Source organism: Schistocerca gregaria, chromosome X (assembly GCF_023897955.1).
Source record: "Schistocerca gregaria isolate iqSchGreg1 chromosome X, iqSchGreg1.2, whole genome shotgun sequence".
NCBI classification, from domain to species: Eukaryota; Metazoa; Arthropoda; class Insecta; order Orthoptera; family Acrididae; genus Schistocerca; species Schistocerca gregaria.
This window is the reverse complement of record NC_064931.1, coordinates 739,134,502-739,206,590: the sequence shown is the minus strand read 5'-3', so window position 1 is coordinate 739,206,590 and position 72,089 is coordinate 739,134,502. Positions and strand designations below refer to the sequence as shown.

Below are 72,089 nucleotides of genomic sequence, written 5' to 3'. Positions count from 1 at the left end.
GGCTGGTCCTCACGTTCCGCCTCATTTACACGACTCGCAGACGTTTGAAACACATTCGCTCTATTCCATGAATTACACTAGATGCACACAGTTGGTGTACACACATTCTGTCCTAGGGGGTTCGGGGTGGTGACAGGAAGGGCATCCAGTTACCTCATAAAATTAACACGCCAGCTCCACTTAACCATAACAGCAGATCCCGCAAGTCGCGATTAATGCTTGGAAAGAGAGAGAGATGACCTAACTGAATCGGAATATTTAGGTGACTGTATGCATATTTATGAAGATAGAGAGGCATGGAAGCTCGCATCTTTCCCATGACTTAGTTCTCGCTGTGACATGCGACTAACAATGGGTAACAATGAATCACAACCACACTCCTCTGCAGCCAGCTGTGGCTGACTCTTGGCAAGCGTAGAAAGCATGCAGTAACATGGGTCGCTTGCAGATGCCCGTGGCGTAGCAGCACGTTGCTGAACTGCTCTCTCTCTGCATGTTTGGAACTATGTATTTAACTGTAATTACACCCCCTATCCCACAATATTTTTTGAAATTACCTGATTAAAATATTGAATCAATGTGTATCAGTATTTTCGGTATTCCTTGGAATCTCTCTCTCTCTCTCTCTCTCTCTCTCTCTCTCTCACACACACACACACACACACACACACAAACTCACACAGGTTTCCCACCAAATGAACTCTAGGAGATTGGAAGGGTTGAGGGAGAGGTGTGTAGGAGTAGAGGAGTAGGGGTAGGGGAGGAGAAATGAGTCAAAGGTATCCTCATATCAGTATTCCATAAAGTGTCCTTGTATCAGAGTTCCAAAAAGTGTCCTCACGCTCTGTCTGAAAAAGATGGCTCCAATCGGCTTTGCTACACTACTCACGAGACCATAGGTCACCAATCCGTAGGAACACTATCCCATACATATAAAATATATAAACCGAATAATGGTATAATAATCTCTACACTATTGTACACAGACACAAAAGACACATGCATCTACAGTACATTAACGAACAAACCAGAACAGGAAGCAAGAAAGAAATTAAAGTCACACTGCACCTGTCACATATCGATTAGTTGATTAAACCACTGCCACAATACTATAGTTAAATATCTGCTCGCAGCACGGAGTGGCCGCACGGTGTGAGGAGCCATGTTACAGATTGCGCGGCCCCTCCTGCCAGAGGTTTGTGTCCTCCCTTGGGCATGGGTGTGTGTGTTGTTCTCAGCATAAGTTAGTTTAAATAGTGTGTAAGTCTAGGGACCGATGACCGCAGCACTTTGGTCCCTTAGGAATGCATACACACAATCTGTACTCATACCTCAATTTTTCCTTGCAACATAATAAAGATCACATAAAAACTTTCGATATAAGCTTACAGCTAGATTTATTACCAATAATAGCACATAGGACGTGCCATCATTCGTTCTTTTCTCTTCTAAACCAAGGTGCTAGTTTACTCGTAATTACTTTTGTCGGTTTGAATAATTCCTCAGTGTAGTGCAGGCTATTATTTCCTCTTTTACCTTTACATCTAACGTTGGTCTTCATTTGTAACAGTCAGTGATTTCTTCTAACTTCATCTTCTCGACATCAATAACTTACTTAGGTTTTTTCACCATATTGATTCTACCCCACCAACAAACTAATCAAAATGCTCCAACGAGAAATAAAACTTCACCACTGCATTCAAAAACCAATGAACATCTAATTCACATCAATACTCTAGGTTCAGAAACCATGGTCCTCTGTTAATAAAAACTAATCCTTTTTGTCACAGACACAGTTCATTCCCAGCAACTAGCTACCTCAACCCCCTCCTTACACGACTCAAACTCTGTGGCATCAAAACCAAATACATTCACTTATGCACCACAACACAGGACCTCTATCAACACAGGATACATACTCCTTATCTGCTCTCACTGCTGTCTTCTAGTAGCTAGTATGTCACTTAGCTGTTTCATGCATCGCTCAATGTACATCATTACATGAAATCAAATCATGATGAATATCTTCCCCATGAAATAACTCTACAAGAGGTAGACAAAAATATGGAAACACCGCGAGAAATGCATGCTTGAACGTAAATGCAGGCTGCACTGTTGTATTTTACCATGAAATAATTGTACAAGAGGTAGACAAAAATATGGAAACACTGCGAGAAATGCATGCTTGAACGTAAATGCAGGCTGCACTGTTGTATTTTACCATGAATAATCATCAATATACTCTAACAGTGTTTGAAGAGCAGTTAAGTTAAAGACAGTGCCTTGCCGCCACTCTCTCTTGGACAATGGCTGCCGGTTGTGCAGTTTTCTGCGTACTCGCCCTGTTGGTGCTGTGTCGTTTCTAGACTGGGCGCCTGGCTTTGTGTGACTGTCGTAAGGTATCACTCATTGTTCAAACTCTGAAAAACATTTGCTTGTTCTCCCCAGGTGCTAGCCAGCTGATTGGGATTCTGTTCTCGTACTCGCCCTGTTGGTGCCATGTCGTTTCTAGACTGGGCACTTTGCTGTGCTGCGCTGTGCTTTCCAAACTCTGTAACTCAAGAATATTCTGTTATGTGTTTCCTGGTATCTAGATCTTAAATGTGTACACTGTCTACTAAAACCTGCAGTTTCAACCCAGAACACATATAATGGCATAACAGTGAATTCAGCAGCACAAATTGCTGCCTCACAGCAACAGCAGAGACAATGAAGCACATGGATCACAACTACTGCAAGATTTCACTTTCCTGCATGTTGGTACTGGTCGATCAGGATTTGGAGTTTGAAAATGCTCTCTTGAATCAAATATGACTATACATGGGATTGTTGGGGATTATCCAAATATAAGATCATCTTGCAGTAGGTTATTGCCTCTCATAAGCGTTTCTATCTCACTTTTCATGAGAAGATACTTTTTGAGGGAGGAAATAAGATAACCACAAGTAGAACCACTCTTGACAAAAATATTTCATTAATTCACTGGGAACAACAACCCACTTTGGATGAACAAGATAAGAAGTGTGGTGAAAAGTAATGCCTCCAAGTTTTTTATCTGAAAACTCTTAAAGCTTTTTAAATAAGACAAACTTCTGTGCAAAACCTTACAAATAAGTCAACGGCAGCTTGATTCATCATCTTGGGGGCTTAAGAAGCCACTTCGCCTCTACTTCATATTTACCAAAACAATTAATCAGAGAGAACGCTAATTTTTTAAATATTTTCCGAGAGGGTGACACAAATTTAAATCATATTTATCATGTATTTGATACTGGAGATTTTAAAGAGTTTGCCGATTTTAAAGAAATATGTAGTAAATGCTGGAATGATCAGTTTGGATTTTTATGATAGTCATGACTAGGAAACCAAATAAAGGCGAGTCAGAAATAAATAAAATTACAATCAAATGAACACCCTTAGCTGCTTACAGGCATTGACATACGTCAACAGGGACAGATGAAAATGTGTGCCCTGACCGGGACTGGAGGCGTGCCAGAGATAAATGCCTGCAGTCATGCTATCCTCTGTGTCCTTAGTGGCTCAGATGGATAGAGCGTCTGCCATGTAAGCAGGAGATCCCGGGTTTGAGTCTCGGTCGGGGCACACATATTCATCTGTCCCCGTTGACGTATGCCAACGCCTATAAGCAGCTAAGGGTGTTCATTTCATTGTAATTTCATTCTAACGGGCTGCATGGTCACTGATGGTATCTGTTCTTTCAGACATGTCTGAAAGAACAGTTACCATTTAGTATATATATAGAAATAAAATACATTTCATAAATGTTGAACAAGGGTTTTAAACGTAACATGAACATTAAACAAACAATGGATAAAGCCAGATCTTGTTGGTGCAAGAACATACAACATAACATAAATGTTAAACAAGAATATTAAACATACATATTAAACAAGAACATTAAACATAAATGTTTAATGTTAAAAATAATTGATTAATGTTTATTCATCTTTAATAAATGGATACAAAATATGACCCAGAGGTCGTTAAAAAAGCCAGACGAAATAGAAGAATAAAAGAACAAGTAAAAATAGAGTTTGAAAATGGAAAAAACAACCAAGAATAGAATATAAAAATATAAAAAAGATCAACCTGTTAGTGACACAATTTAACAAGCAAAATTAGGAATTGAAAAATTGGCTGATAATGTATTAAAAACTATTGAAGAAAATAGAGAAGCTGAAAAACAAAGGATTCCCTATCGACATCGTACATACGATTTTGAGGATTTATCACCAATTAGACAACTACCCAATTGGTCTGAAGATTATATTGGTAAGTATGAATATACATTAAGTGAATCAGAAATATGAGGTGCATTGACTAAATATGAAGAAGAAAGAAAAAAGGCAGCTCGAAGTCAGGATTGAGTTCAAAATATAAAGGAGAGTGATGTTGAAAAAACAGCAATCATTATTCTAAAAGAATGCATGTAAGTGAAAAAATGTTAAAGTATGTCAACAACTGTGAAGATACAACTTTTGGACTAAGGCCTGTTCATTAGTTTTATTATGTTAGTAGTTTACCAATGAAAAAATTAGCTATAGGAATCTTTTAAGTAAAAACCATATTGCTATAGATTATATGGGTAAAAATTTGATGGTTTTCATTTATCTTATTATACAGATCTATTATACCATTCAGGAGCGTTATATTTTAACAATAATCCAAATAAAATAAAATCAAGTAGAGGTACAAAATATAATAGTTTGATAAAATGAATTGTTGATGACTATTTCCCAAAGTTGAGAAAATATAGTTGATACGGTTTCAAGTTCAGGTGAAAAACAGGTCAAGGTCTAATAAACAAATATTCAGAAAAAACTGTAGAATATGTATCGATGAATGTTTCAGAGATTTCATCTATAGATTAACAGTCATTCATAGAGAAGACTTAGGGAGAAATAAAAATTATCATAATGAAAAAGTTGGAATCACTCAAATGTTAACAAATAAATTTAGTGATTCATCTTCAGTTATCCAAATGGAAGTCTGTACTTGATTAGATTTTTGCATAATCTCCTTCAGACATTTTGGAAAAGTGGAAAATATGGGAAAGGATTAGTAACTACTTTGATTAACAAATTAAGGTTTGAAATGTATCTTATAATGGTATGTTATAATTACTGTGGTCCTGCAACAAGATTAGAAGAAATATTATCTAGAAGTGTTACAGGAATTAATCCACTAGATGAAGCATGTAAAAGACATGATATTGCCTGTAGAGATAATAAAGATCTGGAAAAAACATGAATCACGTAAAGAACGTCAATTAATTGCAAAAGAAAGAAAGTAATCTGAAGTACCTTCACTTCTTGAAAAATTGGCGACAACTGCCATTAGAGAAATAATGTACAGGAAACGGAAATTAGTGATGGGTACTGAACTCGATGAAAGTAGATGTGGATTTTAAAAATGCTAATAATTGTTTACGCATACAAATGAATAACTTTGGTATTGATTATAGTGTGCTAGCTAATGATAAAATAAAACCCAAATCAATGAAAATTAAATAAAATAATTTATAATTAAATGTTATAAATAGTTTTTAATCTGAATCTCAAAAAGAAAGGGAGACTATCAAACTGGTAGAAATTTACTTCTTACATTATGTAATCCCATTGTAAAAAGCATGATCTTATATCTATTGAAAAAGAATGAATTTTGTGGACTAACAATACATGGCAGTGGATTTTTACAATTGCTATTGACTGCATTACCATATCTAGCAATTATTGGTTCACTAGCTGGGGTTTTTGCAGTCACTGCAAATGCAGTAATAAATAAAAAGAAAGCAGAGAAAGGAGAGAAGAACAAAAAAGACAATTTGGCAATGGAAAAGAAAGCTGGTGTTTGAATGAAAAATTAAACTAAAAGAGAAATAATACAACATATAATAATCCTTTATCTAATTTTGGTAAAGAAGAGTAGTTAAATAATGAAAATTAAACACTTTCGAGGTGTATTCATGATTGTCGAATTACTTAATTATTCAAAACTTACTGAATGTAGAATAGCTATGCAGATACATCTGATTGCTGGTACTCACTGGATATATTATTATAAGTCGGAAAATATCAAATTTGTTTCTAACGCATTTGGCGGAAATGATCCAAAAGAATTAGTAAATTATTTGGGAAAATTGCTAATATTATAATATTGAAGGAATACAGAATTTAAACGAATTTAGTTGCACTTTATGTTTATTTGTTTTAGAACTGTTGCCAGATAATCATAACTTTAATGACATTTTAAATTTTATAAATTGATATTTTTGGAAATAAACTACATCAGCCTAAGGGCAGTATGCATTTTGAAAAAATAAACTTAAAAAATATAAATAATGAATTAGTATGAAATACTGATCCAGAAATAGAAAGTTTAATTAAACAATTCCATAAGGAATTATGAGACATTGTAAAAATTCAGAAGGATATATTGATTTTAAAGTTAGAAGATTAATAGACTTAAAAGATACTATAAGTATGTGCTGTTACAAAACAATATTTAGAAAAAGAATATGTTAAAAAATCTGAAAACACATGTATTCTAATACAGCCTGGTAAATACATCACTACATCACATTTTAATGAAAAGATCACTCAACCGAAGATACTAATGTAAATAGTCAACTAACGAAGGTGGAAGCTGAGAAACCTTTTTCAAATTACTTCTCAAAGACAGATTTAACATTGTATCAAAGTCAGTTAAGTATTCTTCAGAAAAGAATGTGTCAAAAAGAAAAAATGAAATTTCATTTTGTTAGGAGTGATAAAATACTGAAATACACATTTGGTTACAATATAAAAATCAAGAAAAATACATTACTTGGGTCCAATACACATGGTGATTTGTCACCTACTGAGTTTAACACAGAGATAAAAAGGCTAAATATTGACCAATTGGAAATTTTATAGCCAACTCAATCCAGAAATCAATTACTGAAAGAAAACGGAAGATAAAATATTTCAACTTTAAATTAGTCTGTACCTACATCAGGTGAATTACTCATGTTTGGTGAACGTCTTTTAAGAATCAAATGATGAGAATGGAACAATAATTTAAATCTTAGTAAATTTTATCTATATAAATGGAAAACCACGCCTACTGTTTGAAATGTAAAAATATTACTGAAACACTTAATCCTCACAGAGTAACAACTAAAAATGGAAGACAGAGAATTCAAAGAGTTTGTGCAATTTGTGAGAGTAAAAAAGGTACATTTATTAAAAAAATATGTAGCAAAGTACTACAACCTAATATTCATGCATGAAATATTAGTGTATTACATAAACAGACCAGAAAAAAAATTTAAATGCAGAAATATAGTTTCTTCTGGTATAGATGTTTATGGCAATCTGATCTATTGGAAATGGATTTAGGTAATTTGAAAGAAATTTCAAAAATAAACAAAAGATATAAACATTGATTAACTGTAATAGACAATTTTCAAAATTTGCTTTTCCTATACCAGTTAAAGGTAAAACAGGTAAGAATGTCACTGATTCATTTAAAAAAGTTTTGAAAGTAAATAACGAAAAAGTTTACAAACAGATAATGGTAATTAAGTCTATAATAGTGGCTTTGAAAAACTGATGAAAAAATATAATATTAATCATTATTCAACTTTTACGGAAGGAAAACCATCTGCTGTTAAAAGATTTCATAAAACATTGAAAGAAAATATGTGGAAAAATTTGACTCACACGGAATTTACAAATGGAGTATACACAGTCCCAAGTCTGCTTCATCTGGAGTCGAATTAGTTAAAAATATAGGTAATGAATAAAATATCACAAAACATTCAACAATAAAAATTAAACAGATAGAAATTAGTGATGACGATTATAAACTGACTACTCTTGTAGCTACTGCTATTGTTACGTTTAAAAATGTAGATTAAGTTACAATCAGTCAACATAAAGGATTGCTTGAAAAACGATACACAGCCAATTGGTCAACAGAAATATTGGAAGTTGTAACTGTTATTAATTCTAATCCAACCAAGTAGAAATTAAAGAGATTTAAATGATGGAAAAGTAAAAGGAAATTTTATGAACAAGAGTACCAAAAAACAAATTTTCCAGATTATGTATTGTTGAAAAAGCATTCAGAACAGAATGTGATAAAGTAATGTTAAATAGTTAGGATTTGATAATTTACATAATAGATGGGCAAATAAAAGTAATGTTATTTTATAAAAGTTAGATGTAGTAATTCACCAGGTCTAGCAAGAGACATTTTTTAATTAATGAAAATTTTTATATATAAATGGAGTGTGTTAATGATAATTTAAAATCGTTTGGTAATGGTTTAATATTGATTCAGCTAATTTTTTATGTATATGTTGTTGAATTAAATCAGGTGATGGTGGGGAATTAGATTAGGCAATGAAACATTTACGTTTTGCTACTTGGGAAACAAAAAAAAGATGATGGTAGAAACAAGAAGGATATAAAATGTAGACTGGTTATGGCCAGAAAACTGCTTCTGAAGAAAATTTTAGGAAGTCCCATCTGGAAGCGTTAATCTGAGGTGTAGCCATGTAAGGAAGTGAAACTGAATGACAAGCAGTTTATACAAGAAGAGAACAGAAGCTTCTGAAATGTGGCGCTATAATAGAATGCTGAAGAGAAATTTGTTGTACAACCTTATCAAATGAATGGATCAGCTGGTAGGACACATTCTCAGGCATCAATGAATCATAAATTTAGTTCAGAAGGGAAGAATATGGATTAAAAATCGAACAGGGAGACCACAAGATCAATACAGTAAGCAAATTCAGAGAGATGTAGGCTTCAGTAGTTACTACGTCATTAAGAGGATAGAGTAGCATGGATAGGTGCATCAAACCAGTTTTTGGACTGATGACCACAACAGCAGCAACAGACAACAAATGTTTCATTAAAGAAGATAGAGTATACAATAGAGCGTCGATTATCCGATTTAATTGGGGGACATGTGTGTTCGGTAAACTAGGTTTTTCGGATAATGGAACTGAACATGTTTATTTGCCAAAAAGAAGTGCTGTACAATAAATTTATTCATAAAAACAGGCATCTCTTTTAGTATTACAAAGTAAAATACAAAGGCAACTTCAGTAGGAATATATAGTATGTCCCACAGTTTATTAAACAAAAATATATACATATTACATACGCATTTTGCATGAACAATACACACAGTATACAAAATTAACGTTTAAACATCCTTTATTTTGGTCTGTCTAAGCAAGCCTACACGGTTACGAGCAGCTAAGTCACATACTTTTTTCATTACAGATATCTGAAACTGGTCACTTTCATCTTGGGCTTCAAACATTCGCAAGGCATTATCTAAACAAGTGAGCACCTCAGAAGCTGTTGGTTTATTTTCATCTTCACTTTCTGGAGCACTGATTGATGAGATGCTGGCGGCGTCATCTTTATCAGTGACGACGTTTACAACCTCACTCTCCTGCATGATTTAGTGTCCTGGATCTGCATCATCGACATTCATCCATTCATGAGCGTCTTCTTCATCACATTCGTGGCAATCTATTTTTTTAGCATACCGAGAATTTCGGACATATCATTCTGTTCGTCATTTTCAATCATACCTTGTGAATTTTCTTCTGTGTCCAAAATATTGTTCCAGGCTTTCTTCAAATTCTCTTCCTTTACCCTATTCCATGCTGCGCTGATCATGTAGGACGCGTCTTTCAAGTCAATATTCTTTCGATTTCTTAAGAGACTTTCTTCTCCATCCTCTTCTCTTTCTAACAATAACTTATGCAACAATTCTTTCCTGTAATATTGTTTGAAAGTCTCAATAACGCCTTGATCCATGGGCTGTAATAAGGAGGTTACGTTAGGTGGAAGAAATATTACCTATATGAACTCGTCTTTTTCGTTTAAAATATCACATGACAGATGACTTGGTGCCTTTGTCAAGGAGAAGTAGTGTTTTCTCCCTCTTCCCATTCTTTAGCTGATGAGCGTTTACAGAGGGTACGAAAACACCCAGAAACCACTTCATAAAAATCGTACTACCCATCTAGGCACTCTTTTGTTAGGTGTACACAACAGGCAAGGCTGACACATTAACGTGCTTGAAACAACGCGGTTTTTTACTTTTACCAATGACGAACATACGCAGTTGGTGACTTCCAGTAGCATTAGCACAAGCCAAAGCTGTAATACGGTCCTTGCTTGTTTTAGGACCAGGTGCTGCTAATTCATGACGTGAAACAAGAGTTTTTCTCGGTAAAACTTTCCAGTTAAGTCCAGTTTCGTCAGAATTGTAAATGTTTTCGAGAGCATAATCTTCTTCCCTTAATATGTCCCTTAGTTTGACTTTGAAAGAATCAGCTGCTGAAGAATCAGCCGGCTGTTTTTCTCCATGTATTGTAAGCTCACGAATGCCGTGTCTTGACTTGAAGCGTTTTAACCAGCCAGTGCACGCTTTACAGTTCGAAGGCCCTCCAAGTATTTCATTGAACTGAATTGCCTTTTCACACAGAATGGGACCTGAGATAGATTCTCCTTCCGATCTCTTTTGTGTAAACCATTTTTAGGCAGCATCATCTAGATCTGTGTTAGTGGCGAGCTTCTTAGTTTTATGGCTTGTTGATCCATCAGTAGAATCAAGCATAGCTATAACATTCGCTATGCTCGTCTTTTTGTTTTTTTTATATCCGTAACTGTCGGATTCCCCACCTTGTACTCATTGGATAAAGTGGTTGCAGATTCACCTTCTTCTAACCTTTTAATAACCTGGTACTTGTCACTCATAGAAAGAACAACATGTTTACGTTTAATCATTTTGTATCGTCAAGTTCACTTCTTCACGCAGCAGCACACAAGTGGTCGTAACAGAGAACAGAAGATGACTGTTGGCAACGTGAGAAGCTCTTCTTGGGGGCGCGCAATCCTTCAAACAGCGCAGAGCTGCACGCCTCAACCCTGAGCTGGTGCAGCTGTTGCTGTGAACAGCTTTGATAATGCTGCTACTTATACTGCCAGTGCCAAGCCGACAGAAGTGTGCTGATTTTTGAAACACAGCGACTGGCGGATTGGCCGGTCAGCAGCGCCTTGTGAAGGCCCCATTAGAAGCAATGTTGCGCCAGCGGGGGCCCAGTGCGACGACTACTGTGGGAAACTTGGTTTGGGAGTGAAGGGGGTGATGGAGGGTAGGATGGGAGAGTAACAGGTGCGAGCGGGGACACAGTTTGTTTAAGTGGTAGTTCAGTTGACCGACGTTCAGATAATCGATGCTCTACTGTACTTAGATATTAAAATAGAGGTTAGCAAAAATTATTTAATGTTGGAAGTATTTGATAATTTTAAATTTTATTTAATCAAATGACAGATTTAGTGCACTTTCCTTATTAGGTGTATATAAAATACATAAAGTTTAAACTATGAAAAGATAATTGGCAATGTACTTTTACTGCGAAATAATTAACATTTAATTTTAATTTCATTATGTGTTATTGGTTCTTTAGTACTTTTCCGTTGTTTTTATTCTTTAAAACAACATCATATTTTTGTATTACTAACATCGTCGGTTCCAACTCTATCTAATAATAGCGTTCTTGTTAGACTTAAATTATTTTTACTTATACAATCATCTAAAACTTCATTTATTTTCTCTTCTAATTTTCATCATATAATTCTGTTTAGTTAGGTGTCATTGGGTCCATCATACGTATTTCTGTTAATTGATATCTAGTCAGATTGTTCATATAATCAAAAGACTCATTTATATTTTTAATCGTTAACATTCTCAATCAAAGGTGTGTAATGTAAAACAAAAATTTCGTTATTCTTCTTATTTCTAAAATTCTCAAGATCTCCCCAGGTTAAATTTTTATGTTTTATTTACATCATACACTTAATCATATAACATATATCAATTTTATCTTGTTTGTTGACTGAAGAAATAAAATTAGAGTTTCTAGTAGACAAATTAGCTATTTTCCCTACAGTATAGTTATGAATTAAAGAACATTTTTATGAGAAAGCTATATAAATTTACCTAATGTTTGTTTTTGGTGTAACATTGTCAATGAAGTTATGTTCATATTGATTTGCTTTAGCTGCTTATTTTTATTTCCCATTCCTTCTTTTTCTTCTTCTTCTTTAATGTTTAGTTTATTTTCAAATTCGATTGTTGTTTAGATTTACCTTTTCCAACAGATGCTGTCTATTTCATAAAGTCAAATAGAATTTTTTTTCTAAAGTAATGTAATAGTTTTTAATTTCATTGGCAATTTTTATTCTTCTACTTAAGAACATTCTAATTCTCAAAAATTAGTAAATCTATGTTTTTTGAAAAAGTTCATTGGGTAATAATTTAATGATTTCGTTTCGAATATATCCATATTTTAGAGTAGTTATATTTTATTTTTGAATATTATAGATTGCAATTTTTCTAATATTACAATAAAGTTGCCTTTAATTTTTTCAACTTAACGGGTTCTACAGTCATAGACACTGAAATTCCATAATTAAAGATTAAAATTTCATTTTAATTAATACATTTTTCCCTACAAATAAAGGAAACCAAGTATCCTTAAATCAATTACCCAGATTTAACTGATAATCTTTTTTTCTGGATAAATTCAAAAATATTCAACATAAATGATTCTGAATTGGATGCACTTGCATAGTTACCATTAAAAGAAAATTATTTATAATAAATTACATTTTTATAATATGGTTCATTTATAAATGTTGTTGATTATTTTCATTACCATTCAATCTCAATATATATTTACTAGTATTTCAATATAGTCAAGATTATAATTATACCAAGATTTAAGAAAAATTGATTATATATATTAATTTTTTGGTTCTCCTGTCACATTGGTGGATACATATGGGTGGCATGAGCCCCCCCTTGAGGGGCCACCTGTATTGCCAGCCACTCCGCCCCCACCAGTCAGCCTACTCGCCATTTGTTCATTTCTTTCATCATTTGACTAGGCTGAATCGAGTTATACAGTAGTTGTAGTTTCCTATGTAGCATATGCGTATGTGTCATCGTATTTTATACGTTTCTGTCTGACACATAGATAGTTAACACATTTCCTATGAGAAAAGGCGCAGCCTGTGTAGTGTAACTTTTTTATATCTAAGATGGCACTGACTTGTATATGTGTATAATCAGTTTAAATAAAACTTTCTAAACGTTCTATGTGACTTCATTATTTTTAATTACAGAAAATGCGACGGTAGCTCAGGATATCTTTAGCTTACCCTTCCTGAGGATTTTCTGTATCCACCACTCTGCTGTCATAGGACCCATATTACCTGTTTTTCCAAAATCTGTCATCAGGGGCTCTAGATTATTAGTTAAATCATATGGAATAAAACTTAAATATCATTAATAATTAACACTTTTTTATTTGTTTGAAATATCCAGGGTGTATACTTGTACACCCTGTAATTCCAGAATGAATTATTTTAAAATTTAATTATAATGATAAAAATTGAGTAATAAACATATTTCCTAGTCCGTAATAACGTTCTTTTAATTCTAGAATAATTGTCAAGTTCTACCATCTGAGCACCAGAAATTATTTGGTTAATAAAATATAAAATTTTATTCATAATTAATACATTTTTCTGTTCAACCCAAGGATTCCGAATACATTTAAACCATGTGTAGAAATATACTTGATAAAAATATTGTTCTTTTGAACACATTCAAAAATATTCAGCATAGACGATTCTGAATTAGAAGTACTTGCAATAGCTGCCATGTAAAATAAAAAATTATAAGATTTTTATTTTTGTAATGCAGATACAATTCTGGTTACTGAAAATGATAGTATGATGATGTAAATTTGGTAAGGGGAACAAAATTCCCCGCTTTACTTTTTCATATGTTTTATGATGTTATTCTCTACCATTATCATATTTGATTTTTATAGTTCTTTCAGGTCCTACCGTCGTAGGATCTGTATTATTTATTTAACCAGAGAGTGTAAAGTCTCTCTCTCAGATAATCTCTCATACTTGTAATTTCTTTTATGATTATGAAAGTCTAAAATGTAACAAGATCTACATTGTCAAACTTTTGACCTCCTGAAGATCCTCATTTTCACAAGGGGTTAAACTTTTAGACATCCGAAAATCTTTATTAACAAAGTAAATTCGAGGTAATTTCTCAGTGATGTAATTAAATCTCGTTTTATATTTTCAATATTTTCAGGATAGTTACTTCTAGACCCAGTAATATATTTAATAAGTCTTATTCCTTATTTAGGAAGATTCTCAGGCTTTTAAAGATTTACCCATATAAAATAGTTTAAATTTTCACTAGTCTTCCTCTCCACATTTTCTTAATCGCCTTTGTTTACAAAGACTTAGTTTACCTTTGATATACAAACAACTTCTAACTGGGTTTTTACAGATTTTTGGATTTTCATTCTTTACACATCTAACAAAAATTATTTCTAATCAATGGTGAGCCTAAATTAACTAAAGGTAAAAGATTAATAACCACAGCAAAACAATTAGGACTTAGATGTTATTCGAAATTGAAGAAATAACTTTTGATCTTGGTAAAGCCATAATATTATATATGTAGTGAATAAATAAAAAACTAATCATTTCAAATTTTTTCAAATGATTCATCTGTGTAAAAATTCATAATTTATATAAATTTTGAATTTTTACACAGATGAATCATTTGAAAAAGTTCGAAATGAGTTTATTTAACAAACCAAACATATGGATAGATAGTTGTTTGCAGTATTGAAAAGGAAAGTCAACTTTATGAATTTGAATTGAAACATTTAATTTCAAAACATTATATTGTATGTCAAATATTTAACAGAGAATTTCATGATAGATTAGATTGGTAACATATTCTAAGAAATCATAAAATAACTGAAGATTTTATAACAGGACTTCAACATTAATTAGATTTGAATAATACATCAAGATATCAGAAATTATCAGAAGATTTTATGAGAGAATTCAAGATAAATTAGATTGGGAAGAAATAGCAGGTTGAAAAAGATGTTTACAGAAATTGTGAGTGAATCAGGAGACAAATTAATTTGGGACTATATATATCAATCTTTACGAATTTATCTGAAGATTTTATGAGAAAATTTCGAAATAAGTTAGATTGGGGCAGGATACCAAGTGATCGTGTATTGTCAGAAGATATTATATTAGTTGTTAAAGTTCGTTGGGAATTACTTTTAGAAAATCAAAAATCATCTAAATCATACAAACAAAAAAATTTTAATCCTAATTATATAGTGATGCTTTCTGAATGTTGTAAATATTCTACATATTTAAGTAATGAAAGTCATCAATTTCTGAAAACTAACTGTAATCATCTTCGTCATTTAGCATATGTCGATGAATGGTTAATTGTGTAGAAAAGTTTTTAAAAAAGTCCTTGGAATGTATCAATGTCGAGGAGGGATTCCTTTTTGATGAAAGTAATTATATCATTAATCAACTGATCTTTAGTGTTATCATTGTGCCAACAAATAATTCTTAAAGGTCCTTTAAATCTTTGGTATAAATTAACTGATTTAGGATTGTGATGAAGTCTTAATGTTTCTTCAAAATTTGGATGGCTATCTTCAATTCTATGAAACTTTTTCGTAATTTTTCATTGTGTTCTACCTACATAACAATTATATCATCAAACAATTTTAAAAGAATAAGTGCTGATTTTAAATTTCCATTAGCTGTTTGAAAAAACTTCATGAGGTAATAAAGTAAAAATTTTCGAAGTGTGGTATTTGATGTTAATTTTATATTCACCTGCTTTTCGTATTAAAGTTAAAACATCGTGATTAAACCATCACTTAAATTTGTTTCCTTTTTTTAATTTAAAATGAAAGAATATAATTCAGCTTCATTAATATATACGGTATACTTTTTGTTACCTTTTAAGGACATCTGCAGACGCCTTTAAAGTTTTCTGATGTTGTTTGATCATCTTAACTGACAATTTTTGTGATAGCTTGTTTTGTACCTTTATATTCTTTACATGAGCAATTTCTTTTCCTTTATACAAAGGGGCATTATTTTCGTCATTAATTATTAACACTTACTTATTATTTTATCTAATCATGTTGTTGATGAGGTCAATGACTGAGTGCATTTAATAAAAATATTTTGATTTGGTTTTTTATTTTTATTAGTAAACATTATATGCAAACTAGATGCAAATGGAGGTTCATTAATAAATGTCGTTGATACTTACATTTAGATTAATATTATAGTATTTTAAATGTATATAAATGAATATTCTTCTACTACTGTTTGCAACATCAGTGATGGTTTATTCACAGAAGCTTTAACAATATTTCCAATACACATACAATCCTGAAACAACTGGTGAGTTAACTGAACAAACTACAAAATTTGTAACTAAGTCAAGATGTGGTGTAAAGGAGTCATTTGGTACTTATAGAACTAGTATGTATAAATGGAATAAAAATAATATAGAGAGGCTGAATCAAGGAACAACAAAAAGTACCAGAGATAACAGAAAAAGCATTTCACTTATGGCCAAAATATACTTTTTCCGGATTTCATCTTGATAACAATTACCCTGGTATTTTAATTTCAAATAACATACAATTGCATGAAAACGAAATATATGTTCATGTCCAACGGATCAAGATGGAAAATGTAAAGTGTTGGGTCATGCATTTTTCCAAATATGAAAATGGACCAGTAGAGATGCATGCAAATGATGGAGGGTTGTGGTATCTAGAAGTTGAAAAAATACATCAAAAAATCAACTAAATTTATTTGAAATTTTACTTTATGCAACTGGCCACTCATTAGGTTTAGATCCTTCAGATGTGTATGCATCAGTACTGTTTCCATTCTATTATTGTTTCCCCAATTAGGTTATTTCAAGATGACATCGATGGTATTCAAAGTTTTACGGTAAAAAAAAGTCAATGCAACTGATTACATGTAAACCAGTTGTACCAGTGGGTAGTGCAAATGAATCAGTCGGAGCATTATGTGAAGCTAATAAGTTCGATTATTTCTTAATTGTGAATGGAATTTTATGTATTTTTTTTATAAGAAATCTGTTATGATAGCTAGTATTGTGATTGCACAATTAAGAACAAATTGCCTAAATTTCTTACTGCAAGATGTGCAAGAAACAGATGAAAGCATCAAAGGCCGAATAGTGATGATATTATATTTGCTGATGGTATGATGCAAATAACAAATATACAGACGTTAGAATTAAACCCTGAATGTCCAAAGTCATTAACTATTATGAGATAAACCATAATTTTTAAAATGGTTTGGTAAACACTTGTTCTGGTCTTAAAAATAAATCATAAGGTGTTATATTTAAGCAATTTCTAGGATTACCTACAGGATTAAATTTTGCATTCAGATATGTTAATGGGTTTTTGTATTTTTTCAAAGATGAAAGTTGTTATGAACAGAATAGACTAACAAAAAATAATTAAAGTTCTTACAACTGCTCTATCTTTATTTGGTATTGATTTTAATAATCATTAGAATGAGTTCCAAAGGTAAACACAATGAAAGATGCATTACAAGAATTATAAATTTTATATAAATCTAAGAAATTTTCTCATAATAATGGAAGCTCTCATACAACAGCTAAAGCTGTTGTCAGATAGAATCTGCATGCAATCCAAATTGTGTAAATATTGTGCCACTGAGAAGTTATTGATTATATTGTTTCACAAAAATAAATAAAAGATGGTTATAGAGAGATGAATAGACAATGTGTAAATGAATATCATGTAAAAGTGTACAATGAAAAACAATTCCCTTTTGTATGTGACAAAAATATTTTTAAGTATTATTATAAAAATCATTTACAACGAATATTACTACTGATGAATAATATGAAGTACAAGGAATTGGTACTTCTACAAAGAAATGTAAACTTCGTCAAGAAATTAAAGATTTAAATTGTTTTTGCAGAAATCCACCACACAAATGTAACCATAATTATTAATGTAAAAAAATGTTTTAAAAAGTATACAGAATCTGAAAGGGCCATCATCCTGTGCCTATTACTAAATACCTGTTAACAAGAATTCTTTCCAGTAGAGTTTTGAAACCTTCATTTTTTAAAAAATTAATAAATTTCATTTTTAAAAAATAGAAGGCTATTATGGCAAATTAATCGTTCTTCAACTTCGTTACTGTTATAAAAGAAATAATTTAAATGCTTATAGTAAATTAATTAAATCTGACATAATTATTTTTATTAAGAGACAGCAACTCACAGACTTCAGTCTGCTTCAACTAATGCAAAGTGGAACTCTTTGGAAACAGTTACCTCAATTTGATGATGAAATTTTCGAAACTGAAGAAGATAAACCATTAAAAAATATTTCCATTTTCAACCAACATATTTGAGAAACAAAAACTGAAAAACTTTTAATGATTATGTAGTTGCTAAAGCATTTGCCAAACAGGTTAAAACCTATAAATTTTGAAAATAATATAAACTCAGCTCAACCTAATGATTTCTTAACTCAGATAAAACAGAAAATTACGAAATTGTAAAAGATAATTTGAGAACACATCATGGACTGAAAGTAACTTTCAAACATTTTAAAGTGTCAAATTTGGACAAGTAAAAACATTTTGGAATTTCAGTTCCAGACACAAATGAAAAACAGTTAATTTAAATGTTTGGGAATGGTATTTTATCAGGAACAGGTAATTTTCAACTTCATGTATCAGGATGAACATTAAATAGAATTATTGCTTTACAACTAGGAATTTACAGATGTGTTCCACTAAGAGGCTGATCTTATGTCAAATTACCAGATAAAATAAAAACAAAGAAGCATATATTAATAAAACAATAATGTCAAAAATGTATTCTGTGGTCTATAAAATCTGCATTATATCCTGTAGATAAAATGTGGAAAGAGTTACTAAATATAAAAATCTTGGTGATGATTTTCATCAGTAACTTGAAAATGTCGAGTTGCCAGTAGTACTTGATAGTATTCCAAAATTTGTAAATCTATTTACGTTTACTCGTTTGATGTAAATTGTGAAGTGTATGCATTTAAAATTACAAAATGTAAGAAAGAGAAACATGTAAGTCTCATTTATTTAACAGTGGAAATAATTCACACTATTATTATGTTAAATATTTGTCTAGTCTTGTTTTGAGTCATATTATTAAACAGGAAACAGTAATTTTTTGTTTTGTCTTTACTCCATTACAATAGTAAAGAAAATTTCATAATGACACATCAAACTGTTTAGCTAACAAATAATTAAAAGCATAAATGCCAGAGAATGTTCCATATGTACATTTCAAAAATTGTCAACATACACAGAAATTCCCATTTCTTATTTATGCTGCTTTTGAAAATTTACTATTGAAGATGGATAACTGTCAATCAAATCAGGACAATTAATACTCATTAAGATATCAAAAGCATGTACTAAGTGGATTCTGTTATTATATAAAATACATTAATGGACATTATAAATGCCCTGTTGTATACAGATGACCAAATTGCCATAAAAATCATTGAATATATGAAAATAGAAGTAGCAGATATTGGAAGAATTTATTCTGAAATAGTAAAAATGAAACTTTTAACACTTGGAGGACAATCCAGATATGCAAGATCAAACATTTGTACACTGTGGGAATTTCATTATTCACAGAAAAATAAAAGGGTTCCTCATCGCGATCATTTGGGTGGAAAATTTGTAAATCCTTTATGTAATAACTGTAATCTAAATCTAACACATCCAAGTTTTGTACCAATTTATTTACATAATCTCTCAGGGTACAATTCACATCTGTATGTAAAAGAACTTGGTTATGACCAAAATTTAATACCTAATAAAGAAGATAGATACATCAGTTTTGGTAAGAAGACAGAAAATATCAAGATGAGGTTTATCGACATGTTTACATTTATGGCTTCTTCACTGGACAAACTTTCATCAAGCCTGAAGAGCGATCAAAAGAAAATCATTAGAAATTGTTTCTCACAAGAGTTATCACTTTAACGATCGGAGATTTTGTTCATCTATAAAATGAAATGGATTCTTGGAAGATATTTGAAGAGACACAGCACTAGTAAAAGAAGAATTTTGCTTTAAACTTAATGTCTGTGAAATAAGTGATGAAGATTATAAACATGTAAAAATAGATTGCGAAAATTTTAATATCAAAAGAATAGGTGAATATCATGATCTGTACCTTAAAACTGATGTTTTCTTATTGGCAGATGCGTTTGAGTACTTGAGAAAACTTTGCATAAATAATTATTATTTAGAGCCATATTGGTACTTTACTGCACCAGTATTATTTTGGGATGCAGTCTTAAAAATAGCTAAACAACCACTAAAATTATTACATGATTATGACATGACTTTATGGTTGGAAAAGTGATAAGAGATCACTGTGTTGTAAAAGATAGGTCAAAGCAAACTATAAATACATGAAAGTCTATGATAAAAAAAGAAATCAAATCGTCTTGCATTTTTTTGCTGCAAACAATTTTTATTGTTACACTATGGGTCAATATTTAGCCATATACTGGATTTGTGTAGGATGAACCACATTATTTTGATTGTACAAAAATAAGTGAAATTTCTGATAAATCTGACCATGGATTGAGCTAGAATATTGAAAACAATTAAATGATTTATATAAAGATTTATCTCTCACTCCTGAAAATAAAATTATACTACAAACTTAATAAAGTAAGTTAATGACTACTTTCCATACCATAGATAATAATGTAGTTCACTAAAGAAATCTTAAAAAATATCTATGGTTATGAATAAAAAAAACAAAAATGGACAGTCTTAAAAAATTTTAACAGTCTGACTGATTGAAAACGTATATAGACTTAAAGAGAAAAATGAGGATGAAATCGAAGAATGAATTTCAAAAAGATTTTTGCAAATTGATGAATAATGCTGTATTTGTAAAAACACTGCAAAATGTAATAAATAGGGTGAATATAAAATTAGTTTCAGATGGAGATAAGTGTGATAAATTAATATCTAAACCAAACTTTAAACAAAGAACTTTATTTAATGAAAATCTGGTTTTTGTCCATACGAATAAGACAAAAATCACGTTTAAAGAACCCATCTACGTTGCCATGAGTATACTTGATTTGTCTAAAGAACTGATGTATGATTGTCGCTCTAAAATAATGTAACCGAAATATTGAGAAAATAATGAGTTGTGTTATCAATATACAAACACATACATACAATACGCAAACTGAAGATTCATATGAAGACATGAAATCGATGATTGACTTCTTTCATGCAAGTGATCATCCAACAGATAATATTTATGGTATTTCAAAAATAAATGTGATAGTTTTAAGAAAAATAATGGAAGATTTCTGTGGTTTGAGATAAAAAATGTATGCTTATAAAGTTGATTGCAAAGAAGAGAAAAACCTATAGGTGTGAAAAATGTGTTGTTAAAAACAGAATAAGCTTAATACAGAACACTACAGAATGATGAAATTGATTCGAAATGAAAAATATGAAATCTACACAGTTGAGGTAAACAAGAAAGGATTAAGTCCTTGTGATGATAAAGGATGTGTTTTGGACAATAAAATACATACATTACCATACAGACATTATTGAGTCCGAGACTGCTTAACCACTTGCTTTACACATTGCAAAAAATCTAATAACATTTTTTCTATGTAAATGGAAACATTTCTGGAAAATATCAAAAGTGTTACCAATACCTATTTGTTTAAAAAAATTAGTGGTGTACAAGTAAATGTTTTATATAATATTACTACATCTACATGGCTACTCTGCAATTCACATTTAAGTGCTTGGCAGAGGGTTCATCAAACCACATTCATACTATCTCTCTACTATTCCACTCCCGAACAGCGAGTGGGAAAGACGAACACCTAAACCTTTCTGTTCGAGCTCTGATTTCTCTTATTTTATTTTGATGATCATTCCTACCTATGTAGGTTGGGCTCAACAAAATATTTTCGCATTCGGAAGAGAAAGTTGGTGACTGAAATTTCGTAAAAAGGTCTCGCCGCGACGAAAAACGTCTATGCTGTAATGACTTCCATCCCAACTCGTGTATCATATCTGCCACACTCTCTCCCCTATAACGCGATAATACAAAACGAGCTGCCCTTCTTTGCACCCTCACCGCGCAGCAATATTCTAACAGAGGACGAACGAGTGTAGTGTAAGCTGTCTCTTTAGTGGACTTGTTGCATCTTCTAAGTGTCCTGCCAATGAAACGCATCCTTTGGCTCGCCTTCCCGACAATATTATCTATGTGGTCCTTCCAACTGAAGTTGTTCGTAATTTTAACACCCAGGTACTTAGTTGAATTGACAGCCTTGAGAATTGTACTATTTATCGAGTAATCGAATTCCAACGGATTTCTTTTAGAACTCATGTGGATCATCTCACACTTTTCGTTATTTAGCGTCAACTGCCACCTGACACTCCATACAGCAATCTTTTCTAAATCGCTTTGCAGCTGATACTGGTCTTCGGATGACCTTACTAGACGGTAAATTATAGCATCATCTGCGAACAGTCTAAGAGAACTGCTCAGATTGTCACCCAGGTCATTTATATAGATCAGGAACAGTAGAGGTCCCAGGACGCCTCCCTGGGGAACACCTGATATCACTTCAGTTTTACTCGATGATTTGCCATCTATTACTATGAACTGCGACCTTCCTGACAGGAAATCACGAATCCAGTCGCACAACTGAGACGATACCCCATAGCTCCGCAGCTTGATTAGAAGTCGCTTGTGAGGAACGGTGTCAAAAGCTTTCCGGAAATCTAGAAATACGGAATCAACTTGAGATCCCCTGTCGATAGCGTCCATTACTTCGTGCGAATAAAGAGCTAGCTGCGTTGCACAAGAGCGATGTTTTCTGAAGCCATGCTGATTACGTGTCAATAGATCGTTCCCTTCGAGGTGATTCATAATGTTTGAATACAGTATATGCTCCAAAACCCTACTGCAAACCGACGTCAATGATATAGGTCTGTAGTTAAATGGATTACTCCTACTACCCTTCTTGAACACTGGTGCGACCTGCGCAATTTTCCAATCTGTAGGTACGGATCTATCGGTGAGCGAGCGGTTGTATATGAGTGCTAAGTAGGGAGCTATAGTATCAGCGTAATCTGAAAGGAACCTAATCGGTATACAATCTGCACCTGAAGACTTGCCTGTATCAAGCGATTTGAGTTGCTTCGCAACCCCTAAGGTATCTACTTCTAAGAAACTCATGCTAGCAGATGTTCGTGTTTCAAATTCTGGAATATTCCATTCGTCTTCCCTGGTGAAGGAATTTCGGAAAACTGCGTTCAATAACTCCGCTTTAGCGGCACAGTCGTCGATAACAGTACCATCGGCACTGCGCAGCGGAGGTATTGACTGCGTCTTGCCGCTTGTGTACTTTACATACGACCAGAATTTCTTCGGATTTTCCACCAAATTTCGAGACAATGTTTCGTTGTGGAACCTATTAAAGGCATATCGCATCGAAGTACGTGCCAAATTTCGCGCGTCTGTAAATTTTAGCCCATCTTCAGGATTTCGCGTTCTTCTGAACTTCGCATGCTTTTTCCGTTGCCTCTGCAACAGCGTTCGGACCTTTTTTGTGTACCACGGGGGATCCGTTCCATCTCTTACCAATTTATGAGGTATGAATATCTCAATTGCTGTTGCTACTATATCTTTGAATTTGAGCCACATCTCGTCTACATTCGCATAGTCAGTTCGGAAGGAATGGAAATTGTCTTTTAGGAAGGCTTCTAGTGGCACTTTATCCGCTTTTTTAAATAAAATTATTTTGCGTTTGTTTCTGATGGATTTGGAAGAAATGGTATTGAGCCTAGCTACAATGACCTTGTGATCACTAATCCCTGTATCAGTCATGATGCTCTCTATCAGATCTGGATTGTTTGTGGCCAAGAGGTCAAGTGTGTTTTCGCAACCATTTACAATTCGCGTGGGTTCGTGGACTAACTGCTCGAAATAATTTTCGGAGAATGCATTTAGGACAATCTCGGAAGACGTTTTCTGCCTACCACCGGTTTTGAACAAGTATTTTTGCCAACATACCGAGGGTAGGTTGAAGTCCCCACCAACTATAACCGTATGAGTGGGGTATTTATTTGTTACGAGACTCAAACTTTCTCTGAACTGTTCCGCAACTGTATCATCGGAGTCTGGGGGTCGGTAGAAGGAGCCAATTATTAACTTAATTCGGCTGTTAAGTATAACCTCCACCCACACCAATTCGCACGGAGTATCTACTTCGACTTCACTACAAGATAAACCACTACTGACAGACACAAACACTCCACCACCAATTCTGCCTAATCTGTCTTTCCTGAACACCGTCTGAGACTTCGTAAAAATTTCTGCAGAACTTATTTCAGGCTTTAGCCAGCTTTCTGTACCTATAACGATATCAGCTTCTGTGCTTTCTATTAGCGCTTGAAGCTCAGGGACTTTTACAGCGCAACTACAACAATTTACAACTATAATTCCGACTGTTCCTTGATCCAAGCACGTCCAGTAATTGCCAAGCACCCTTTGACATTGCAGCCCATCCCGCACTTTCCCAAGGCCTTCTAACCTAAAAAACCGCCCAGTCCACGCCACAGAGCCTCCGCTACCCGTGTAGCCGCCAGCTGAGTGTAGTGAACTCCTGACCTATTCAGCGGAACCCGAAACCCCACCACCCTATGGCGCAAGTCAAGGAATCTGCAGCCAATACGGTCGCAAAACCGTCTGAGCCTTTGATTCAGCCCTCCACCTGGCTCTGCACCAAAGGTCCGCAGTTGGTACTGTCAACGATGCTGCAGATGGCGAGCTCTGCCTTCATCTCGTAAGCAAGACCGGCAGCCTTCACCAAATCAGATAGCCGCTGGAATCCAGAGAGAATTTCCTCAGATCCAAAGCGACACACGTCATTAGTGCCGACATGTGCCACCACCTGCAGCTGGCTGCACCCTGTGCTCTTCATGGCATCCGGAAGGACCCTTTCCACATCAGGAATGACTCCTCCCGGAATGCACACGGAGTGCACACTGGATTTCTTCCCCTCCTTAGCCGCCGTATCCCTAAGGGGCCCCATTACGCGCCTAACATTGGAGCTCCCAACTACCAGTAAGCCCACCCTCTGCGATTGCCCGGACCTTGAAGACTGAGAGTGATCCTCTGAAACAGGACAGGCAGCTGCATCTGGCTCTGCCAGAGACAGTGCCTGAAACCAGTTTGTCAGACGCACCGGGGAGGCTTTCTGATCAGCCTCCGGGGACGCCTTTCGCTGCCTGCCACGCCTTGGAACGACCTCCCAATCAACCACAGGCGAGGGCTCAGCCCCACTGCGGGCAGCAACCGGGGCAACCACAGCGGCAGACCGATCTGGGGACAGACGGGACGAGGTTGACATCCCTGTGATACCCGAGTCCGGCTCCCCACAGTGGTGCCCATTGGCAACAGCCTCAAGCTGCGCGACCGAAGTCAGCGCCGATTTACATATCAGATACAGGGAAAAAATACATTCGAAAGTTGATAATCAATTTACAATCATTTTTCCTAATAGATAATTAAAAATAATTAGTATTTGGTGTTTTCAATATTTTGAAGAAGAGAATATTATATTGAGATGTAAAGGAATGAAGAAACTTAAAAATAATGAAACAGAATTTCATGATTTGTAATTTCCTCTGCGAAATTTTTAAAAATATTATTTTTCCCATTACGCTTTATATGCTTTAAATGGACAGTATTAAAGAGCTGAAGCAGTGTGGTGACTGTCTGAATAAAAAGACTGTTAATGAATTTTATAAAGATAAATATCGAACAGATGGATATTGCAGTGTTTGCAAAGGATGGAAAAAGGAAAAGAATTCTGAAAAAGTAACATGTGAATGTGGTAGAAGTGTAGTCAAGAAAGTGTTAAAAAACATTAAAAAATCAACAGTTCGTACCAGTCTTATGTTTGTTCAAGAAGAAGGAATTAGAAAAAGATAATTGTTTTAAAAAAACTTATTGTAATAAGAAAAATATCCATTTCTGTTAATTTTCTATGAACTTTATAATAAAATATGCGTTTTTTAATGAAAATAATTGAGTTAGCCCTGAAAATTGGGCCGATAGTAGATAATTTCTACAGTTTTTGGGTAATTTTTTTAAAGAAAACTAGTGAGCTAATGAAACTCGCTCACGAGATTTCTTTTAAAAATTTACCCAGAACCTGCTGAAATTATCAGATAATTCCAATGTTCCTGGACAGTCAACAGTTTAAAATTTGGAAAGTCTGAGTAAACACAGCCGCTGTTGCTTTCTTCCTCATAGCAAAAACTGTGACAGGATTAACCTATCTAGACATGCTTCAGAACTCGTTATTTCCTCAATCTGAAGATAATTCAGATAACTTCATATTCATGAATAATGGTGCCCCACTTCATTTCTCTAAGAACATATGATGTTATCCAAATAACATTATTCCAGGAGGATGGATTGCAAGAGGGTGAGCAAAAGATGAACTTCATTGTTGATGGTCTCCCAGGTCTCCAGACCTCACACCTTGTGACTTTTACCTGTGGAGCTACCTAAACAACCGCATTTCTATCTCTGATTTACCTGACACTCTTGAAAGTCTGAGCTACCACATTGCTGAAGTTGTGAAGTTGATAACGAGAGACCAGCTGCTTTGTGTATGGCAGCAAATGAGCCACCATTTTGATATTTATCTGTAAAATCAGGTGCTCACATTGAATGCAGTGTTGAACTTCTCTCTTTATAGGAAAGTTGGAATTGTGTTTCTATCTTTTGTAGTTTGGAAGCAATAATTATTAGAAATCTGTTTCTTCTTTTCAAATAGCTCTGTATTTTGCACCTGGTGAATCACTTTGGGTTCTCAGTTAACATCATTGTATTTATATTGTTTATTGTGGTTGAAATATCCACAGTATAAATCATTTTTCGTTTTCAGACATCTGACCTTTCTTGTCGACGAATAATCAATGTAAAAAATATCCAATTTGTCATATAACATTACCAGTTTGTCATGAAAAATAAATAAAATAATAAAAAAACAGTAAGAAGGTGCAAATACAAAAAATCCAGTACTATGAAGTACTTAAGTGTGTCAAAAACAGATCATTTTCTGATGTTAGCAGACAACAACAACGATAACCCTAACAACAGCTATGTAAAGTTTTCCTACCGAGAAACCTTGACCTCGACATCCTGTCCCATTCTGTCAGTTACGTTTCCCACTGATGCATCGTATATATGGATCGCGATAGTCCCTTCAGCATCGACTTAGGTTTGAAGATGGTGTACTGAAGCGCCAAGACTGGTAGCTACACAATAAATAACATTGGAAGGACGACTGTAGGTGTTTCATTTTCTTACAATAATGAATGGTCATGGTCCCCCAAACCTGCAGTCAAATGATGGACGTACAGAAACTTGGTATAGTTTTGGTTGGGATGGCCTTCAGCCAATGGAAAAGCACAGTTGAAGAACACTAGGGGAGTCAAACGAAAAAACTGCAAAGAACGAAACTTGTCTAGCTTGAAGAGGGAAACCAGATGGCGCTATGGTTGGCCCGCGAGATGGCAATGCCATAGGTCAAACAGATATCAACTGCGTTTTTTCAAATCGGAACACCCATTTTAATTACATATTCGTGTAGTACGTAAAGAGATATGAATGTTTCAGTTGGACCACTTTTTTCGCTTTGTGATACATGGCGCTGTAATAGTCACAAATGTATAAGTATGTGGTATCACGTAACATTCCGCCAGTGCGGACGGTATTTGCTTCGTGATACATTACCAGGGTTAAAATGGATCGTTTACCAATTGCGGAAAAGGTCAATATCATGTTGATGTATGGCTATTGTGATCAAAACCCTCAACAGGGGGGTGCTATGTATGCAGCTCGGTATCCTGGATGACATCATCCAAGTGTCTGGACCGTTGGCCTGATAGTTACGTTATTTAAGGAAACAGGAAGTGTTCAGCCACATTTGAAATGTGAACCACAACCTGCAACAAATGATGATGCCCAAGTAGGTGTTTTGTCTGCTGTTGAGGCTAATCAGCACGCCAGTACCAGACAAATTGCGCGAGAGTCAATAATCTCAAAAATGTCGGTGTTGAGAATGTTACATCAACACCGATTGCATCCGTACCATATTTCTATGCACCATGAATTGCATGGCGACCACTTTGAACGTTGTGTTCAGTTCTTCCACTGGGAAAAGAGAAATTACGGCACGATGAAAGATTTTTTGCACTTGTTCTATTTAGCGACGGAGCGTCATTCACTAACAGCGGTAACGTAAACCGACATAATATGGACTATTGGGAAACGGAAAATCCACGATGGTTGCGACAAGTGGAACATCAGCGACCTTGGTGGGTCTTGGTGGGTTAATGTATGGTGCGGCATTATGGGAGGAAGGATAATTGGCCCCCATTTTATCGATGGCAATCTAAATGGTGCAATGTATGCTGATTTCCTATGTAATGTTCTACCGATGTTACTACAAGATGTTTCACTGTATGACAGAATGGCGATGTACTTCCAACATAATGGATGTGCAGCACATAGCTCACGTGCAGTTGAAGCGATAATGAATAGCATATTTCATGACAGGTGGATTGGTTGTCGAAGCTCCATACCATGGCCCGCATATTCACCAGATCTGACGTCCCCGGATTTCTTTCTGTGCAGAAAGTTGAAGGATATTTGCTATCCACCGACAACGCCTGACAACATGCCTCAGCGCTTTATCAATGCATGTGCAGACATTACGGAAGGCGAACTACTCGCTGTTGAGAGGAATGTCGTTACACGTATTGCCAAATGCACTGAGGTTGATGGACTTAATTTTGAGCATTTATTGCATTGATGTGGTATGTACAGGTAATCACACTGTAACAGCAAGCGTTCTCAGAAATGATAAGTTCACAAAGGTACATGTATGACATTGGAACAACCGAAAGAAAATGTTCAAACGTACCTACGTTCTTCATTTTAATTTAAAAAACCAACTTGTTACCAATTGTTCGTCTAAAATTGTGAGCCATATGTTTGTGACTATTACAGCGCCGTCTGTCACAAAGTGAAAAAAGTGGTCCAACTAAAACATTCATATATCTTTACATACTACACGAATATGTAATAAAAAATGTGGATTCCTATTTAAAAAAACGCAGTTGATATCCGTTTGACCTATGGCAGGGCCATGTAGTGGGCCAACCATAGCGCCATCTGGTTTCCCCCTTCAAGCAATACAAGTTTCGTTGTTTGTAGTTTTTTTGTTTGACGCTTATTTCGTGAGGTATTTGGCCAGGTCGCGATCAATGGACCACCCTGTATAAATACAAACACAGCATACAAAATTGATAAACGAATAAACAGAGCCTGTTTACCTGATCTATTATGTTTTCCCTGTTATAACAAGCAACGTTATAAACAACTGCATTTTTTTCCTTTATTAGAGCTGATGTTTTTAGTTTAATTGCATATTTATTGAAAATTGCTTCGTCAACTTACATGTGTATATATACATAAAGAGTCAGTGTCAGTGCTGTTTTGTTAAAGACTCAAAAAATTTTGCGCTTTTTAGATATCTCACCTCGCTTGTGGAAGAACAATAAACAGAGAAATATTCAGGTCATCTTAGGACATTTGCAATTTGCCACGAAAACAAAGCTAAAAAACAAACAATTAAGAAGACCAATACGCACGAAATCCACTTTCTTTGGATGGATGAGAGCAGCGATGATAGGTTAAAGTCGTGTTCAAACACGCAACAAAAGTGTCGCCACGGCTAGTGTCATACTGCAGTTGTAATGGAGTTGTAAGTGTGAACTCTAAGTTTTTGTGGTGCAACTTAAGAGACGTAACTTATGTTATAGGGCACTTTCCTTCCTCCACTGCTCCCTGGTTGCTGTATTTCTAAACACGAGCATTGAGTCACAGTTATGTTGACTAATTATTGCTGTACTTGATTCGATTTATATGTGTTTTCATTTTATTAGTGAAAAACTTCAAAACAGTGGTGGGTAGGTATACTTTCGCTGATTCTGGAAGCACAAGAACAATAATCAACGTTTAATTATCCATAGCAGCTTGCTACTCCCAATCAAATTACCAAGTAATGTTTGGCAAGCCAACTATCATCATCATTCAGTATCCAAAATGGATTGCGACAAGGAGATCCATTGGCGCGATTGCTCTTCAACTTAGCCCTGGAAAAAGTAAGCTGTGACATTGGTAGAAACAGAGAAATGGAGATGGTGGCAACAGACATGATCCTGGCATTTGCTGACGATGTTGTGATCATTGGTGACACCCAGGAGCAAGTAAGTGCTGAAACTTCACGATACCTCCGCAACACGAAATAAATAGGTCTGACACTGAACGAGCGTAAAACAAAATATTCCGTATGTCTCGCGATTTCAAACTCCTCTCCCCTCCATTATTGTTGATAGCATGGATTTGAACAAGTAAGAGTATTTAAATACTCGGGCTCCATACTGACCAATAAAAGTGAAATGAAGAAAGAGGGCAGCAACAAGTTACAAACGCTAATCGCGTTATCTTCAGCCTAAACAATCTATTCAAATCCCGGCTGATATCGCTAAAAAACAAGATTCGGCTGTACATGATATTAGTATGGCCAGTACTTTTATATGATTGTGAAACCTGGGCAATTTCAGCAACAATTGAAGAAGCAATTTGTGTGTTCTAGAAGAAGGTGCTTCGAAAGATTTACGGACCCATCTACAATACCATCGAACGTAAATGGGAATGAAGAACAAAAGAAGACCTCTACCAGCGGTATGGAAAGCCACACATCGGCCGACTATTGGGGCAGAAGAGGCTACAGGCTGGGGACCAACAGCGATGGACTGCCATCTCCAATAAATGACTCCTGCTCTGAGATCTTGACTGACTGGTGTTTTTTTTTTCTTGTGGTTTGTATCCTTTTTTACTCTGTTGTAGGCCTTAAAGGCCAATAAACGCAATAAATGATGATAGCAGTGTGTGTGTGTGTGTGTGTGTGTGTGTGTGTGTGTGTGTGTGTGTGTGTGAGTGAGTGTGAGTGAGTGTGTGCAAACCAACCATGTAAGCCTAGCCTACAAACTTGAAAGACTTGTGGATGAATAAATAAATAAACGTAATATGTAACCATAAAAGGGGGCGTGTAAACGTGATTTGTGAGTCCAAACACTGTATAAATCGCTTGTTTCTATGCGGGAAATAGCCCCCAAGTTTGATATGGCAGCTATTAAACGAAAAATTAGTTATTTGAAATGCATAGAACAATGAACACAATAAGAGTCTAAAATCTTTGAGGAGCAGCGTGTCTGCAGATAATAATTACATGTCAGCTGTTGGCTAGCTTGTCATAACAGACAGCATTTCCTTCTTCGAGCGTACTTTGTTTTGTAAATGTGTCTGTGGGCCCTGATTTATCCCTGCATGAAATCTGTTTTTGGATCTAAGATTTGGGCTTCGTTTTTCTTATATTTAGCTATTGTCACTGCTCTAATCTCATTACTTGCGCTTTAACATTCATAATCGTCCATATGATTTCAGTTGACTCCATGATTAGCTGTGTAACTATGTAGAATTTGTTGCGTCCTGCGTGAACAGTAGGTCACGGTGCCACTCAGTAAGCCACAAGTTGTGGCGTCACATCTGCAGTGCGTTGTGTAATGCTTTGATATGACGTGATGTGAGATGACAGGTAGTATGTATGTAACATGAGACAGCACGGTCACTATGTTTACGTGCGAAACATCCTCCGAAAGACGATAACTGAATTTCAGAAACCGTTTTTCGCTTTAGTGTTTACATGCTGAGATCTGAAGCGGATTTGCTTGTCCAGTTAAATATGGCGCCTGAAAACATCTCTTACGATTTATGATATTGTCAGCACAATCGCTATTTCTTGTCAATTAGACGAGGCGTAAACAGCTTCAGTCCAATGCTTCTACTTATCCTTCACTGTACAGAAACCCACCCCGTCCATATTAGCCGAAAATTTTTAGAAACAAGAGGAAAACTGACAGCCCAAGCACGTTTCAAAACCGGTTTTCGTTTACATGGGATTGGAAAACCAGCAAACAGAAGCGGATTCCCATGGTCTATTTTGAAGTATTTACGTGACCACCCAGAAGCGTTATCGGGAAATCGTTCTACGTAATTCGCTTTTGGGAGTTCCATATAGACGGGGTGGGTGTTCATGGGTTAAATTCCGTTTTAGCAGACGACGTCACTGTTCCGCCACCAGTGTCAACGACAAAACTATGTTCCCGGGCATCCTTGACGTTGTCTTCTGACTCTCTCCCATTCTGTTCAGTTGCCAGTTTGCCTGAATGGAATGCCACCGTTAGAAATAATTTCTCTCATGTATTGGCGCTCTGTTTCGTTAGGTGACGTCCATTGTGAAATCGACCTCAACAATGCTCTTTGATATTAAGCGTCTCTGGTCACTGATTATTGTGATCTTTGACCCGGCTAAGACACGAGTGTGGGAAAGTGACGTGATAAGCGGTCGGCTTGTATTATGTTGTTAACACGAAGGTGTAATCACTATGTTTTTCCGTCGTGGACTTTGGGTGTGTTGCCATGTGGTGTATTCCATTTTTATGGCAGTGGGAAACATTTGGACGCATGTGAATAAATTTGTGGAAAGACATCTATACGCTACAACATTAGAAAATGAAATGCTGTATGTTTCAAAATGTGCTGAACATTTTAATAAGACACCTCAACACATAGTGTTGCTTTTAGGAAATGAAACTATATCTTACAAAGACGTAGCGAATATTATATTATGGTGCGTTGCGGCGGGAATCTCGTTTGTTACCTTATACGACCATGATGGTACGTGTTATTGAACGTTGATTATGATGGTTTGATAAGATGTTTTTACGTCATCTTGTGTCGTGTAGTATTTGTAATTTTGTTCGTCTTTGTTGACAAGTAACACTTGTTTTGGATACCGTTTAAAGCAGATACAGTAAGTCATGGTCCAGAATTTTGGATATATCGTAATACTGCTTATGTAGTTACTCATTCTTCCAGAAACCGTAGTCACTTAGAATATCGTTGAATTTTTCTAACGTGTAAGGTTTAAGTTCTTCATCATGTGTTTACAGTATCCAAATTGCTTATATTGCCATATGTGCCAAAATGAGCGTGTGGTTTCAGTTTGTGCACGATACAGCATTAGGTGACGTTGCTTGTGGTCCACGTCTTGTTTGTGCGTAATTGAAAGTTGTTTAGACCAATCAAATACAGCAAGATGAAAGTACAGAACATATTCGTTATTTTGTGGTCACTCCATTCATTAGAAGTTCTTTAGTGTTCATTAATTGATTTTACTGTCGTTTTTGTGTAAGACAGAGACGTTGTTGTAGTTACGAAGCACTGACAAACTTTCGATTTGTTTGAGAAATGGCAGTTCAAAAATGTTGAATTTCCCTACTTTGTACCAGGTTTTTCTCAGCAGATAGTCATGTAATTATCAAACGTCATTATGACTGGTTTTATAGGCAAACATGTATTCGTTTATCGTAACTGGTTGTGGGATCAAAATACATTCTTCGGGTCAAACCCAGACTAATAGAAGCCTTGTGGTATCTTGGAATGGTATGCTGTACTTGTTCTTGAACCTGGGCATGTACTTTATATAGTCAGTTCTCCACCAGTTAACTGTGTCTGCATCCTTAAAAGGTAACATTGACATGTAGTTGAACAAAGGTATTGTCTTAAGGATGTATGTGGGACTGATGAAAAAAACGTTATTATTAGCTGTGTAAGTTAAGGTGGTCATAAAACAAAAGAAACATTTACAGTGCCCAGAGTTTTACTAATCATTTGTATTTTGGATGTGGTGTGCCTTCTTACAATAAGTGAATTTGTATATTCAGTTACACTAGAACTTGCACGAATTAAAAGCTGTGGTGTAACCTCGCATTTTTTTCACATATACAAAGAACTTTCTGGAAGTTAATTGGTGACTGACGGAAGAAGGGGTTGAAGTTATGTATTGAACACCCCTCTCCTCCCCCCCCTCCCCCCCCCCACCAAATCTGAATTCTTGCTTGTGGTGACAGACTGATCTGTAGTGCAGGCCAAGGTCTGCATTTGGTTGGAAGGTGACAGTTTGGTAGTGAGTTGGTGAAGCCAACAAGTGTGAAAGCAGAAAATCTGCTTGTGGTGACAGACTGACCAATAGTGAAGCCTAATGATTTTGTCTGCACCAAATGCAAGTTGGTCCGCCACTTAACTTTTAACTGAAGAAAGTGTAACTAACTGGAAATTCGATTTGGATATTTAGTCAAACACTTAGCCTGCAAAACTACAGCCAACAAATAGGCTTAATTGTGTATCAAACTTACAAAGGTGATGACTTTTCCATTTTTACTTACTGAAAGTATTAGTTATATTTGTATATGTGTAGAGGTTGTAAGGTGCAGACATTGTTGTCCGAAGCAGCACATCGATTTTGCTAACTTTCATTGACTCAAGCATGCATGAACCTAACAGGAAACAATGAATAGTAGAGAAATTTCTAAATGCTCTGTAACACTGTCCCCCTTACTGCCCTGTGCCTTCTCACTTCTTTCCTCTATAGCCTGTTCCTGTCTCTTCCACTTGCTACAGTCCTCTCCAATCTCCTCACTATGTACACTCCCATTGACTTAACAAATTCATTACATTGTGTGTGGTGCACTTTCATGATCAATGCTGAAATACCTTATTCTTGCCAGATTTATGTATTTTTACATTAATATGATTTTCATTGTAGGTCCTTCATAAAATGCAAGTTTTCCATTTGTTGACAAAGTATGTGTTCTCTTAAGTGTGACTATTTCTGTGTCTCAGAACATGGCAGTTGAGGATGTCTTAAAGAACTATTCTACTTCCATAGAAAATGTAAGGAATGATCTCATGAACTGATGACATAAATGGAATAATATGAATGTTATATGTCAGGCCTCCATATGTTAAATATTTTTTTACTAATGAAAACTACACTCACTGGTATTATTTACTTATTATTAAAGTTTTTGAGAAGGAAATTTGATTCGGTTTATGCCATTATGGTGCCTGTTTAGTTCTCAAAGCTAAACTGTTAATGAAACTTTCTCTCTATGGTTTGGTTTGTCTCCTCTCATGTGCCATTAAATAGAGCCATTGTGTTTTAATTTTAAACAGAGATGTCATCAAAACATTAAATATTTCTGTGTTAGTATCAAATTTTGGTTGCCTGTATAAATTATTACTACCTGACTTCAGTCTCCTTTTGCAGGAGGCATCTGGAGGTAGGTGAGGAATCATCCAAAGCACCACACTTTGACTGCGAACAATTCAGCATGCCTTACCTTATGTCCAGATTTTCCAAGAGCACTTAATAGTACCAGATGAAACATCAGGTTGTAATAATGTATACCTGTGAGCATGGACTCAACACAACCGCTCATGTAGAAATTAACTTTGTTGGAGTGTCTGTTGCAAGAGAATGCCTGTGTTGGGTTGGTTATTGGAAAAGCAGATTGTTTTCGATGTGTCATCTGCGCTACGTCCATGTGCAGTGTGAAGTACATCGGTGTTCCATTGTTGATGAAGCATATGCTAGAGGTTCCAAAATCTTGGTAATCCAGTGAGCAGTTTCTTTGGCCATCAAAATTCCCCAGTGCTGTTTTGGAGCACGTAAAATGAGTTATCTCAACCACTACTTCAGTTGATTTGATTAGTATGTAGGCATTTTGTTGTGTTATGATGAGACATGGTTTTATGGTGGAAGTAGCACTAGCCCCATCATCATATTTACAATAAGAGTACAAAACTTTCAGCATTCAAGTCTGTTATGTCTGAATTAAGACTCAATGTTTCAGGGATATAGTCTCCATCAGGTCAGGAGCTGATGAAATAGAAGGTGAATAACTCTGAAAGCTCCATTTCAACTTGGACATAATGCAGTTCAAGCACAGATAATTTTGCACATCAATGCTGCTGTGAGAAACTGAAAGACCATATGCTATTGTGTGCATCTGAAAGATTTTAGTGGTACCTGTATTTTAACTTACCAGTTGAATTAAACTATATTTTACTTCAGTTCTCGTAAAGCCTATACTTTTTAAGTATGGAATTTGGAAATGTCTCTAGTTGAATTATGTTGCTATTCTTAGACAAGAGTACAAGATCTTTTGTGATGACAGTCATGGATAGAATGCTATTTACACAATATTCACATTAAATTAAATGTGTTCATAGCTCGCGGTCGCGTTCTCGCTTCCCGAGCATGGGGTTCTGGGTTCAAATACTAGCGGGGTCAGGGAATTTCACGTGCCTCGAGATGACTGGGTGTTTGTGTTGTTCTCATTATTCATGACAGGGATGAGATTGGACTGATGAAAGGTTGGGAATTTGTTCGGGTGCTGATAACAGCGCAGTGGAGCGCCCCACAGACCAATAATCATCATCATTGAATTAAATCTCATAAGGGACATTGGGATAAATCTGCCGTATACCTGTTGGTAAATGAGTAATGGCTGTTGCAACAGTAACTAATTGGAATGGCTGCTGAAATTGGGTGCATGGCCACTAACTAGTGTGGTATCTGCTGATTCTATCAGTTGTCCAGTTAAGTTAGACATAGCCTTTATGACAGTCTGAAAATAAAAGCAAACAGTTTACAGGATAAGCCATTGTCATGAGCAGTACAATCCTGTGGTTTCAGGGTTCAGAGCACCACATCTCATTAGGATATGGAGACAGAAACAAATAAGTTTTAAGAGAGTTCAAGAAAGTAACTAAACAATATGATTCCAACATACTGAATTCGTTCAAATAGTTCTTACATTTTATCAGCACTCGTCAGAAATATTTTCTGCCACGCAGGCATTGTATAAGTCCAGTTTTGCTTATTGCATCAGAATACATAAGAACTTTGGAGCAAAATTAATCAACCATTTGTCCTCAGGTGTAGTTTAAAGGAGTTTCCACTTTCATCATAAGTTGCCTTACACACTGAGGTGAGAAAAGCCTTGGGATACTGCCTAATATCATGTTGGACCTCCTTTTGCCTGGTGTAATGCAGCAACTTGATGTGGGATGGACACAAGAAGTCGTTGGGAGTCCTCTGCAGAAATATTGAGCCATACTGCCTCTAATAGATGCCTATAATTGTGAAAGTGTTGGAAGTGCAGGATTTTGTGTACGAACTGACCTCTTGATTATGTCCCGTAAATGTTCGATGGTATTCATGTTGGGAAATCTGCGTGGCCAGAGTATTCGCTTGAATGGTCCAGAATGTTCTTCAAACCTTTCCTGAACAAATGTGATGTGACACATTGTCATCCATAAAAATTTCATCATTGTTTGAGACTGTGAAGTACAAAAATGGTTGCAAATGGGCTTCAAATAGGTGAACATAACCATTCCCAGTCAATGATAGATTCAGTTGGACCAGAGGACCCATTCCATTCCTTGTAAACATAGCCCATACCATTATGGAGACACAACCAGCGTGCAGAGTGCCTTGTTGACAACTTGGGTCCGTGGCTTTGTGGGGTCTGTGCCACATTCAAACCCTACCATCAGCTCTTACCAACTGAAATCTGGACTCATCTGATCAGGTCACAGTTTTCCAGCCATTTAGGGTACAACTGATATTGTCATGAGCCCGGTAAAGGGGCTGCAGTGATTTTGTGGTGTTATCAAAAGCACTCATATCAGTTGTCTGCTGCCATAGCCCATTAATGCCAAATTTTGCTATATTGTCGTAAGGGTAGGTTGGTCGTACATCCCACATTGATTTCTGTGATTATTTCATACAGTGTTACTTGTCTGTTAGCACTGAAAGTTCTACACTAATACTGCTGCTTTCAGTCATTATGTGAAAGCCATTGGGCACTGCATTGTCCATGGTGAGAGATAATGTGTGAAATGTGGTATTCTCGACACACTCTGGACACTGTCGATTCTGGAATATTGAATCCCCTAATGATTTCTGAAGTGGAACATCATGTGCATCCAGCTGCAACTATCATTCCTCATTCAAAGTCTGTTAATTCCCATTGTGAGGTCATAATCACATCAGAAGCCTTTTCACAGGAATTGCTAAGGTACAATGATGCATCTTGAAGCATTTGAAACAGAAATAGAATTTCATATCAACTCTCTCTCTCTCTCTCTCTCTCTCTCTCTCTCTCTCTCTCTCCCTCTCTCTCTCCCTCCCTCCCTCCCCTTCCTTTTCTTCTCCCCCTCCCTGCCTCTACTGTCCCCCCTAAATCTCCTCCCTCCCTCCTTCCCTCCTTTCATCTTTTCTTCCTTGACTGATAGGGGTGCAAAATTTACTACATTTGAGTTGAAAAGGGCAGATAACAGTCTGAAACTAGACTATCTTAGGATGTTGACAATGCTCATGACATGAATGAAAATCACAACATGTTTATTAATAACATTGCATGAAAACTGATTTTCCCCAGCTAACTTTGTTTAAACCTAACCAACAAAAATTATGGATAACATGAGAAATAAAAGTATGTTGTGTGAAAAAATCGGAACTATATGTGTGTGTGCTGGTAACAGCTCTGCTGTTAACAAAGTATACTTCAGAACATGGAAGAAAGCACTTGTGTTATTAAACATGCTGTGGAAAACTGGACCACTTAAAGGAGAAGGAGCAGATGACTTGAAGAGTAAGTGATACACTGTTAATACATGTGTGTAGTGTGGCAAATATCTTTAACACACTCTTTATTTCTGGTCTATGGGGTTTTGGGGCACAGTAAATGCTGCACTAGAATACACAAGAGCAGTTATAACAAATAAATTATTCACACAACATCAGAAAAGTTTTACCATAGAATCTGAAAATTCTGGTTATGATAGAAAACTGTAGTTAAGCCTGTGCTTTAGAGAGGGGATAAAGAAATACTGTCAAACTAGCGTTCATTTCGCTTAAGCCAGGTTTCCCGACCTTTTTAAAAAGGTAAAATTCAAGCATGTCTTCAACCATCTGTCTACAAATAACATATTGCCAGAATCACATTTTGACTTTGTAAATGAGTCTTGTATTGAGAAGAGATAGATAAAGTTCCATTGGAATTTCTAAAATCATTGGGGGGGGGGGGGGGGGAGTGGAAACAAAATGACTATTCATGTTGGTGTGTAGCATGTGTGTCTGGCGACATACCGTCTAACTTTCTGTAAAATATCACCCACACAATTCTGAAGACTGTGAGAGGAGGCTAGTGTGAGAATTATCATGCAGTCAGTTTAACATCTCATGCATCCAAGTTGCTTACAAGAATAATATACAGAAGAATGAAAAAGAATATTAACAAAGTGTTAGATGATCAGTTTGGCTTTAGGAAGGGTAAAGGCACCAGAGAGGCAATTTTGACATTGTGGTTGATAATAGAAGAAAGGCTAAAGAAAAATCATGACACTTTCACAGGATTAGTTGACCTGGAAAAAGCACTCAACAATGCATAATGGTGCAAGATGTTTGAAATTCTTGGAAAAATAGGGATAAACTATAGGGAGAGATGGACAACATACAATATTTACAAGTGGTAATAATAATAATAATAATGGACAACCAGGAACAAAGTGCTTGGGTTAAAAATGATGTAGGACAGGAATATAGTCCTTTGCCCCAACTGTTCAATTTATACACCGAAGAAGCAATGATGAAAATAAAAGAAAGGTTCTGGAGTAGAATTAAAATTAAAGGCAAAAGGAGATCAATGATAAAATTCACTGGTGACAGTGCTATCCTGAGTGTAAATTATGGAGAATTACATGATCTCCTGAATGGAATGAACAGTCTCATGAGTACAGAATATAGATTGAGAGTAAATCAAAGAAACACAAAAGTAATGAGAAGTAGCAGAAATGAGAACAGTGAAAAACTTAACATAAGGATTGATGATCACGTAGTAGATGAAGTTAAAGAATTCTGCTACCTAGGCAGCAAAATAACCAATGATGGGCGGAGAAAGGACATCAAAAGCAGACTAGCACTGGCAAAAAGGGCATTCCTGGACAACAGATGTCCACTGGTATCAAACATAGGCTGTCTTAATTTGAGGAAGAAATTTCTGAGAACATACATTTGGAGACAGCATTGTATGGTAGTGAAACGTGGACTGCGGAAAAATGAGAATTGAAGCATTTGAGATGTGCTGCTGCAGATGAATGTTGAAAATTAGGTTGATTGATAAGGTGAGGAATGAGGAGGTTCGTGCTGAATTGCAGGAAAAAGACTATGTGGAAACCAGTGACAAGAGTAAGGGGCAGGATGATAGGACATCTGTTAAGACATCAGGGAATGACTTCCATGGTACTGGAGGGAGCTGTAGAAGACAAAAGCTATAAAGGAAGACAGAGTTTGGAATACATCGAGCAAATAATTGAGGACGTAGGTTGCAAGTGCTACTCTGAGACGATGAGGCTGGCATAGGAGAAGAGTTCATGGTCGGCCGCATCAAACCAGTCAGAAGACTGATGACTCAAGAATAAAAAAAACAAAAAAATGAGAATCTATTTACACAATCAGTCAGAATGTACTTGATCCCTAATACAATAAATTACGTACTATCAGTGTAGCCTGTGATCTGTCAGAGATGTTTGGCTGCACAACATTCATTTAGATGTATTGGAGTATTATGGCATTTGAAGATTCTGCTGAACAATTAGTCAACAGAAAAGAAATGGTGTTAACAGGAAAGAGTTTCGCGCAGCAATATTTATTCTCATGCATCTGGGAACTACTTGCATACGATCTTAGGGTCAGTAGGTTTTGTTTCTCTATATTAGTGACTGTAAATCATTTAAAATTTTCATGTACTAAGTTTGTTTTGTTTTCATATATGTACATTATGATAAGTATCCAGTCAAATATAGTTCCAGGAAGAGTTGCTAATAAAATTTCCATGGGGATTAATAAAAAGTTTCTAGCTAATTCATTGCTGTTAAGCTTAGAAAGATAAAGGGTCACAGTACATAGTTCTCAATCTGCTATGTCCTCTATTTCCTGGATGTATTCCAATCTCTGTCTTCCTCTACAATTTTTTGCGTTCTACAGCTCCTTCTTGTACCATGGAAGTCTTTCCCTCATGTCTTAACAGGTGTCCTATCATCCTGCCTCTTCCCCTTATCATTGTTTTCCATATATTCCTTTCCTCTCTGATTCTGCACAGAACCTCCTCATTCCTTACTTTATCAGTTCACCTAATTTTCAACATTAGTCAGTAGCATATATATGTAAAGTGTGAGGACATGCAGATAGACACGGTTGACAGCATTAAATTCTTTGCATTACAGCTTCATAATAAATTCTGTTGAAAGGAGTACACTGCAGAGCAGTGGAAACACATAACCAAATCATTAAGGATGCAGATTTTGCCATATGTAAGTTACTTTACTTACTTTCGTTCCATAGGGTCACACGGTATTACAGTTTGTTGTATCACATCAAACCAAGCTAAAGTATTCGAAGCCCAACAGCATGTGAAGTAAATTACTTGTGATTTAAACTTTTTGACGAACTGGATGTACCAATTATTGTTTTCATGATATTTATACTTTAATGAAATTTGTCAGAACCAGTAAATATCTCTCCAAACCAATAGCTTGTATAATGGAAACAGTACTTGGACATCAAGACTTGAAATCACTCACTCTGCACCAGAAAGAAGACCCATTTCTCAGGAACACACATTTTCATTCACTAGCTCACCTAATGAAATACAGTGTAAGTGGACTGTAGATGATTTATTACTGGCTAATTATTAGTCCATTGAAGAATTTCTTCACAGAAATACTTGAGTTAATATATTATCAATAAAATCACATACCATACTGTATATAACTACTTATCAATTCATCTGTAAATATGTGCTAAGAAATTTTGTTTTTCCTGAATAGTTGCATATTTTTTGTGAGAAAGTGTGTCAAATCTGAATGATCTTAATACCAGTCAGAAACAATATGCTCTGGCCCCACCAAGCTGAGAGAAATTAAATTTAATGCGAGGCTTGAGTAGGCTGTCTCAGTACAACTCCATTTTGTTCACATTGCCAGTTTGGAGACCATTCCATTGTCATTGCTCTACACCTCCTTGCATATCAACTAGAAGTCATGAAACACAGATATCCACCTTCTCTATAACCAGCAAATGAAAATAAATTTTATTGAAGGATTGTGCTGTTGCAAGATTTTATTTGAGGTCTATTAGTGAGTTTAAGTTCCTTCATGTGAGTAGTATAGTAAAGTATAAGCAAATTTAAAGATCATTCTGTTAGACAACTTGCACTCCATTGAATAGCATGTATGCAGGGACCCATAAAATGTTTGCCTTATGTTACAGTTAATATTAGCCCTGCAATATTATAATAATTTTTAAATTTAATCAATTCTGTTCTGTTACCTTTAAATAAAATTTGCATCTTCGGCCTCTTTTTGACATCATTAGAATGTGGGCAATGTGGAGTAATGTAATGTAAATGTGCTGGCTTTTTGCTTTGAGTGACATCTTGAAAGGAAGATCTTAATTACAAACTTCCAAAATTAAAATTTGTTTATGCACACTCAAAAATTACTGGAGACTCATTTTCACCCACCCCTCATTTTACCGCCCATTCAACTTTCGCAACACATTGAAAAGTAATTCAATAAACCTGGGTACTTATGGTTTAATTAGTGTTACTATTACTATGTGAAACAGCAAAGGACTAGGAAGAGCCACTGCATATAATGGACAGTGTCTTTTAGGATATACGATCAACATCAAAAAAGCAAAACAGTGATAATGGAGTACAGTCGAATTAAATCAGGTGATGGTGAGGAATTAGATTAGGAAACGAGACACTATAAGTAGAAGGTGAGGTTTGCTATTTGGGCGGCAGAAAACTGATGATGGCCAAAGTACATAGGATGTGAAATGTAGACTGGCAATGGCAAGAAAAGAGTTTGTGAAGAAGAGATATTTGTTAACATCAAAGACAGATTTAAGTGATACAGCGTGTTTTCTGAAGGTATTTGTCAGGAGTGTAGCCATGTATGGAAGTGTAACATGGATGATAAACAGTTTAGACAAGAAGAGAATAGAGGTTTATAAAGTGTGGTGCTGCAGGAGAATGGTGAAGATTAAATGGGTAGACTGTGTAACTAATGAGGTGGTACTGAATAGAATTGTGGGAGAAAAACAATTTGTGGCACAACTTGACTAAGAGAAGGCATCAGTTGATATCGTGGATCCGCAGGTGGATGTCCACCCCATGCAGGCAGGTCTCTTGCTTTTTGATTCATGTAGATGTATGTTTTCCAAACTTAATTGACACACTTCTGCTAAGCTTGCATGGCTAACACATTTCAAGGAGTAGATGTGCCACAGAATGACCACGGCCTTAGTACTGATTTTAGAACAGTTTTCTGTGTGCAGCTGAGAGTCCACTTCAACAATTATTCGTGGCAAACTAAATCTGTGTGCCATATTTGCACTTGTGTAACATTTTGCTGTCTTACACCCACTCTTGCTTTCTTGCAATAATCTGGGCAGAACTATTAAACATCATCTTCAAGCACCACACTTATTTAGTTCCATACTCTGTATGTACCTGCTCAGGCACGTATGGAAGTGCTTCTGCTATTTGTAAGCTCACTAAATCATAAGCTCTCTTCGTGTTTTTGAATGCCATTACTGGGGCCTCCTGTTCTATTTTCCTTCTGTTAATAGTCAAGCAGCCATTGTCTTTCATTTCTAAAAATTGTAATGTTAATTCTGATTCTTTCTTAAACATATGTAGTATCTGTGTTGCATGGCACAATTGTGGTGTTAATGTCAAGACTGATGGCCATAGATGTTTAGCCCCATAGTGCCCATAGCCATTGTTAATGTCAACATTGTACTCGATTTTTGGGAATACAAGACAGTGATGCTATCTTTTCAATTATTACTTTTTAGCCTTCTCAAGGACTAATATTACTTCTGTTACCTCATTGATCTTCAGTACTTTGATTTTGATTTTCACTGTTTTGTTAGTACATCATCTTATCTCTAGTTCATGTAATTTTTTTCAGAATTAAGGCACAGTGTGTGTGTGTCGAGGTTCTAAATTGTTATGACATTATGGTTTAATATTTTACTTGTATTTTCTATTCACAAGTTGACAAACATCAGTGGAAGTAAAATGCATGTCTTGCTGTTACAATTAAAGTTGACTGTGATTTGCCTATGTTACTTCAGATCTTACACACAAATCTTTCAGAAAGACCTTGTGTCTGCTTGAACTAGTGATACATTTTTTGAGCTGTTAAAATTTTACCATTCTTAAAAATGTTAGATCGTTAAGGTGTATTCAAATATTGTTGTATCTTTTCAGCATGTCTCATGCCATACACTACTTCCTAATATATAATTGAGATCTAAACACTGGTTTTGAGCTACAGTTCCTTGCCCATGACAATGTTGTTTTCTTCTTCTTTTTCTCTTAAAGATATGCCACTTGTTGACTACCATGTCCACCTACTCTTGTAACCAGGAGGCTGAGATTGCCTGAGAAGCAGGTTTGGTGTGATTCAGTTGAATATCTTTATCATTTTGCAAATGTAGAATTATGTACTATATTATACTCACACAAGATCAGCGTGAACAGTCTATTTACTTGCAATGAAATACCGTGATTTTAGGTAAAAAAAAAAAAAAACAAATTAAAAGCTTCTGAGAGGTTGTCCACACATACCCTGAAGCTCTTGTCGAAAAGAAATCTGCCACTATTAATCATGGGATGTAAGGTAGCATAGCAGCAGCTGATTTTAGGTAGGAAGTGACATAACTGGGAGATGTTTTTCTTTTAATAATGGGAAAAGTGGATATTTGTTTTTAGAATGATGACATCTCTGAAATACTAGCGGATATTGTGTAGGTGAATCTGATTGTCATGGGAAAATATGTTATTTGCTTAGTGAATACATTACGCGGACAGTACTTAGAGAATGTTAGGTGTCATAGTTCTAGCCATTCATGTTTTTTAGCTTTCCACATGGTGCACTGAACTTGTGGCAAATAAAAGTATCACCTTCCAGTCTGATATAAACCTTGGGATACACAGCAGATTAATCTGCCATCACAAACATTGTTTTGTATTTCCAACAAAATTACTAAGACCTGTTTTAACTAACAGGTAAGTGCAACAATTTTATACTAACTAAAACATGGGTATGTACATGCTAATTTGTGGGTAGTGGTTATCAGCTGCTGTTGTGAACTGTAGGTCAGTCCAGTTCACGAGGCAGCTGTATGAGCATGAGCACTCACACTCACCCACTACCTAGGTAGTAAGTCCCATGGTGAAATGTGGCTGTCAGAAGTCAGTATGTATTGCAGGAGAAGTGGGAACCATGAGCTGTCATCAGAGGAATGACCACATGTTAAGTTGGTCATGGCCTTCAACAAAAGTGTGCACAATGGTGCAGTTTAAAATTGGAGGACAGCTCTCTTAAAATTGGCAAAAAGCTTCATTATTGCCATATCAGAAACTGTACAAAAGGTATGTCAAACACATCGATATCAATATGTAACATGTCAAAGCAGGATACTTAGCTTCAGTTATAACTTATGGTCATGGAGTGTGACAGGCAGTGATAAGTTCCATTGGAAAATGTCTTGTAGATTTGTATAAAAATTTTCTTCAACATAAATTCTGAGGACTTCACTAGGTTGCAGCTATGATTGTCAGTGTCTGGCCCTACATATTTGTGTGAACAACTTTTTTTTCGCATAGAAGGGAGAGAAATTTAGTCACAGAAGCTCACTGACAGACTTCATCCTAAAAGCTTATCTTCGAATTAGTACTGCACAAAAAGTGGTACCAGACATGTGTGTTAAAGTGAGAAGTGAAGTAAGTAGTAATCATTAACATACATTGTGTCTATGTGTAACTTGTGAACAAAATAGTCGGGAAATAAGAGTTGATGCCAATTTAAACTTCATCTGAAAACTACATTCACCACAAGGACCGAGCGAGGTGGCACAGTGGTTAGCACACTGGACTCGCATTCGGGAGGGCGACGGTTCAATCCCGTCTCCAGCCATCCTGATTTAGGTTTTCTGTGATTTCCCTAAATCGTTTCAGGCAAATGCCGGGATGGTTCCTTTGAAAGGGCACGGCCGATTTCCTCCCCAATCCTTCCCTAACCCAAGCTTGCGCTCCGTCTCTAATGACCTTATTGTCGACGGGACGTTAAACACTAACCACCACCACCACCACCACAAGGCTGCATCAGCCATAAGAAATACCCTGTTTAATACGTGGCTGCCCATTTTTATTCAGTTTATCAGTTAAAAGAAATATAAGGTTCATTTCATTGTCATTTCGCATCAGTGCAACAGTCGTAGGAAATAAATTTGCTACAAAAGGCATTAATTAGCCACCATGGTGCGATACATCTCCGTAGAACTTGTATTAGTGGCCAGAGAATTGACTAGTTAACAACAATTTCTTGTACTAAGCTGTCTTGTTCAGATTCTTCCTCCTTCCACTCCTCTGCCCCTACCATTACTCACCGTGAGCTGGTCAGCTGTTCACTGCTGAGGAATGACTGTGAGCCAGCTCGAAAAGTAAATTGATGAGCAGGCCTGCTGTAGATGACCACTGTGTGGCATATCTTCAGTTGTTTTTTTCCTCTCCTCAAGACAGTGTTGAACGTTTAAATGTTGTTGTTCTGTTCATACTGATTCAGTGGGCAACTTCATATGCTACCAACCCTTCTTATTCTAAACCAACAATTCCTGCATTGCCTGAGTTTGAAGTGGCTGAGGCACATTGCTAATCTGAGCAGTGTACCCAAGCTGCAGTGCCTCATTAATGATTGGAGGCACCGTGAACTCTGCTGACCTGCAATGATAATGCAGGATTACTTTTATAGTTCCATTAGGCAGGTGGCTGTACATAACAATTTCCTGTGGTCAAAATAGTGTTGTGAAAGAGGTTTTGATCAAGGAAAACTGTGAAAGTCATGAGGGTGAAGCAAAACTTTATTTGGGCTGTTTGTGTATAAGTACCAACAACTTAAGTATAAAGGAAATATAGAAAGTGAAGTAATGGCTGTCCAAACAATGTGAGCAGATTTATGTGCAGCATATGGCTCTCATCTTGTTGAGAGAATGTCGTAATACAGGAAATGAAGTAAGGACCATCTACAGAATGTGATCGGTTTGAGTTTTGCTGCATGTAGATACCATCAAGTTAGGGAATCATCATTGCTCACTCTATACTATTCTCTCATTGACTGTCTCTGACCTGACATTGCTAATCATTACGAACATTTGCTCTGTACAACATGCACAAGTGCAATGGCTGATAGGCTGTTGGTGAACTTTTGCCCAAAAAAAAACACAAATTCTTTGGCGAAGTCCCCTCAGTGTCAATGTTTTTCCACTTAGTTAAATACATTCCTGATAAATGATTCCGTAAAGTCTTCAGAATATCGATGTAAGGCTCCAATAAGCTGTTGGCTGGGCTCAAAATGTGTTCTAGGTAAAACTTTCTTTTAAAGTGGCTGTAATTGGATGCGAGAGGGTGATAGATACGATACTTTAGATCCATTAGTTTCCTTATTACCCAATTGCTACTATTGCCAGATGTACTGTCAAGAAAAAATATTATTATTATTTCTCTGTTTCACAATCTGGATTTCTAATCTTATTTTGTTAACTGTTTGTGGGATAAGTAATGATGATAATCTCATTTGATCCCTATGCCATAAGTAATTTCATGCCCTATTAAAAAATAATCGCACAGTAACACATTGTACGTATTCTTGAGATTCTCACCTGTTGTTGCGGCTTTCGGATTATCTTTGTGTAAATAGTCTTCATGGAAAGTATGCTCTTGTTTGAATGCACCCACCCGTTTCTTAATGTGGAAAATTGAGGAATACATGCAGTATAAGCCTCCACCAACTTAGGATGAATTTCTGTTGGTGATGTACTGTTGAAAACAAAATGTTGGCATGATATACCATTTTTTTCCATTTTATTAAAACACACTTGATTACTTCAAAAACCTATGGGCACACACACACACACACACACACACACACACACACACACACACACACACACACAAGTTGACGCACATTGTAAGTTATCGTCCGCAGCTCGTGGTCGTGTGGTAGTGTTCTCGCTTCCCATGCCCGTGTTCGATTCCCGGCGGGGTCAGGGATTTTCTCTGCCTCGTGATGACTGGGTGTTGTGTGATGTCCTTAGGTTAGTTAGGTTTAAGTAGTTCTAAGTTCTAGGGGACTGATGACCGTCCCATAGTGCTCAGAGCCATTTTTGTAAGTTATCACAGAAGATGTACCAACAAAACAGAAGTTGCTGTTGCACTCTCTCTCTCTCTCTCTCTCTCTCTCTCTCTCTCTCTCTCTCTCTCTCTCTCTCTCTCTCTCTCTCTCTCTCTGTGTGTGTGTGTTTTGAAATTGCCCTTGTTGTTATGTTTTTCAGGTCACCTGCAACAAAATCAAGATGAACTATATCAAGCTGTGAAAACGAGAAGCAAGTTGTGTGTGGGAAGAATCATATGGGGAAGAAATAAAACACTAAATGGATTAGGTGTTGAAAACGGTGTGCAAAATGGTGAGTATAACTTACTTCAGGAATAGGTTTTATTGTATTTGTAAGCAAAGAAAAATGTTTAAGTCAGTGTGTATATTCAGAAGGATTTTATTTTGAATAGCAATTTGCCACAATGACATTGTTATTTTTTCTTTTCTTTGTTTCTTTTCATAGACAGGATGATTTAAAGTAAAACATTGATGTTTGGTTGTCACAAGGTGCTTGCTGAAATTTTGATCGGTGATGTAGCTTGATGATCAAGAGCGTCAACATGTCAGAAAGTGTAATGTTCAAACTCTTTCCAGGTATCGTGTATTTTGTAGAAAGGATTTTTGCATATCTTACTGGATGTAAGTGTAAAAATGGCAAGATACTTTAGCCTAAGATGTAATGTAAATCAGAGTGGGGAGGAGGGGGGGGGGGGGGGGGAGAGAGAGGTAGAATGAAACTGGTAACTAAGTGTTACTTGTAGCTCTAGTCACTGTCTAAACTTCATTTGATCTGTTACAGCATGACATAGCAGCCATCCTCTCATTACCTTTTATTGTTACCACCACAAAATATTTCTGAAAGATTGGAAGATAATGATACTAAAGCGGTTATATGTAAATTGATGTTGATATAAAAAGTTCATAAAAATTTTGCGAAAATGGGGTGCACTGATCATCAGTTTCATAACAAACTTCTGTCATAAAAGGGTGTTGAAAACTTGAAATTGGTGAACTTGCTGGTGCAGCACTGTCTACTTAAGTGCATTGGCTAACTATGGTGCACCATCATACATCCTGTCTGTAAAGACAGTGAAAAGAGGAGGACAAAATATGTGTCTTGGGAATACATCATGGGCCTAACACACAGCTGTTTTCAAACATGGACTCACCACCACCACCACCACCACCACCACCACCACCACCACCACCACCACCAGCCACCACAACCACAACTTCCCAGTTCCAGTTTTCCTGGGTGTGCTATACAAGTATGTGCCATCTCCTCCTATCTTCATGGATCATCTGTTCCTGGATGTCTTCGTACTGGCTATCTGCCATGTCTGTTTCCACTGTATCTATTTATTGTTTTCTGGACCTTCCACATTGGTCTTCTGCCTGGGACATTTATTTCAGAAATGTTTTGTGGCTGGTCCTCTCTTATTCAGTCTCATAATGTGCCCATACCACTTAAATCTTCATTTCTTTACTAGACTAGTAATAGCAACTCTGATGTCAGTTACATTTGTGTTCACTTCACTTTTGATTTTGTTATTTCTAGTAGTTTGGCTAATAATCTTATGAATCTCATTTCTGTCACTTGAATTCTGCTGTACTCCCCCCCCCCCCCCCCCCTCCACACACACACACTCATACACTAGAGTACATGTTTCTAAACCATAAGTGAGAACTGACACGAAGTACGTGTGGCACGTGGTTTTGTTGTGGCACTTTTCGGTCTCTTAGAAGGTTTCGGACTTGATTGTAAAAGTTGGATGCCTTGTGTGTCATGCTGAGTATTTCCTGATTAATTAATTTCATCCCTTCCAAATTTAAGTTTGAGCTTGTTTCTTCCCTGTCTGTGGTCATTTCTGTTGTCTTGGTGTTACACCTTCGGTCCAAAATTTTCTAACGTGCTGTTCCATTCTGTCAGCTTTTTCTGCTCCTTTGTTTTGTTTCTCTCCATAGCAGAACATTGTCAGCAAATATTAGGGCATTAGGTTCATTGTCCATTTCCTTGAAAGATTTTATAACCTAGTCCATTACCGATAAAAACGAGTGGTGTTAAGACACTTCTGTGTTGGGCACCTCTCTTTATCTTGAACCATTTCAATTGACTACTGCCTATGTGGGCGCAGCTGTAGGAATTCTGGTATAACATCTGTAATTTCCCAATTAAAATACTTTGGCAGCTTGAGATCGTGGAGCCATTCCCAGATCTTGGTTCGAACGACACTATCATAGTCATTTCCAAGGTCAAAGAATGCAATTACAATATTTTTTGTATGTTCTCACTACTTTCCTGTCAACATTCTTGCTGCAGGTATATACAATTGCAATTCTGATTCTTCCTGTTGCTTCTCCTCAAGTAGCTGCTCCACACTCTTCTGAAGTCTCATTTCTATTTCCTCTCCAGTAGCTTTAGGGTATGTAACAGTAGCTTGAGGCTTCTTCAGTTGCCATCCGTTAAGTGGGATGGTGACTCACTCCCTCCCGTGATCTGGGATTCACTTTCTTCCAACAGGGACTGTGCTGAAATATGCCTTACATGGAGAGTAATAGTGGATAGTGGTGAAGAATCCTTCACCATACACTGTGCAGTGACTTGCAGAATACATATGCTGATGTGGATCCTATTTTTGTGTATTGGTACAGAGATTCCAAAATACTAGAAAATGTGATACTCCTGGCATTTGTTTTAGGTTGAGGGGGTACTATGCAGTAGATAGCAATGAAAGGATCCTCAATGTGCTGTACAAGGTTAAGGGAAAAAATGATGATGTGCTTCATAACAGAGTTTCTGTATGAGCTGTCACAACCTGTTGATTGTGCTATAGAGCTTGCTGTTTTTCTTACAGTGTGTTATGCTGGGGAACTGTAAAAATTGAATGAACTTCTGCAGAAGGATAATGTAAATTATATCTTGGAAAATGGCATATTCACTGGTGCATAGATTTTTCACACAATGAGTTTTACAATATGTGCAATGTACTTCATCAATTTGTGGTAAACTGTCATAACATGAAAGACCAGATCTATCAAGTACAACTCTGAAAAAATATTTTCTGCTTCGTTGCTAGTGCCATTTTAACTATAGCTTGGGCCCTTTGTCCTTGGCTGCTGTGTGCAACTGTCTAATGTCCCCATGCAGAAGTTGTAAGAATTCTTTTAATATGATTTTAGCTGCAAGACTAGATATGTTACTTACACAAGAGGTTTCATTTGCCCATTTGAGCAACCATAATGTTATCAGTTTTTACCATTAATTATATTGGTGAGGATAGACCCTTAGTCTTTCACCTTTCCCTTCCCCTCCCCATAGTTACCGGATTTAAATCAGTTGAATTAAATTTTCTTAGGTATCCCCTTGCATGTTCATAATGAGAATCAAAATTACTTTTTTGTTGACACTGGGCATCACATGATTCACCCCATTAACATATATTGTTTGCTGTCTGCACCTGTACCCTACAAATACAAAACTGAAAGTGTCAACAGAAACACCAGAGAAAGATATGTAGTGAGATAGTACACACACAGATTTGCTGTTGTTTGATATTGAAAACAAGATAGTTATGTTCTAACATGAAATATAATCCATGAATAAGTGTTCCAGTCCCCTGTCATTTCTACATGACTTGATTGAGAATTGTTACCATGGATTTATTTTCAGGTACAAAAGCAATAGCAAAAACACGGGTAACAGTTTTATCGCTTAATGATTCAAAGGAAACATTCCTCAAAGTGACAAGATCTCTCTGCTATTCAGCTAAAAACAGAGAAGTGAAATCTTGTCACATCAGTCAAGATGTCATAAATGAAATGTTAATTGAAGAGACCGGTTTACCAGAACCCGAGCTTGCATTGTATTGTGGAGAAGTATGTTGCACATACGGGTTCTTACCATGGCATATACGAATCACAGAGTTTCTGTAAGTAATAGACATTTTTCTGATTATTGAGTAAGCAGAACATACAATACTCCATATTTTTTATGAATCCTTATGTCCTTCTTACTGCTGAACTAGCTGTTTATCTTAATTTGTTGTACAATTTGATACATAAGTTTTATCATCTCAGTAGTGTTTACAAAATCATCATAATCCATCTGATACGTACAGCTGGATAAGGGATACTCTAGACTTTTATATACATGAGGGTATTATATAATATTTTCCCATATAAGAAATTTTATAGCCCCTATGTGAGTTAATATACTATTATGTTTTCTTCTTAAAGTGTGCTTTTATTGAACATGCTAATTATGTTGTTTAATACAAAGACGGGAAAATGTACCACATGCCTCATCAGGAAGAAGGTAGGAGGAAACTATAAAGAATAAAGTAGTTACAGTATTCTGAGAATGCATTTTCACTCTGCAATGGAGTATGCATTGAATTGAAACTTCAAACCCACCACCCTTGCTTTTCTCGGGGGAACTCTCTTTCAACTAAGAGATTCAGACATGACTTGTGACCTACCTAGGCAGTTCTGTTTCTGCCAGTTCCTCTCTCCTAATTTGCAAACTTCACAGGAGCTCTCCTGCATACTAGGTGGGGCCAGCATTCGTGGAAGAAAGGACGTAATAAAGAAATGACTTAAGCACGGCCTAAGAAATGTCCCCAGAATAAATTTTCAGTCTGCAATGGAATTCTACTGATTTCAAAGGTATGGAGGAGGACTCCTGTAAAGTTTGGAAGCTAGGAGTGAGATATTGGAGAAAGTAGAGTTGTGAGGGCAAGCCGTGAGTCGTGTCGAGATAGTTCAATAGCTCATTCAGTAGGGAATATGCCGTGAAAGGCAAAGGTTCTGAGTTTGAGACGTCGTTGTTGTTGTTGTTGGTGGTGGTGGTGGTGGTGGTGGTGGTGTCAATACCTATTAAATTGTAGTAGTCCTTTACTTCTTAATGAAGCATCTCATTATAATCTGCAAATAGTAAAGGTGCTCGATTCTGCTGTGTTGTTTGTCAGGAGATACTTGTTTAGCATACAGTTGTTAACAGAAACAAAAATGTGTAACGTAATTCTGTGTATAAGTGCTCAGATACTGATGTAAATAGAAGGTGTCCATAATTAAATGTCCAGTTTCAAAATACTGTAGAAAGAGAACCACTGCTCAGAATGACGTAAAATTTGAGCAACATACTATTGGCACAGGGAGAAACGCCTTGGGATTAAAAAAACTTCAATGAAAATTTTACCAATAGATAGTGCTGTAAGCATCTTAATATAAATGGGCTCGGCTAGAAATGACAGATGAATTGCAATGCAATGCCTATGGTTTGAGTTGCATATTACATCATCCATACCGTTCAGTGTACATAACCACACAAATTAGGCGGTCAACAATTATGGCACCATTGGTTAGGTAAACTCATCCACCACAGCAATGTCGTACCTTGTCATATGGGAAAAATCAGTTTTTCATTGTCGTGAGGCCAAAAATCATATAAAAAGCAACATGACATTTGTTTCTAATTGTCATGAGACTGCTGCAAGATATGTTCAATATGCTGTCTACCTTTTTCTTCCCCAACTTGAAATCGAGAAACAGCATGTTCCACGACAGATTGTTGGAGTGTCTTGGGTCACGTTCACAATGCTTTGCACAATGCATGCCTTCAGTACAGAGCTACAGTCGTAATTTGAGCACTGATCGCATCTTTCAGGTAATGACAAATCCAGAAGCTACATGGATGAAGAGTAGATGATCTGGACGACCAGGCTGTAGGGAAATGACAACTAAGAATTCCAGCATTTCTGAACCATATCTGCAGGAGCCGCTTCACAGGCTGTGCAATGTGTGGAGGAGTACCAAAAATGTTTCTACCCACACATCCACACTATTGAAGTGACGTTGGTGCACAGAAGACTCTCATGGCAGCAGCACAATTTTAGAAAGCATCACTTGTGCAAAACTCTGCTCGTCCTTTTCTCACATGATATAGTGCGACTAGTGGATGAAGGGCAACAGGCTGATTCCATATTTCTAGATTCCTGGAAAGCATTCCACACAATACTTCACTACAGACTGTTAACAGAGGTACAAGCATATGGAATGGGTTCCCAGATATGTGAGTGGGTTGAAGACTTCTTAAGTAATAGAACCAAGTGCCTTGTACTTGACGACGAGTGTTCATCAGAGAGAACGGTATTGTCAAGAATGCCCCAATGAAGTATTGTAGGACCACTATTGTGATCTGGTGGATAGGGTGGGCAGCAATCTAAGGTTATTTTGTGATGTATGGGATGGTGTTGAAGTTGAGTAACTGTTGTGGGATACAAGCTGAGTTTTACAAACTTTATAGGTGGTGTGATGAATGGCAGCCAACTCTAAATGTAGAAAAATGTAAGATAAAGATGATGTGACCCACCAAACAAAAGCGCCGGCAGGTCCATAGACACACAAACATAGACACAAAATTCGAGCTTTTGCAACTGGCGGTTGCTTCATCAGGAAAGAGGCCGCCGTTTGCGAAAGCTCGAATTTTGTGTGTATGTTTGTGTGTCTATCGACCTGTCAGCGCTTTTGGTGGGTCACATCATCTTTGTTTTTGGATTTATTTTTCCCACGCGGAATGTTTCCCTCTATTATATTCAAAATGTAAGATAATGTAGATGAGTTGGGGAAAAAACTAGCTTGTGATGTTCGGATACAGCATTAGTAGCATCCTGCTTCACAGTCATGTCATTTAAATATCTGGGCATGATGTTCCAGAGCAATGTGAAATGGAATGAGCATGTGAGGATTGTGGCATGGATGGTGAATGTTCGAGTTTGGTTTATTGGGATAAGTTCATGAGGTGTTGTGGTAAGGTGTTGTTCATCTGTAAAGAAGAAAGAAGACTACATATAGGATGCTAGTGCAACCTAATCTTCTTCGCTGCTCAAATGTTTGGGATCCATATCAGGTTGGATTAAAGGGAAACATCGAAGCAATTCAGAGATAGGCTGCTAGATTTGTTACTGATGTGGGGCTGCGGATAAATAATCTAACTGGTCTTTACTTTTGTTAAGTTGTTGTTGTTGTTGTTGTTGTTGTCTTCAGTCCTGAGACTGGTTTGATGCAGCTCTCCATGCTACTCTATCCTGTGCAAGCTGCTTCATCTCCCAGTACCTACTGCAACCTACATCCTTCTGAATCTGCTTAGTGTAATCATCTCTCGGTCTCCCTCTACGATTTTTACACTCCACGCTGCCCTCCAATGCTAAATTTGTGATCCCTTGATGCCTCAAAACATGTCCTACCAACCGATCCCTTCTTCTAGTCAAGTTGTGCCACAAACTTCTCCCCAATCCTATTCAATACTTCCTCATTAGTTACGTGATCTATCCACCTTATCTTCAGTATTCTTCTGTAGCACCACATTTCGAAAGCTTCTATTCTCTTCTTGTCCAAACTATTTATCGTCCATATTTCACTTCCATACATGGCTACACTCCAAACAAATACTTTCAGAAACGACTTCCTGATACATAAATCTATATTCAATGTTAACAAATTTCTCTTCTTCAGAAACACTTTCCTTGCCATTGCCAGTCTACATTTTATATCCTCTCTACTTCGACCATCATCAGTTATTTTACTTCCTAAATAGCAAAACTCCTTTACTACTTTAAGTGTCTCATTTCCTAATCTAATTCCCTCAGCATCACCCGATTTAATTTGACTACATTCCATTATCCTCGTTTTGCTTTTGTTAATGTTCATCTTATATCCTCCTTTCAAGACACTGTCCATTCCGTTCAACTGCTCTTCCAAGTCCTTTGCCGTCTCTGACAGAATTACAATGTCATCGGCGAACCTCAAAGTTTTTACTTCGTCTCCATGAATTTTAATACCTACTCCAAATTTTTCTTTTGTTTCCTTTACTGCTTGCTCAATATACAGATTGAATAACATCGGGGAGAGGCTACAACCCTGTCTCACTCCTTTCCCAACCACTGCTTCCCTTTCATGCCCCTCGACTCTTATGACTGCCATCTGGTTTCTGTACAAATTATAAATAGCCTTTCGCTCCCTGTATTTTACCCCTGCCACCTTTAGAATTTGAAAAAGAGTATTCCAGTCAACATTGTCAAAAGCTTTCTCTAAGTCTACAAATGCTAGAAACGTAGGTTTGCCTTTTCTTAATCTTTCTTCTAAGATAAGTCGTAAGGTCAGTATTGCCTCACGTGTTCCAACATTTCGACGGAATCCAAACTGATCCTCCCCGAGGTCCGCATCTACCAGTTTTTCCATTCGTCTGTAAAGAATTAGCGTTAGTATTTTGCAGCCGTCGCTTATTAAACTGATAGTTAGGTAATTTTCACATCTGTCAGCACCTGCTTTCTTTGGGATTGGAATTATTATATTCTTCTTGAATTCTGAGGGTATTTGGCCTGTCTCATACATCTTGCTCACCAGCTGGTAGAGTTTTGTCAGGACTGGTTCTCCCAAGGCCGTCAGTAGTTCTAATGGAATGTTGTCTACTCCGGGGGCCTTGTTTCGACACAGGTCTTTCAGTGCTCTGTCAAACTCTTCACGCAGTATCGTATCTCCCATTTCGCCTTCATCTACATCCTCTTCCATTTCCATAATATTGTCCTCAAGTACATCGCCCTTGTATAAACCTTCTATATACTCCTTCCACCTTTCTGCCTTCCCTTCTTTGCTTAGAACTGGGTTGCCGTCTGAGCTCTTGATATTCATACACGTGGTTCTCTTCTCTCCAAAGGTCTCTTTAATTTTCCTGTAGGCAGTATCTATCTTACCCCTAGTGAGATAAGCTTCTACATCCTTACATTTGTCCTCTAGCCATCCCTGTTTAGCCATTTTGCACTTCCTGCCGATCTCATTTTTGAGACGTTTGTATTCCTTTTTGCCTGCTTCATTTACTGCATTTTTATATTTTCTCCTTTCATCAATTAAATTCAATATTTCTTCTGTTACCCAAGGATTTCTAGCAGCCCTCGTCTTTGTACCTACTTTATCCTCTGCTGCCTTCACTACTTCATCCCTCAGAGCTACCCATTCTTCTTCTACTGTATTTCTTTCCCCTATTCCTGTCAATTGTTCCCTTACGCTCTCCCTGAAACTCTGTACAACCTCTGGTTCTTTCAGTTTATCCAGGTCCCATCTCCTTAAGTTCCCACCTTTTTGCAGTTTCTTCAGTTTTAATCTACAGTTCATAACCAATAGATTGTGGTCAGAGTCCACATCTGCCCCTGGAAATGTCTTACAACTTAAAACCTGGTTCCTAAATCTCTGTCTTACCATTATATAATCTATCTGAAACCTTTTAGTATCTCCAGGGTTCTTCCACGTATACAACCTTCTTTCATGATTCTTAAACCAAGTGTTAGCTATGATTAAGTTGTGCTCTGTGCAAAATTCTACTAGGCGGCTTCCTCTTTCATTTCTTAGCCCCAATCCATATTCACCTACTATGTTTCCTTCTCTCCCTTTTCCTACACTCGAATTCCAGTCACCCATTACTATTAAATTTTTGTCTCCCTTCACTATCTGAATAATTTCTTTTATTTCATCGTACATTTCTTCAATTTCTTCATCATCTACAGAGCTAGTTGGCATATAAACTTGTACTACTGTAGTAGGTGTGGGCTTCGTATCTATCTTGGCCACAATAATGCGTTCACTATGTTGTTTGTAGTAGCTTACCCGCATTCCTATTTTCCTATCCATTATTAAACCTACCCCTGCATTACCCCTATTTGATTTTGTGTTTATAACCCTGTAGTCACCTGACCAAAAGTCTTGTTCATCCTGCCACCGAACTTCACTACTTCCCACTATATCTAACTTTAACCTATCCATTTCCCTTTTTAAATTTTCTAACCTACCTGCCCGATTAAGGGATCTGACATTCCACGCTCCGATCCGTAGAACGCCAGTTTTCTTTCTTTCTCTAAAAAACACTTGATTGTCTATGCATGCTCAACACCCCCCCCCCCCCCCCCCCCCCCTTCGCTGTTTACAAGAGCCTGAAAATGATGGTGAACACATTGACTATAATTTCCAGTCTCCAAGGCCACATTACACCTTGTGCTCACTAAAAGAAAATGTTTCTACTTGCTATTTACTCAGTGAGATCAGGATCAATGACTAGAAATGAAAATTTTGAGTTTTAACTGATTGTTATATTCAGTAAAAGTTAACATACACAAAACATAATAAAATTCCTAATAATAATAATAATGTACCTATTGGAAACAGCACCATTAGCAGTTCAGAAGTGACCTCTACGTGATGTTCCTGGTAAAATAGTGTATCTCCCTGACTTCTAATCGCCAAAAGTTAATTGTTCACTTTAAAAGTGGAAAATAATCTTGCCACTTGCCATGCGGTTTTGTCAGCATTGCAGACAACACACAAACAGTTACTTCTGTGAAATCTAAGCAATCTGGAATGGTGTACAGTCCTCGTTAGTTCACTTACTACTTTTACCGAAATTGCTCTTGATAGTTGCCCAGCTCTGACGTTATCTGAGGCACAATGCACGCAGGCATTTGACTGACGCGGACAGATTGATATCTCTGTGCGAAGTGTCCCTTTGTGTTGCCTCTCCGTCACTATTTATATATGGGTGCAGCAGACTGCCATTCGGAACATCTGCTATCAACTGTCTTAGGCACAGGTAGCAGCATCTAAACAGTCCCTTTCTCGGACTTGTATTCATTAATAGCTCTGTCATTTAATAATTTACAATCTTCTTAATTTTTATGTGAATTAAGTTGGCTTCAGTTACTGAAAAAGCTTTAGCTTGACTTAATTTAAAATTTGCTGGCTAGAATTTTTAGAACGGAACTGACAGTGGAACATGATCTCTGAAATGCCCAGTGCTGTATTTAGAATTTTCTATTGCAAATACAAATGATACTTAATATATTATGAATAGGTACATTTCCATTCCAAATTTGAATTTTAGTAAATAACTTGAAAACTAATAGAGGTAGCTTATTGGTGTCACATACAGAAGATTTTTAGATCAAACTGAAGTTACATATAAATTTTCATCTTTCTGAGTCTAATATTTAGCTCCTTAAATTTTTCATAAAAATGCCAATTTTGACCCAAATATTGCTCTTATCAAGTTGAGACTCGTAATTTTTAATTGTTACATACATTGGCACATTCTGAACAGTTTTTAGCTTTCTAGCTTCATTATTTAGTGGCACTTATTTTTTTTGTTTTGAAAATAATATATTTAGTGAAACATATTCATTCAATCATTCGGAGATATCACATACTGAAGCACAAACTGACAAAGTTTGGAAAAGTTATTTTAATTTTTAGTCTCACTCATAAATTATGATGCAATCCTTTGTATGCTAAACCTAAGTGCATTATGATGGCTTGGCAGCGGCAGCAGCAGCAGCAGTAGTAGTAGTAGTAGTAGTAGTAGTGAAGAGGGGTAAGCCCCAGCAGACTCCCTTGCCTCTGTACCTCTTACAATGTTACAGCGCTTGTTACACCACACCAGTAGGGTCAGACAGCACGCAAATTGTGATGTTCTCCTGCTTTATTTCTTCGTAGATAGTCCTCGGTGTTGACATACTGCATTGTTACATTGGCTGAAAAATGGGGGGGGGGGGGGGGGGTGGAAGTTCAACACTGAATACTGTAACTTATGTAGCTGACAGTGGCACAACTGCATTTCACAGGTCTTTACTTTAACTATTCACAACCCCCCAATATAACAAAATTACATGGCCAGTTCACTATTGATAATTGTTGATAAGCTTAGTTAATAGGTTGCAGGCAACATCAGCAAACTGCTATAATAGTTCGCTGTTGAACACCTATGAGCAGTAAAATCCTAACCACACAGTTCATAGTTCTTGTAGAATAATATGGTATGTGTGACACTATTTTTCAAATAAATTAAACAGACATTGTCATTAATTGTTCTAACACACGGTTTATTTGTGTACACACATTCCAATATTAAGTTAATGCAGTGTTGTTAATGTAACAAGTATGTATTTCTCGTCTGAAAATCGGCTGTGGACTGCCAGACTCGGGACCAAAAATCGGTCTTTTATAAATCCTCACAATAATAGGCATTAAAACTGTATATTGTTCAATAATTAAGTTACAGAAATTACAATTACAACATAACTCATTCAATTAACTGAATACATGAAAAATCCCCCCTTTTTAACTGTTCCTTCTATCACAAAGGTTAGGCCGAATTATTTGTTTAAATAATGAAATTAACAGATATAGTTATACAAACAATACTTTTGACAAACCTGGTAATTATTTTGAAATTAAAGGCTGGCTTTTCTGGTATGTTTTTGAATAGAGCCAAGTAAATACTTTAACAATTCTAGTAGTTCTTGCAAATGTTTGTAAGTAGTACAGAATTTATATTCATTTATAAGTCAACAATAGAATCTAAGTCATGAAACAATTACTGATTTCACCGTATAACAAAATACATTGACTAGGAATGGTTAAAATTAATTAGAAAATTAATTGCATACACAAAACTATGCACAAAATTAGACCTGGTACTATATTCCTTAAGACTGAGGGCCAAACTTTCTCTTTTATGGAAATGTAGATTATACTGGTGCATGTTAATGGTAATTAGGTAAACATGAAAATAAGGTGAATTTAAGGAGGCAGATGGAAAAACAAAAGAGGAAGTAGAGAGATCCCAGCTTCCTTCATCACAAAGTCTTAATGTAAATTTTCGAGAATTCAAATGGGAATCCCTAGATGGAAAGCAAAGTAAGTTATTTTTGAGCTGCTAGGCTGAATACTGTAACACCTACAACCATAAAAAAGAAACACAAAGTATATCTATTTAAAAAAGCTGATAAAAATGCTCTTAACGCCTTTTGAAGACACAGTCTTCACTCCTTCCGATCTGATCATGCAAGTGTGGAAAAGTTGTGGAATGTTTTCAAAGAGATAGTATCGACAGCAAGAGATATGTGCCACATAAATTAATAAGTGATGGTACTGATCCCTCATGGTACACAAAACGGGTCAGAGCGTTGTTGCAGAAGCAACGAAAAAAGCATCCCGAATTAAAAGAACGCAAAATCCACAAGATTGGCAAAGATTTACAGAAGTTAGAAATATGGCGCATACTTCAATGTGAGGTGCTCTTAATTTCCACAACAAAATTCTGTCTCAAAATCTGACAGAAAACCCAAAGAGATTCTGATCATACATAAAGCACACCAGTGGCAACACGCAATCAATATCTTCACTGCGTGATAACAACAGTGAAGTCACTAATGACAGTGCCGCTGAAGCAGAGTTATTAAACACAGTTTTCTGAAACTCTTTCACCTAAGATGATGAAGTAAATATTCCTGAATTAACAACTGCCAAGATGAGAAACATAGAAGTAGATATCCTTGGTGTAACAAAGCAGCTTAAATCACTTAATAAAGGATAAAGGCAAGGCCTCTGGTCCAGATCGTATACCATTCAGGTTTCTCTGAGTATGCTGATAAAATAGCTCCATATTTAGCATTTATATACAACCACTCGCTCACAGAAAGATCCATACCTGAAGACTGGAAAATTGCTCAAGTCACACCAATACCCAAAAAGGGAAGTAGGAGTAATCCGGTGAATTACAGACCTGTATCACTAACGTCGATTTGCAGTAGGGTTTTAGAACACATACTGTATTCGAACATAACGAAGTACCTCAAAGAAAACGATTTATTGACACACAGTCAGCACAGTTTCAGAAAATATCATTCTTGTGAAACACAACTAGCTCTTTATACTCGTGAAGTAACAAGCGCTATCAACAGGGGATGTCAGATTGATTCCATATTTTTAGATTTCCAGAAGGCTTTCGACACCGTTACTAACAATCGTCTTTTATCCAAACTGTGTGCCTATGGAGTATCTCCTCAGTTGTGCGACTGGATTCATGATTTTCTGTCAGAAAGGTCACAGTTCGTAGTAATAGATTGAAAGTCATAGAGTAAAACAGAAGTAATATCCGGTGTTCCCCAAGGAAGTGTTGTAAGTCCTCTATTGTTCCTGATCTATATTAATGACATAGGAGTCAATCTGAGTAGCCGTCTTAAATTGTCTGCAAATGATGCTGTCATTTACCATCTTGTAAAGTCATCAGATGATCAAAACGGCTTGCAAAATGATTTAGGTAAGATACCTGTGTGGTGCATAAAGTGGCAGTTGACCCTGAATAAGGAAAAGTGTGACGTTATTCACATGAGTCCTAAAAGAAATCAGCTAAATTTAGGTTACGTGATAAGTCACACAAATCTGAAGGCTGTAAGTTCAACTAAATACTTAGGGATTACAATTTCGAATAACCTAAATTGCAACAATCACATAGATGATATTGTGGGTAGAGCAAACCAAAGACTACGATTCATTGGCAGAACACTTAGAAGGTGCAACAGATCTACTAAAGAGACTGCTTACACCATGCTTGTCCGCCCTATTCTGGAGTATTGCTGTGCGATGTGGGATCCACATCAGGTGGGACTGACGGATGACATCAAAAAAGTACAAAGAAGGGCAGTTTCGTTTCGTATTATTGCGAAATAGTCCGCCCCGGTAGCTGAGTGGTCAGCGCGACAGACTTAGAATCTAAAGGGCTCAGGTTCGATTCCCAGCTGGGTCGGAGATTTTCTCCACTCAGGGACTGGGTGTTGTGTTGTCCTAATCATCATTATTTCATCCCCATCGACGTGCAAGTCGCCGAAGTGGCGTCAAATCGAAAGACTTGCACCAGGCGAACGGTCTACCCGACGGGAGGCCCTTGTCACACGACATTCCATTCCATTGCGAAATAGGGGAGATAGTGTCAGACATGATTCGTGAATTGGAATGGCAATCATTAAAACAAAGGCGTTTTTCGTTGCAATGGGATCTTCTCACGAAATTTCAATCACCAGTTTTCTCTTCCGATTGGGAAAACATTCTGTTGGCACCCACCTACATAGGGAGAAATGATCGTCACGATAAAATAAGAGAAATCAGGGCTTGCACTGAAAAATTTAAGTGCTTGTTTTTCCCACGTGCCATTCGAGAGTGGAACGGTAGAGTGGCAGCATGAAGGTGGTTCATTGAACCTTCTGCTAGGCACTTCATTATGAATAGTAGACTCTAGATGTAGATGTAGAAGAAGAGATCCAGCATTTGTGGATGAATGCAGATCTGTTCTACTGCTGCCAACATATATTTTGCATAAAGACCATGAAGATAACATACAAAGAATTAGGGCTCATACTGAGCCGTATTTACAAGTAGAACAGGAAAGGAAATGACTGGTAGTGGCACAGGGTAACCTGTACCATGCACCATACAGTGATTTGCGGAGTATGTAGGCAGATGTACCAGTGACGGTGTGGAATAGAATCCACAGGACTCATTTTGCAGAATGCAGTTGATGTGCATGCAGATTTTATGTTGCTCATAGTCTGTAATTTTGCATATTGATGTGATCTTGGAGGTCGATACAGGCTTTGTTTGTCTGTAGAATGTTCCATGGCCATTCATTGTCCACTTTCTTTCAAGCAAGAAACTCCAGAGCGAATGTTTGTCTTGCTTTAAGGTCAGCAGGAATCAACTCCTGAACAAGAGTGATTTTGTATGGATATCAGTGCAGGATGTTTTGTAAGATTTTATACGCTGTGCTTGCATGCATGTCCAATCTTAGGGCAATTCATCGTGCTCTGCACGTTTGCACACCATCAGTTGACCCATCCTGCGACGCTGTGACCACATCTTCGACGGATGTCTTAGCAACTGCTTTCTTCCCTCTGCTGCATTGCTCTTCAAAAGTGTCTACCTTTTTGAATTTTGTAGTAATTAGACCCTTAGCAGGCATGGACTGATGCCTCTTTTTTATGCCCTTGAGTGTCTGGAACTTACGTATAGCTACTGGTGCACAGTCATCATTCTTGTAAAATAACTTTACCAGCAGTGTGCAATATTTCATGGAGCATTGAGCATCTCAGATGCAAACTGAGTAACAGCCATGAGCCACTCATCTGTTGGGGTGCGTATTCTGATGCTTAGTGTCATCTGTTAGTCAAATTTTCATTAAAGTTTTTTTTGTTCGATGATGATTCCCCCTGGGTAAATAATATGCTGTTCAAATTTGACATCATTCTGAGTAGTGGTTCTCTTTCTACAGTATTTTGAAACTGGAACATTAACTATGGTCACCACATATATTAAAGCCCCCAAACATTGACAAAATTCTGGAGACAGTGAGAATCAAATTTTTATTATTGGGTTAAATGTATCAGTGAGACTGCATGAACAGTGTCAGCAGAAATGAATTTTAGTTTCAAAATGGTGATTGCAACACATTGCTTATAAAAAAGAAGTTTCTGTGTATGATTGTAGTAAGTGAGTGAGAGATTACTTTAGGATTGTGCAGTGTGTTAGCTCTGGTGTGACAACAGATAGACCTTCTTTTTACCAACTGCACATAAAAAGATATAAAAATGAGACTGAGCAGTACTAAATCAAACAGTGGAAAATCCAGGGTGGAGTAATGCCAATATCATGAAAAAGATGAATTGCTACTCACAATACAGAGGAGATTTTAAGTCACAGACCCCAGAGACAGTGGTCACATGTGTGAGAGTTGTGCTTGTGTGGGGGGGAAAAAACCAACTGTGTGTGTGTGTGTGTGTGTGTGTGTGTGTGTGTGTGTGTGTGTGTGTGTGTGTGTGTGTGTGTGTGTGTGTGTGTGTGTGGTGGTGGTGGTGGTGGGGGGGGGGGGGGGGGTGTTTTTCTACTTCAGAAGGAGGCCTGTGGGTGAAAGTCTAAATGTGTGGCAGTCTGCGACTTACCATGTCCTCTAAATTGTGCATAGCAAATATGTTTTTCATAATATTGCCATTAGAATGAGCAATACTTTCCTTCAGCAAGCTTTGTGGTACTTGTACACTTTTACAGTGGAGTTGTATCCTTCCTTTACTGTAGATTTGTTCCATGTGCTGGCTGCTTTTGTTCAGTATCAATGAACACATGCTCTATCTACAAACAACAGAGTGCCTATTAAATTGGGCTGATATCAGTTACAATCGACTAAACTCCTACAATTCTTGCACATTTTCGCAGTAACTTCACTGCTTCTATATGAACAAACCTGTCTATATGAATGCTAGAAGATATTGAACCTTATGGCTCAACCCAAATACCAAATAATAAACTTGATCATTGTCATCATCGTCCTGCAATGGAAACTCAACACTTCATTTGAGAGAATTTTGAGATATTTAAATGTGGAAGTAGAGGCACATGGTTTTGTTAAAGGCTAGGAAATTTCTTTAGGTGACTTTCATGAAAGAATATAATTTACTTTTGTTTCACATATTTCAAACGGAAACAACATGTTTGTCAGAAAATGTATAGCATTGGAGTAAATGGCCAAGTAGTTGCTGATTTGCCTTTTGAACATTCTAATGGATTCAATAGAATGCTACAATTTGCTTGTCTTCCATGGTTTACAGTGCTAAATATACATTCAAGAGAATATCACCTGGATGATCAGGTGTAAATTTTACTGTCACAGTTTGGTAGCTATTTTAGAAATTCGACAGCATTGTCCTTCAATGAAATTGGTCCTTCTCCAGTATGCTCTTCATATGATGACTGTTCCATGATTAGCGTATGATATGCTGTCATAATTATCGAAATTCAAGTATTTGAGATACAAAATAGTGTCCATCTTTTTGATCTGGCAGTTTCCTTGTTTTGCAGTACTTCTTGACTCATTAACATGACTATAAAATATTGTGTTGGTTACCATGTATAAATGCTCAAATGATAAACAAGCACTGCAGTGAGTAGTGATTCAGTGATGTTGACTAAGAAACAGTTATTGTACATCATAGTGGTTAGTCGTTGTGTCCAGGCCATTTCAAGCAGGCAATCGCTGAACATAAAACAGTGCTTGAAGTAACTGATGAGCCATTGTGTTAGATGTGTTAGTTTCTGATTATATTTCGATACATATTTTTAAGTGTTCTATCAGTTCACCACCTAATAGAGCTTTCACTGCATGACATGAATTATCTGTGTATAAATCAGTTCTTTTTTTTTTTTTCTCTCATTGAAGTATTTCTTCATTCATTGCAGGAGGTTACGAAGCCATCACAACATCACAGTAAGAGAATTTGTGAGATTGTTACAAACCTATGGTAAATGTGAACAGAGATTTGGAAAGTGATTAATAAAGACAGTGCATCAAGTGAAGATTGGGGAAATCCATTCCATTTCTGTGTTCTTTATCATTATTATTATAATTATTACGAAAATGAACCTGTTTTTTTTTTTTTTTTTTTTTTTTTTTTGTTCATGTGATGTAATCTGACAAGTCATATTTATTGTTAAATCACAGATGATTTTAATGCCAGTATGTAATTATACATATATGATCACTGAGAAAAATATTACTAGCCAAATGTATGCCAGTGGCTTATAAGTAATCGTGAGATGTATGTACTTTCTAGTAGTTGTATATGTTTTATAGAGTGCCTTAGTAGCTGCATACTTCACGAAGTGTCCTGGGCTGATACGACAGTTTTTTTAAAAAAATATTTATTTATAGTGATCTTATTCCTCATGTAATTCTTTTACTGAAGTGAAGGGAGTGTTGGTTGATATTTATATACTAGTATAAGGAGGGTTCAGGGAAGACAGAAAGGCTGTATTAGTCACTGAACAGCTAAAAATTAAAAATATTCCAGGATTTTTGTGGTGCTTATCAACTAATCTTCCAGTATTTAAGTACATATCGGATGTAAAATGGATTTATGATGATGATGACAATGATGTGTTGTTTTGTATTTTCATTCCCTTTTACATTGTTTTTATTTGTTTTTTAAAATATGCAATATACTTATTTTGAGCAGGATATGCCCATATATCAACACATACTGTTTTGTCAGAAACACTAGATGGACATACAGTTACATATTTTCATTTGAATTTTTACCTGTGGTAGTGACAGGTAAGTTAATTGTGCACAGTCCTTTCAATAAATTCATTGAGCTAGTGACAAAATTTTGCTGCCTAGCTGTCAGCAGTGAGTTAACTTAGCAGGTTCTAAGTAAATTTGGGTGGTATCTTTTTGTCAACTACACACATGCTCATAAATTAATGATAATTGGAGAATGTGGTGCCACACAATGTGGCACTACACAAAACTGGCACTAATAGCATAGGCATTTAGGGAACACACACGACACAGATCTGTAGGTCCATGGTATTGGTGATAAGTTGAGAAAACCATCCCGAAACACATGTGCTACAAAATGCCACTGTTTACTGCGCATGTACCCTGGCATCAATATGGGATATGATCACCATGCACATTGACACAGGCCACACAATGGGTTTGCATACTCTGGATCAGGTGGTCGAGCAGCTGCTTGGGTATTTGCCTCCCATTTTAGCACCATTACCTGTAGGAGCTCCTGAAGTGTCCTAGGCGTGTGAAGACGTGCAGCGATACGTCGAGCGAGAGCACCCCAGACGTGTTTGATGGGATTTAGGTCTGAAGAACAGGCAGGCCACTCCATTCGCCTGATATCTTCTGTTTCAAGGTACTCCTCCACGATGGCAGCTCGGTGGGGCTGTGCGTTATCATCCATCAGGAGGAATGTGGGACCCACTGCACCCCTGAAAGGGTGGACATAATGGTGCAAAATGACGCCTTGATACACCTGACCTGTTACATTTCCCTTGTCAAAGACATGCAGGGGTGTACGTGCACCAATCATAATCCCACCCCACACCATCAAACGACGACATCCAACAGGTCCCTTTCAAGGACATTAAGGGGTTGGTATCTGGTTCCTGGTTCACACCAGATGAAAACCCGGCGAGAATCTCTGTTCAGAATATACCTGGACTCGTCCGTGAACATAACCTGGGACCACTGTTCCAATAACCATGTACTGTGTTCTTGACACCAGGCTTTAGGGCCTCTCCTGTGACCAGGGGTCAGTGGAATGCTCCTTGCAGGTCTCTGGGTGAATAAACCATGTCTGTTCAGTCGTCTGTAGACTGTGTGTGTCTGGAGACAACTGTTCCAATGGCTGCGGTAAGGTCCCGAACAAGGCTACCTGCAGTACTCTGTGGCCATGTGCGGGCACTGATGGTGAGATATCGATCTTCTTGTGGTGTTCTACACTGTGGGCGTGTCCCATACTGAAGCACCTGAACACGTTTCCTGTCTGCTGGAATCGTTGCCATAATCTTGAGATCACACTTTGTGGCGCACAGAGGGCCCGTGCTAAGACCTGCTGTGTTTGACCAGCCTCCAGTCGCCCTGGTATTCTAGCCCTCTTAATGTCATCATATGTGCTTTTTTGAGCCATTTTCAACACACGGTCACCATTAGCACATCTGAAAACGCCTGCAGACTTACTTGCTGCACCGTACTCTAACGTGCACCAACACTCCTCTGCATATGTGGACTGCTGCCAACACCACCGTACTATGACCACAGGTCAAATCCACCGTATGGTCGTACCCCGTGAGATGATTTAAACCTGCAAACCACCCACCAGAGTGTTGTTTCACCATGTATCAGCATTATCCTTAATTTATGAGCAAGAGTTTATATGAAATGAGCAAATTACCTGTGAGAAATGTGTGGGTCATTACTCATTATCATACAAAAATTTAGAATACTTTGTTTGGAATAAGTGGCTTATGAAACTTTGAACCAAGGTGTTAGATGCAGTTTACATTCATCATCATTATTTTCTGTGAGAATTTTAGTTACTCCTCGGCACATAGCGGAGATGTTGAGTCGCAGATAGGCACAATAGAAAGACTCACAAGTAAAACTTTCGGTCATTAAGGCCTTCGTCAACAACAACAACAACACCACCACACACACACACACACACACACACACACACACACACACACACACACACACACACACACACACACACACACACAGGACTCCATTCCATCCTGGATTTTCCATTGTTTGAATTTGTTTTCTGTGATCATTTATGTCAACATAAGTGCATGTCGGTGTTTAAAAGTCCTGAAAGGAAAAAGTTTGTAATTTTTTCCAAGAATTGTGTGGCCCGTTTGTTACCACATGGGTATTTCGCTTCTACTCAAATCTTTTTGGCGGACCTGTCATATTTGGTTATATACTTTAAATATGTTCTATAATTTAGCCATCTTTCACCATATTTTTCTCTATTCCAAAGGAATAAAATTTTGTTACTTTAGTAAATTGGGGAGTGGGGTGAAAATCTGTTGGGATTAGGTAGGTGTTACACTTCGAGAATTAAAACACACAGCGTATTAAAAATTGTGTTAACGTAAGCTTCACAACGAAAAATGATACAGTTTGTGAGTTGGATGCCCAACAGTTGTAATTTTTTTCACTGCAATGAAGTGAAATGATCATATGGCATTGACGATCGAGAGTCCCATCTGGGGAAGTTCGGCCACCGAGGTGAAAGTCTTTTGAGTTGGTGTCACATTGGGTGATGTGTGTGTTGATGATTGTGAGATGATGATGATGATGATGATGATGATAACAACAACATAAAATCCACTCCCCGAGTTGAGAAAATCTCTGACCTGGCCACGAATTGAACCCAGGCCTGCTGCATGGTATTCAAGCATGCTGATCTCTCAGCTGAGGGGGCAGACAATTTTTTCACTGCCTGGCAGAAAAAAAAAAATCGTCCATTTCTCCTGAACCATCATTTTTCAGAGAATACAGAAACCCATACTTGGATGTCCTTGCAGCCTGAAGTCCCATCAGTGTAAAATTCTGCACTGATATTTTGATTGTAATGTTGTTTAATTCTCCAGGAGAGAAATAAACCTGTCATTACACATTTGCTGTATTTACCACTACGATGTTCTTTCATTCTCACTACATGCTGAAACTAGTAGGTTGTTGAATAAGTCTGTAACATTTTTCCATAAGTTTAATAAACACAACAGGTAAACATAGCAGATGCAACTGTAGAAATCACTTGGTTTTGAGGTGAAGAATTCATTGAGCCATGTTTGAAGCATATTTTCATCCAGAAAGGAAGTTCCATGAGGGTTGTTTGATAAAGAGCACAAAAGATGAAAATCTGAGGGCACAAGATAAGGCGAATGAGGCGGTGCGGAATAACTTCCAACCATACTCATGTATAGTGTTTTTCACCAGTCCAAGAATGCAGGGCAGGGGTTATCATGGAGCAGCATCTCTTCACACTGTCTTAGTCGTCATTGTTCTTGGATTACATCTGCAAGATGTCTCAGTTGTTGACAGTAAGTATCAGCAGTAATGGTTACACCTTGGGGAAGCAATTTATAGTGCACTACACTGTCGCTGTTCTAGCAGGTGCATAATATTACCTTTCGTCAACGTGTGCTGGTCATTGTACGGGGACTTACTGCTTTGTTTGGATTCGACCATTCCTTTCTATTCCCTATACTAGCAGAAATACACCATTTCTCATCACCGGTAATGAGACATGATAGGAATGGTTGGTGGTGTTCACAAGCCAATTGATGACGAGCAAGCAGAGATCCACATATGGCCCCCTGCTGATTTTTGTGATTTTGGTTTGGAACGTGTGGTTCCCATAAACCTGATTTTTCTTTGAACCCTTCCCATTACATGCAAATGTTGCACGATTGTGGAATGATCAGAGTTCATCACATTTGCCAGTTCTCGAGTATGCTATTGTGGATTAATGCCTTTAAATAATCTTCATCAAACCCTGAAGAATTTCCTGACTGGAGAGTCACTCATTGTGAATTAATGCCTTTAAATGATCTTCATCAAACCCTGAAGGATATCCCGATCACTAATGTTGAAACGATCCTACTTAAAATGAGAAAACTGGCCAATGGTATTATCCATGTTTTTTTCTGGCTGCATCCTCCTCCCCCACAGCTGTCACACCTTACCGAATTCAAACAGAAGAGTATGTTGGAAATTTTCTGATTTGTCCACCGGGCATTCCATTTTCTAGCATCCTCAGCTACACTTGCTATCTGTAAATGACAGTATGTAAACTCAGGTAGTAACAGTGCAATACAAATGAAAAATGGCAATCAGTATATAAACCCCCTAGCAACCAGAATACCATCATGCAAAACAAAAACACTTCGAACTTATGCACCAACCGAATACGTTAGTATTTTACTATACTGCCTACAACTCCAGTAACAGTTGGCTTCATTTCAGTTTCTTTCCTACTGTATTATTTTTGGTCTTCTGATTCATTGTTCTATAATCTTTATTTGTGCATAGCTGAGAACTGTGTCTTTCCACTCCATGGGCAAGTACTGATAGAAAATGTGTGTTGTGTGTGAATAATATTTGTGTTATATTTTTGTGCCAGGAGTTTCCTCATTCTTTCTTGGATCAACTGATTATACCCATTTCTGTTGCTAGCACCCAGAAAAGAATACAGATTGAATCTGTTTGTTGTCTATCAGTGGTCTTTCTTGTTGTTTGTCACTTTTCTTTAAATGTCAGTCCAGTCCAGATTTTTGTGTACCTAGATTCATGTTTCTCTAAAGACAACTGTGAAAAGGACAAATTCATTTATATTCAGTATTATGAAGATCAGAAATGGAGAACCCAATCTCTTTATTTGTGGACATATTTATATTGTTTTAAACAATTTTGATTTCCATTTCCTGGCTGATATTACCTGAAAGATTAT

The 72,089-nt window shown here is 36.8% G+C and overlaps 1 protein-coding gene across 1 annotated transcript; it reads left to right on the top strand.

Annotated features, from left to right (window-relative positions):
- Positions 1 to 38,704: 38,704 nt before the first annotated feature.
- On the top strand, positions 38,705 to 67,288 carry LOC126299560 (dehydrodolichyl diphosphate synthase complex subunit nus1). The gene is made up of 4 exons (XM_049991558.1): positions 38,705 to 38,771; positions 48,587 to 48,718; positions 52,079 to 52,337; positions 66,511 to 67,288. Exons 1-4 carry the CDS (start codon positions 38,720 to 38,722, stop codon positions 66,599 to 66,601), a joined length of 534 nt encoding a protein of 177 aa, XP_049847515.1. The 5' UTR covers positions 38,705 to 38,719; the 3' UTR covers positions 66,602 to 67,288.
- The last annotated feature ends 4,801 nt before the right edge of the window (positions 67,289 to 72,089 follow it).

Coding starts and splice junctions, on each gene's coding strand:
- LOC126299560 (XM_049991558.1), top strand. CDS start 38,720: ATGCTGTGGAAAACTGGACCACTTAAAGGAGAAGGAGCAGATGACTTG. Junction 48,719..52,078: donor TGAAAACGGTGTGCAAAATG/GTGAGTATAACT, acceptor ATTTATTTTCAG/GTACAAAAGCAATAGCAAAA. Junction 52,338..66,510: donor ATACGAATCACAGAGTTTCT/GTAAGTAATAGA, acceptor CATTCATTGCAG/GAGGTTACGAAGCCATCACA.